Consider the following 72089-nt stretch of genomic DNA (forward strand, 5'->3'; position numbering starts at 1 on the left):
ACATATGGGGTATCAGCGTACTCAGGAGAAACTGGACAACAACTTTTGGGGTCAAATTTCTCCTGTTACCCTTGGGAAAATAGAAAATTGCAGGCTAAAAGATCATTTTTGAGAAAATATATATATTTTTTTATTTTCATGGCTCTGCGTTATAAACTTCTGTGAAGCACTTGGGGGTTCAAAGTCCTCACCACACATCTAGATTAGTTCCTTTGGGGGTCTAGTTTCCAAAATGGGGTCATTTCTGGGGGATCTCCAATGTTTAGGCACACAAGGGCTCTCCAAACGTGACATGGTGTCCGCTAATGATTGGAGCTAATTTTCCATTTAAAAAGCCAAATGGCGTGCCTTCCCTTCCGAGCCCTGCCGTGTGCCCAAACAGTGGTTTACCCCCACATATGAGGTATCAGCGTACTCAGGACAAACTGGACAACAAAATTTGGGGTCCAATTTCTCCTATTACCCTTGGCAAAATAGGAAATTCCAGGCTAAAAAATCATTTTTGAGGAAAGAAAAATTATTTTTTATTTTCATGGCTCTGCGTTATAAACTTCTGTGAAGCACCTGGGGATTTAAAGTGCTCAATATGCATCTAGATAAGTTCCTTGGGGGGTCTAGTTTCCAAAATGGGGTTACTTGTGGGGGAGCTCCAATGTTTAGGCACACAGGGGCTCTCCAAACGCGACATGGTGTCCGCTAACAATTGGAGCTAATTTTCCATTCAAAAAGTCAAATGGTGCGCCTTCCCTTCCGAGCCCTGCCGAGTGCCAAACAGTGGTTTACCCCCACATATGAGGTATCGGCGTACTCGAGAGAAATTGCCCAACAAATTTTATGATCCATTTTATCCTATTGCCCATGTGAAAATGAAAAAAATTGAGGCAAAAAGAACTTTTTTGTGAAAAAAAGTACTTTTTCATTTTTACAGATCAATTTGTGAAGCACCTGAGGGTTTAAAGTGCTCACTAGGCATCTAGATAAGTTCCTTGGGGGGTCTAGTTTCCAAAATGGGGTCACTTGTGGGGTTGCGCCAATGTTTAGGCACACAGGGGCTCTCCAAACGCGACATGGTGTCCGCTAACGATGGAGATAATATTTCATTCAAAAAGTCAAATGGCGCTCCTTCCCTTCCGAGCCTTACCATGTGCCCAAACAGTGGTTTACCCCCACATATGAGGTATCGGCGTACTCGAGAGAATTTGCCCAACAAATTTTAGGATCCATTTTATCCTGTTGCCCATGTGAAAATGAAAAAATTGAGTCTAAAAAATTTTTTTGTGAAAAAAAGTACTTTTTCATTCTTACGGATCAATTTGTGAAGCACCTGGGGGTTCAACGTGCTCACTATGCATCGAGATAAGTTCCTTTGGGCGTCTAGTTTCCAAAATGAGGTCACTTGTGGGGGAGCTCCAATTTTTAGGCACACGGGGGCTCTCCAAACGTGACATGGTGTCCGCTAAAGAGTGGAGCCAATTTTTCATTCAAAAAGTCAAATGGCGCTCCTTCCCTTCCAAGCCCTGCCGTGCGCCCAAACAGTGGTTTACCCCCACATATGAGGTATCAGCGTACTCAGGACAAATTGGACAACAACTTTCGTGGTTCAGTTTCTCCTTTTACCATTGGGAAAATAAAAAAATTGTTGCTAAAAGATAATTTTTGTGACTAAAAAGTTAAATGTTCATTTTTTCCTTCCATGTTGCTTCTGCTGCTGTGAAGCACCTGAAGGGTTAATAAACTTCTTGAATGTGGTTCTGAGTACCTTGAGGGGTGCAGTTTTTAGAATGGTGTCACTTTTGGGTATTTTCAGCCATATAGACCCCTCAAACTGACTTCAAATGTGAGGTGGTCCCTAAAAAAAATGGTTTTGTAAATTTCGTTGTAAAAATGAGAAATCGCTGGTCAAATTTTAACCCTTATAACTTCCTAGCAAAAAAAAATTTTGTTTCCAAAATTGTGCTGATGTAAAGTATACATGTGGGAAATGTTATTTATTAACTATTTTGTGTCACATAACTCTCTGGTTTAACAGAATAAAAATTCAAAATGTGAAAATTGCGAAATTTTCAAAATTTTCGCCAAATTTCTGTTTTTATCACAAATAAATGCAGAATTTATTGACCTAAATTTACCACTAACATGAAGCCCAATATGTCACGAAAAAACAATCTAAGAACCGCTAGGATCCGTTGAAGCGTTCCTGAGTTATTACCTCATAAAGGGACACTGGTCAGAATTGCAAAAAACGGCAAGGTCTTTAAGGTCAAAATAGGCTGGGTCATGAAGGGGTTAAAAGGAAGAGCAGCCCCAGGAAGCAACTCAATGGGACAATCATACAGGCCGGGAGGAGGAGGCTGGTCTGCCAACTTCTCACAAATAGAACAACATGAAGAGAAACCAGTATAAAGTGCCAATATAAATAGACTTTTATTAAATATTAGTAAAAATAAAACATAAATCCAAGGTAACTGCTAAGAAGCAGGGACATCCACTATAGATGTATATATCAATGAAGATCCAACAAAGTGCCTGCATACGTATTAAACATATATAAACTAGTGAACACAATGCACATCAACTACTCAGTGTAGGGGCACAAGAGAACGCCCTAAAAAATTAATGATAGCAGTGAAACAAAAGCAATAAAGAACAGCACTTACATGAGATCTGTCTGTGTATGTGGCGTCCCTGCCGCCCAAACGCACGTTTCGCTTCTTCGTCAGGAGGCTCCTGACGAAGAAGCGAAACGTGCGTTGGGGCGGCAGGGACGCCACATACACAGACAGATCTCATGTAAGTGCTACACTGAGTAGTTGATGTGCATTGTGTTCACTAGTTTATATATGTTTAATACGTATGCAGGCACTTTGTTGGATCTTCATTGATATATACATCTATAGTGGATGTCCCTGCTTCTTAGCAGTTACCTTGGATTTATGTTTTATTTTTACTAATATTTAATAAAAGTCTATTTATATTGGCACTTTATACTGATTTCTCTTCATGTTGTTCTAGTAGTATTCAGTTTTTTTGTGCTCCTATGATATGGTTTGGGTTTAGTGCTGTAGTTATAACTTCTCACAAATGTCTGAAAATTCACTATACACAGATGGTAAAGTAGATACCTCAGTAGCACATTCTGTATCTCGAGGACTTACTTGGCCTGTTACCGGTGTCTCCTTTGATGGGAAAAGTGAATTCCTTGGTCTCCCAGTTGATAATCGAATTTTGTGACTGCAGCCATGGAATCCCTAAAATTAAAGGGAAATGTGGTGAAGAGATCAACATAAATGACAGCATTTCCTGATGATCAGGGTCTATGAAGACTTCCAGAAGTACAGTCTCTTGATCTACTGGTCCAGAGACTAGAGGGGAGCCATCAACCATTTTCATAGTTACCAGGGCGGCTCTCTTCTGGGTCCATATGCCATGTTCCTGGGCAATAGTTAAGTCCATAAAATTTCCTCCTGCCCCTGAATCCACCATAGCTGCACAGGGAATCCATTGGCCTGACGACCGGATCTTAATAGGAAGGGAGCAATGTGTGTCCTTACCATTCAGCGTCTTGGGAGAGGCAGTCATAGACAGAGAGTGAAAAATGGCATTCACAGAATAACTAGACTCAGACGTAATGGATTCAGCATCCTGATTCTCAAATTCCCCAACCATGGCTAGTATCTTGCGAGGCCGCTTGGGACAATTGATAAGAAAGTGATCTGACTGACCACAGTAAAAGCAGACTTTCCCGGAAACGATGCTCCCTGCGCTCGTTACTCTCGTGCCGCTGTAGTGCATCCACCTGCATGGGAGCTGGTTCAGCCTCCGAAGAGGATTTGCCTGATGGTTCTTTAGAAGGAAGGGAAGAGTTAGTGACACAATTAGAGGCTGCAAATCTCTCCTGTCTACGCTCAGTAACACAATGCGTACACAATGCTGTATAAAAGCGTCTAACTCTTCCGGAGTGTCTGCATGAGCCAATTCATCCTTTAACACATTAGACAATCCCCTCTTAAAAATGGGTAATTGGGCATAACTGTCCCAAATCGTATCCACCGCCAGCCATCTAAACTCAGTAGCTTATTCAATGACAGGACGCTTACCCTGACGCAGTGATAACAAGGCGGTTTCAGCTGTAGTGCGACGATTAGGGTCATCAAACATCATGGACATTGCAGCAAGAAAATCATCTAGGTTATTCAGACGAGGGTCACGAGTCTCCATAAGCTGATTTGGCCATGCAAGAGCTTGGGAAGTGAGCAACATAATACATAAAACCTTAGATCGATCAGTAAGGAAATGGGCGTCATGCACATCAAAATACAACAGGCATTGGTTTACAAACCCACAAAACTTGTAACGGTCCCCACTGAACCTAAATGGTGGTAGCTTTGGAGGAGTAATTGGCTGTGGCTGTACTGGGGGTGGAGGTGCCCATGCAGTCATCTGCCCAGCCACCTGATTACCTAAGTCCTGAAGAGCCTGCCCAAAATGAGCCTCCCGGTTTATCAACCTTGTTTTACAGTGCCTCAATATCGTCCCTGTAAAGAGTGGATCATAGAGAACAACTGATCCGTCTTTGTCTCAGTCGACATTATCCTATCAGATTCCTTTATGGCCTGAGTATCCTGTAATAATTATATGGGTACTATGAAATCTGATAGCATGGGATCAAGCCAGTCTGAGAGCAAAGTTGCGGCAAAAGATGTATTTACTCAAAACAGAAATGTAAACAGAACTAACACAGATACTTCTGCAATTGTAATGAGGTCCTCAGCTCTTTATAGAAAATAGCTAACAGGATAGCGAACAGAACATAGTACAGATATTCCTGCAATAGTAACGAGGTCCTCAGCTCTATATAGAAAATCACAGCAAACTGATTAGCGGGGCACGACCGCTAATATGGACCAGTCCAGCAAGGAAATGACGTGGAAGCAAACAAGACACTTAAACGAGGAAGTACAATAAGGTTATTAGTGCGAATGCGCACAGTACTTAAATGATGAAGTCCAGCAAAACTTGATCACACGTGTGCACAGTACTTGTTAGTAGGAGTCCAATAATTCACAGATGGTGCGTTGTGTGAATGACGTCCTGGAAAAGAGAGGACGAGGGGAGAAAGAGGGAAAGCGCTATCTAAGCATAGTAGATGAGTAGATCTTTCTTGGAGAAGAAAGCACAGCTTGAATCTTGCTCACCTGGTGTCGTTGTGCAAAGAGGCACAACACTGGGAAAAGTTTTGCAAACAAAGGAGATCCTTCCACTGGTGTGCTCCCCGTCGCAGCAGTTCCAGAGACGAGAGGTAGCTGAATGGGGTGAGGCAGACCACCGAGTAGTGAGCACCAGACCACAGGCAGAAGCTCAGGAGCCAGCAGCACAAAATACTCAGGCACAGAAGAACACATGACCCAGACTTAAATAATCAAGACAGACAGGAAGTTCCATGACAGAGTGAGATCCAAGACTCCATCTTGGATCAGGGCGAACAGGCACAAGGGAACCGGAATCCTTACAGGAATACACAACCACACTCACACACTGTAAAATATGCACGCTCATACACAGGAAAATACACACTCACGCTCACATACACATGCACGCTCACACACATGCACACTCACACACACGCACGCTCACACACACTCATTCTCACACACGCATGCACACTCACACACACATGCACGCTCACACACAGGAAAATACACATGCACACTCGCACGCATGGGAAAATTCACATGCACGCTCACACACATAGGAAAATAATGTATAAGGAAAATAAAATATAATGATCCCTCTAGCCTGGCAGACATGGTCCCTCCCCCACCCAGCCAGCCTGGCAGACATGGATTCTCCACAGCCAGCCAGCCTTATATACATGGCCCCCCCAGCCAGCCAGCCTGGCATGAATGGCCCCCCCAGCCAGCCAGCCTCTCATACATGCCCCTTCAGCCAGCCTGGCATATATGCCCCCCAGCCAGGCATACATACCCCCAGCCAGCCATCCTGGCATACATGCCCCCCAGCAAGCCAGACAGACTGGCATACATGCACCAGTCAGCCAGCCTGGCATACATACCCCCCAGCCAGCCTGGCATACTTGCCCCCCAGCCAGTCAGCCTTGCATACATTCCCCCAGCCAGCCAGCCTGGCATACGTGATCCTCCATCTATACAATGCATAAGGAAAAAAAGATTGTACTTAACTTCCCTCCTCTCCCAGGAATTGCTGCATCCTTTTCAGGGCACAGCAGTGTGATGATTTCCCTGCTGTTCTCTGAACAGGGCAGCAGTGAGTGGAGAACGCGTCCTGTACTGTAATACTAATTAAAGGCTGCGATCATGGCTCCCGCTGCAGACACTTACCCCAGTCCCTCGCTTTCCGGCAGCTTCTCCCCGGCAGCTCCTGTCATTGCACGCACTGAGCAGTGTGTGCGCTGACAGGGGAAAATAAAGCCCACAGCCCACTCTGCAGGCTACAACAAAATGGCCATCATATCCTCCCACAGCTGTGACCTGAACAGCCCAGGGGGGCGTGCCCAGGTCACAGCTAAGAGGCAGGAGGAGCAGATGCGGTCAGCGTCCGACTGCAGTCTCTTATGCCCATGGCTACTGTAAGTGAGGTGTGCAAGTGTCGTGCCCAGACAATTATGCCCCCACTAATGAAAATGGCAGCCTGCAGTGGCAAAAGTAAAAGTTAATAAAGAAAAAACTATTAAAGTAGTTAATTAAATTTTGTATTAAAAATAATTGATTATATACACCATATTCCAAATTATTATGCAAATGATATTTTTCTCGGATTTTCCTAAACGGTCGGTGCAAATGATAGTCAGTCTAATAAAAGTCATCACCTGTTAGATTATACATCGAATTTTATTGAAGAAACAACCCAATGATAACAGTATAATCTCCAAAATGAATAAAAACTCAAAATGCATTGTTCCAAATTATTAGGCACAGTAGAATTTCTAAACATTTGATATGTTTTAAAGAACTGAAAATGCTCATTTGTGGAATTTGCAGCATTAGGTCACATTCACTGAACAAAAAAGCTATTTAACGCCAAAACCTCCTAACAGGCCAAGTTACATGTTAACATAGGACCCCTTCTTTGATATCACCTTCACAATTCTTGCATTCTTTTGTTTTTGGAGAGTTTCTGCTTGTATGTCTTTGCATGAAGTCAGAATAGCCTCCCAGAACTGCTGTTTTGATGTGAACTGCCTCCCAACCTCATAGATCTTGTGCTGGACGATACTCCAAAGGTTCTCTATAGGTTTGAGCTCAGGGGAAGATGGTGGCCACACCATGAGTTTATCTCCTTTTATGTCCATAGCAGCCAATGACTCAGCAGAGGTATTCTTTACAGCATGAGATGGTGCATTGTCATGGATGAAGATGATTTTGCTTTTGATGGCACGTTTCTGCTTTTTATACTATGGAAGAAAGTTGTCAGTCAGAAACTCTATATACTTTGCAGAGGTCATTTTCACACCTTCAGGCACCTTAAAGGGCCCTACCAGCTGTCTCCCCATAATTCCGGCCCAAAACATGACTCCTCCACCTCCTTGCTCACTTCGTAGCCTTGTTGGGACATGGTGGCCATCCACCAACAATGCACTACTCCATCCATCTGGACTGTCCAGGGTTGCTCGACACTCATCAGTAAACAAAACTGTTTGAAAATTAGTCTTCATGTATGTCTGGGCCCACTGCAACCGTTTCTGCTTGTGAACACTGTTTAGGGGTGGCCGAATAGTAGGTTTACGCACCACAGCAAGCCTTTGAAGGATCCAACACCCTGAGGTTCGAGGGACTCCAGAGGCACCAGCAGCTTCAAATAACTGTTTGCTGCTTTGTAATGGTATTTTGGCAGCTGCTCTCTTAATCCAATGAATTTGTCTGGCAGAAACCTTCCTCATTATTCCTTTATCTGCATGAACTCTGTCTGTGCTCTGTTTCAGTCACAAATCTCTTCACAGTATGATGATCACTCTTAAGTTTTCATGAAATATCTAATGTTTTTATACCTTGTCCAAGACATTGCACTATTTAATGCTTTTCAGCAGCAGAGAGATCATTTTTATTTCCAATATTGCTTGAAATCTGTGACCTGCATAATAATGTGGAACATCATTTTTTAGTAGCTTTCCTTTAATTAGAATCATCTGGAAAACTAATTATCACGTGTTTAAGATTGATTTCAGTGATCCATTGAGCCCTGAGACACAATACCATCCTCAAGTTTATTTGAAAAACAAAACAATTAAATCTTTATGACACCTAAATCCAATTTGCATAGTAATTTGTAACACAGTGTAATCAATAATTATTAATACAAAAATTAAAATCACGGCACCTTCCCTTTAATCATTAAACATTTCAAACACCATAATTTTTTACATATATTCAAGGGGGAAAGTGGGCAACACTTCCACCATCTTACACCTAGAATAAATAAAGTTGGTTTGAAGGCAAAGGTAGGTCACACCAAATATTGACTTTATTTAGATATCTAATTGATTTGTTCCCCTTTCATGTTATTAGTTAATAAATATAAATTATTAACATTTCTATTTTGAATGCATTCTTACTTCGCAGCATTTTTTCGAAAACTGCTTAAAATTTTGGCACAGTACTGTGTGTATTTACAGTATATACGCACAATTATTATATTGCCATTTCACAGGTCAGAGGTTACATGCGTACAAAAGTTTACGTGCGTACATGCAATGACTGTGCTGATAAATATGTTCCGCTTGGCAAGTTGCCTATTTATGTTTGTTACATAATAGCATGGATTGGGCCAAAATATTTTTAATTGAAGTGCTACAAGTCTTGCACTAACACTGATAAGATATGAATGTCACATAACTATACAATATATCCAACCACAGGCTGATCATGCAAATCATTGACCTAGCTTTCTAAGAAATGTGAGTTATAAACACATATAAAGGTTAGAGCTCCAGCCATAAAAAAGAGTGCTAACTGTTGGTAAAATAAAATTTTTATGATCTTGTGATCTGATAAGACACAACACTATTTCTTCAAGTTATTGTGAATTAATGTTTGCTTTATTAATTAATTAATGTGGCTTTATTCAGTCACTGGTAGCGGAGGTAAAACGGACAACCGCCTCTGTATGCCAGGAGGAAAAAAAGTTCATTTTCTTACAGTAACCGGGTTTCCAGTGTGGCAGCTGGGCAGCAATAGAACACAATTAATTTGCAGACTAACACCATATCTGCAGGTTAATAATGTTTTTTGACGAGGTTGGTTTCCTTTAACCCCTCCACCCCAAAGATTACTTCCATCTACCTGACCAGGCCAAATTTTACAGTTCTGATCAGTGTCACTTTATGAGGTTATATCTCTAGAAAACTTCAACCATGTGATTCTGAGAATGTTTTTTTGTGACACGTACTTTGTGTTAGTGGTAAATTTAGGTGGAAATGTTTGTGTTTATTTGTGAAAATATCAGAATATTGGCAAAAATTGTGAAAATTTGTTAGTCATCAGCATTATTTTTGAAACATAACTTTTTTGTTAGGGAGTTAGTACTCCATACAGCAATTTCTCATTTTTCCACTAAAATTTAGAAAAGCATTAGTTTAGGAACCACATCACGTTTGAAGGTATCTTGAGGGACATTTATGAAGGAAAATACTGAAAAGTGACACCATTTTAAAAACATCACCCCTCAAAGTACTCAAAACCATATTCAATAAGTTAATTAAGTCTTTAGGTGCTTAACTGGAATTATAGCAATGTGGAAGGAAAAACTGAACATTTTAATTTTTTACCACCAAAATGTTTATTTAGCCCCAAATTTAGCATTATTACAATGGTAAAAGGAGAAACCCCTCATGGAACTTACACCCCTCAAGGAACTTACCATATATACTATATATATATATATATATATATATATATAGCCGAGATTTTCAGCACCTTTTTTGTGCTGAAAACGCCCCCCCTCGGCTTATACAGGAGTCATTGTCCCAGGGGGACGGCAGGGGAGGGGGAGCGGCAGGAGCCTGCAGCTGTCACATCATGCTCGCGCGATCGCTGCAAGTCTTCCCTGCATCACTCTGTTGTCCAAGCGAGGCAGCTTCTTCCTGTGTTCAGCGGTCACGTGGTACCGCTCATTAAAGTGATAAATATGAACATGTACCCACTCCCATAGGCGTGGAGCGCATATTCATTATTTTAATGAGTGGTTGCACATGACCGCTGAACAAAGGAAGATGCTGCCGGTCCCGGGACAACAGAGAGATGCAGGGACATGCAGCGACAGTGCGAGCAGGGTGAAAAGGACAGGGGAGGACAGAGAATGGTGGAGGAGGATGGGGGGAGCTGAGCAGAGCCATGCATACAACAGGGGGAGGACGGAGGAGCCATGCACACAACAGAGGGAGGACGGAGGAACCATGTATACAACAGGGGAGGATGGAGGAGCCATGCATAGAACAGGGGGAGGACAGAGGAGCCATGCATACAACAGGGGGAGGGCAGAGGAGTCATGCATATGGAGCGCCCACCAGGACTTATGGGTACTCTGCACCGGGCCAATTCTTAAAGGGATGTGTCACGGTGGCAGTGACCCAGTCCGTGGCCCTGGGCGTCCAATAAAAGTAGTGCAGTAAATGGGAAATAAAGTTTATAAAGTTTGTTCGTGACGCCACCTGTGGTATTCGGTCAGGGATAACCGATGCTACCGATGCCAGCTGGAATGGTATGGCTTCCCACAGGTGAAGCTGAGTCCCCAGGGCTCCTGATGTATTTGGCAAAGATGGTGTGGTGCCAGAAATAAACAGAGGACACGAGGTTGCAGCCTTTTTACCTTTTTACTGTAGAGTTCAGGCTGCCACAGTCCAGGGTTCCAGATAACAGGTACTGGTATGGTCCGGCCTGCTTGGAAGCGAATCTGGAATCCCAATAACCAGGTGGGGTTGGAAGCCTTCCTTCTAGCACTGTATTGATGTCTTTTGCTGCCTTAGGCCTCACACAAGGTCCTCACATTCTCTCTGTCCTCCTTTAGGTAAGACGCTACCCGCATGACAGGTAACTCGAGACTTTTTACAGGGTCTCTCTGATGACGCCGGGCTCCATCAGCTAGTATGTCTCTGGGTGTTAATGGTGGACAGGTGACTTGAAATCTAGCAGTCCGCCAGTTTCTGCCATGGGGCATAGAGTTACCCCCACAACCTCGATCTTCCAGCTATCGGTATTCTGCGCTTCAGCATGGAGGAAGCTCAGTCGCAGCTTCCCTCCAGCTCTTTACTCTCCTGCACTTCTCTTCCCCTCTCAGTCTCCTACAGACTGCTCTGTTCTCATTCCTTCCAGGAGCTGCAGCACCTCACATGGCTGCACAGCCCCAGCTTTCCTCTCAGACTCTCTCTGTCTGCTTCCACTCTGCTCTGTCAGACCTCCCTCTCTGTCTCTCCCTTCGACAGACTAACTAAGTCCTCCCCCAGGCCAGAATATATATTATATAGGGAAGCTCCTCTGAAACTGGGATCAGAGCTCCCCTTCTTGCCTGGAGCCAGTACAGTGATGCATGTGCTGAATACCTGATAAAGGGATCCTTCCTTGCTTCCAAGCATGACATCACACTTCCCATGAGGAAAACCATTCCTCTGTAACAACCGGTTACCTGGGGTGTTACACATATAACAGGGGGAGGACGGAGGAGCCATGAATACAACAGGGGGAGGACGGAGGAGCCATGCATACAACAGAGAGAGGACGGAGGAGCCATGCATACAACAGGGGAAGGAAGGAGGAGCCTGTTATGTTTGCTAATGACAGGTGTTATGAAGGCAATCCAGAAACACAGTGTGCTTAGCGATCAGAGCGCACACAGCGATCTGACAAATACCCAAAAATACAAGAACGAGCTCTGAGACGTGGAAACTCTGTAGACTGCACACCTGATCCTATCCTAAACACAACTAATAGCGGCTGTGGATTGCGCCTAACAACTACCTAGGCAACTCAGCACAGCCTAAGAAACTAGCTAGCCTGAAGATAGAAAAATAGGCCTGACTTGCCCCAGAGAAATTCCCCAAAGGAAAAGGCAGCCCCCCACATATAATGACTGTGAGTAAGATGAAAAGACAAAACGTAGGGATGAAATAGATTCAGCAAAGTGGGGCCCGATATTCTAGGACAGAGCGAGGACAGTAAAGCGAACTTTGCAGTCTACAAAAAACCCTAAAGCAAAACCACGCAAAGGGGGCAAAAAAAACCCACCGTGCCGAACTAACGGCACGGCGGTACACCCTTTGCGTCTCAGAGCTTCCAGCAAAACAAAAGACAAGCTGGACAGAAAAAAAGCAACAAAAAAAACAAAAAGCACTTAGCTATACAGAGCAGCAGGTCACAGGAACAATCAGGAGAAGCTCAGATCCAACACTGAAACATTGACAAGGAGCAAGGATAGCAGCATCAGGCGGAGTTAAGTAATGAAGCAGTTAACGAGCTCACCAGAACACCTGAGGGAGGAAGCTCAGAAGCTGCAGTACCACTTGTGACCACAGGAGTGAATTCAGCCACAGAATTCACAACAGTACCCCCCCCTTGAGGAGGGGTCACCGAACCCTCACCAGAGCCCCCAGGCCGACCAGGATGAGCCGCATGAAAGGCACGAACAAGATCGGAAGCATGAACATCAGAGGCAAAAACCCAGGAATTATCTTCCTGAGCATAACCCTTCCATTTAACCAGATACTGGAGTTTCCGTCTAGAAACACGAGAATCCAAAATCTTCTCCACAATATACTCCAATTCCCCCTCCACCAAAACCGGGGCAGGAGGCTCAACAGATGGAACCATAGGTGCAACGTATCTCCGCAACAACGACCTATGGAATACATTATGTATGGAAAACGAGTCTGGGAGGGTCAAACGAAAAGACACAGGATTGAGAACCTCAGAAATCCTATACGGACCAATAAAACGAGGTTTAAATTTAGGAGAGGAAACCTTCATAGGAATATGACGAGAAGATAACCAAACCAGATCCCCAACACGAAGTCGGGGACCCACACGGCATCTGCGATTAGCGAAAAGTTGAGCTTTCTCCTGGGACAAGATCAAATTGTCCACTACCTGAGTCCAGATCTGCTGCAACCTATCCACCACAGAATCCACACCAGGACAGTCCGAAGACTCAACCTGTCCTGAAGAGAAACGAGGATGGAACCCAGAATTGCAAAAAAATGGAGAAACCAAGGTAGCCGAGCTGGCCCGATTATTAAGGGCGAACTCAGCCAACGGCAAAAAGGACACCCAATCATCCTGGTCTGCAGAAACAAAACATCTCAGATATGTTTCCAAGGTCTGATTGGTTCGTTCGGTCTGGCCATTAGTCTGAGGATGGAAAGCCGAGGAAAAGGATAGGTCAATGCCCATCCTACCACAAAAGGCTCGCCAAAACCTTGAAACAAACTGGGAACCTCTGTCAGAAACAATATTCTCAGGAATGCCATGCAACCGAACCACATGCTGAAAGAACAAAGGTACCAAATCAGAGGAGGAAGGCAATTTAGCCAAGGGCACCAGATGGACCATTTTAGAAAAGCGATCACAGACCACCCAAATGACTGACATCTTTTGAGAAACGGGAAGGTCAGAAATGAAATCCATCGAAATATGTGTCCAAGGCCTCTTTGGGACCGGCAAGGGCAAAAGCAACCCACTGGCACGAGAACAGCAGGGCTTAGCCCTAGCACAAATCCCACAGGACTGCACAAAAGTACGTACATCCCGTGACAGAGATGGCCACCAGAAGGATCTAGCCACTAACTCTCTGGTACCAAAGATTCCAGGATGACCAGCCAACACCGAACAATGAAGTTCAGAGATAAGTTTATTAGTCCACCTATCAGGGACGAACAGTTTCTCTGCTGGACAACGATCAGGTTTATTCGCCTGAAATTTTTGCAGCACCCGCCGCAAATCAGGGGAGATGGCAGACACAATGACTCCTTCCTTGAGGATACCCGCTGGCTCAGATAAACCCGGAGAGTCGGGCACAAAACTCCTAGACAGAGCATCCGCCTTCACATTTTTAGAGCCCGGAAGGTACGAAATCACAAAGTCGAAGCGGGCAAAAAATAACGACCAACGGGCCTGTCTAGGATTCAAGCGCTTGGCAGACTCGAGATAAGTCAAGTTCTTATGATCAGTCAATACCACCACGCGATGCTTAGCTCCTTCAAGCCAATGACGCCACTCCTCGAATGCCCACTTCATGGCCAGCAACTCTCGATTGCCCACATCATAATTATGCTCAGCGGGCGAAAACTTCCTGGAAAAGAAAGCACATGGTTTCATCACTGAGCAATCAGAACCTCTCTGTGACAAAACCGCCCCTGCTCCAATCTCAGAAGCATCAACCTCGACCTGGAACGGAAGAGAAACATCTGGCTGACACAACACAGGGGCAGAACAAAAACGACGCTTCAACTCCTGAAAAGCTTCCACAGCAGCAGAAGACCAATTAACCAAATCAGCACCCTTCTTGGTCAAATCGGTCAATGGTTTGGCAATGCTAGAAAAATTACAGATGAAGCGACGATAAAAATTAGCAAAGCCCAGGAACTTTTGCAGACTTTTCAGAGATGTCGGCTGAATCCAATCCTGGATGGCTTGGACCTTAACCGGATCCATCTCGATAGTAGAAGGGGTAAAGATGAACCCCAAAAATGAAACTTTCTGCACACCGAAGAGACACTTTGATCCCTTCACAAACAAAGAGTTAGCACGCAGGACCTGAAAAACCATTCTGACCTGCTTCACATGAGACTCCCAATCATCTGAGAAGATCAAAATGTCATCCAAGTAAACAATCAGGAATTTATCCAGATACTCACGGAAGATGTCATGCATAAAAGACTGAAACACAGATGGAGCATTGGCAAGCCCGAACGGCATCACTAGATACTCAAAATGACCCTCGGGCGTATTGAATGCAGTTTTCCATTCATCTCCTTGCCTGATTCTCACCAGATTATACGCACCACGAAGATCTATCTTAGTGAACCAACTAGCCCCCTTAATCCGAGCAAACAAGTCAGATAACAATGGCAAGGGATACTGAAATTTAACAGTGATCTTATTAAGAAGGCGGTAATCAATACACGGTCTCAGCGAACCATCCTTCTTGGCTACAAAGAAGAACCCTGCTCCCAGTGGTGATGACGATGGGCGAATATGTCCCTTCTCCAGGGATTCCTTCACATAACTGCGCATAGCGGCGTGTTCGGGCACGGATAAATTAAATAATCGACCTTTAGGGAATTTACTACCAGGAATCAAATTGATAGCACAATCACAATCCCTATGCGGAGGTAGAGCATCGGACTTGGGCTCTTCAAATACATCCTGATAATCAGACAAGAACTCTGGGACCTCAGAAGGGGTGGATGACGAAATCGACAAAAATGGAACATCACCATGTACCCCCTGACAACCCCAGCTGGATACCGACATGGAATTCCAATCCAATACTGGATTATGGGTTTGTAGCCATGGCAACCCCAACACGACCACATCATGCAGATTATGCAACACCAGAAAGCGAATAACTTCCTGATGTGCAGGAGCCATGCACATGGTCAGCTGGGCCCAGTATTGAGGTTTATTCTTGGCCAAAGGTGTAGCATCAATTCCTCTCAATGGAATAGGACACCGCAAAGGCTCCAAGAAAAACCCACAACGTTTAGCATAATCCCAATCCATCAGATTCAGGGCAGCGCCCGAATCCACAAACGCCATGACAGAAAACGACGACAAAGAGCATATCAAGGTAATGGACAGAAGGAATTTGGACTGTACAGTACCAATGACGGCAGACCTAGCGGACCGCTTAGTGCGCTTAGGACAATCAGAAATAGCATGAGTGGAATCACCACAGTAGAAACACAGACCATTCAGACGTCTGTATTCCTGCTGTTCAACTCTAGTCATAGTCCTATCGCACTGCATAGGCTCAGGTTTAACCTCAGGCAGTACCGCCAAATGGTGCACAGATTTACGCTCGCGCAAGCGTCGACCGATCTGAATGGCCAAAGACAAAGACTCATTCAAACCAGCAGGCATAGGAAATCCCACCATGACATCCTTAAGAGCCTCAGAGAGACCCTTTCTGAACAAAGCTGCCAGCGCAGATTCATTCCACTGAGTGAGTACTGACCATTTCCTAAATTTCTGACAATATACTTCTATATCATCCTGACCCTGGCACAAAGCCAGCAAATTTTTCTCAGCCTGATCCACTGAATTAGGCTCATCGTACAGCAATCCGAGCGCCAGGAAAAACGCATCGACACTACTCAATGCAGGGTCTCCTGGCGCAAGAGAAAATGCCCAGTCTTGAGGGTCGCCGCGCAAAAAAGAAATAATAATCAAAACCTGTTGAATAGGATTACCAGAAGAATGAGGTTTCAAGGCCAGAAATAGCTTACAATTATTTTTGAAACTTAGAAACTTAGTTCTATCTCCAAAAAACAAATCAGGAATAGGAATTCTTGGTTCTAACATAGATTTCTGATCAATAGTATCTTGAATTTTTTGTACATTTATAACGAGATTATCCATTGAAGAGCACAGACCCTGAATATCCATGTCCACACCTGTGTCCAGAATCACCCAAATGTCTAGGGGAAAAAAAAAAAAGTGAACACAGAGCAGAAAAAAAAAAAAAAATGATGTCAGAACTTTTTCTTTCCCTCTATTGAGAATCATTAGTTTGGCTCCTTGTACTGTTATGTTTGCTAATGACAGGTGTTATGAAGGCAATCCAGAAACACAGTGTGCTTAGCGATCAGAGCGCACACAGCGATCTGACAAATACCCAAAAATACAAGAACGAGCTCTGAGACGTGGAAACTCTGTAGACTGCACACCTGATCCTATCCTAAACACAACTAAAAGCGGCTGTGGATTGCGCCTAACAACTACCTAGGCAACTCGGCACAGCCTAAGAAACTAGCTAGCCTGAAGATAGAAAAATAGGCCTGACTTGCCCCAGAGAAATTCCCCAAAGGAAAAGGCAGCCCCCCACATATAATGACTGTGAGTAAGATGAAAAGACAAAACGTAGGGATGAAATAGATTCAGCAAAGTGGGGCCCGATATTCTAGGACAGAGCGAGGACAGTAAAGCGAACTTTGCAGTCTACAAAAAACCCTAAAGCAAAACCACGCAAAGGGGGCAAAAAAAACCCACCGTGCCGAACTAACGGCACGGCGGTACACCCTTTGCGTCTCAGAGCTTCCAGCAAAACAAAAGACAAGCTGGACAGAAAGAATAGCAACTTTGAAACTCATCAAAGAGAATGAAGACTTTCTAGACAGAACAGAAGCATCTCTACTGGTCACAGAAGGTGCAAAAAGTGTCAGAGAACCTCCAAAAGCAGATGAGTGGAAGCATGTGACCAAAAGAAGCAAGAAGACCATGGAGAAATCACCAACCACACAACTGAAGAACCGATATCAAATCTTTGTAGAGGATGAAGATGGCACACCTAAGAATGAAGCAATACCAGCAAGCAAAAAAGAAAAGGGCACACAGCAACAAGTGACAGCAAAAAGTACAGCCAAGAAGCAACGAAGAGTGGTGGTGGTGGGAGACTCACTACTGAGAGGCACCGAAGCAGCCATCTGCAGACCGGACATAACTGCAAGAGAAGTATGCTGCCTTCCAGGTGCGATGATCAAGGATGTGACCGATAGGATACCAAAGCTCTTCAGCTCCAAGGACGTCCACCCATTTCTTCTGATACATGTTGGCACCAATGACACGGCAAGGAAGGACCTACCGACAATCTGCAAGGACTTTGAAGAGTTGGGGAAGAAAGTAAAGGAACTGGATGCACAGGTAGTTTTTTCTTCTATCCTTCCAGTAGACGGGCATGGCACCAGGAGATGGAACAGGATCCTTGATGCAAACAACTGGCTAAGACGATGGTGCAGACAACAAGGATTTGGATTCCTGGACCACGGTGTGAATTACTGGTATGATGGACTCCTCGCCAGAGACGGACTACACCTCAACAAACCTGGGAAACACACATTCGCCAGAAGACTCGCTACACTCATCAGGAGGGCGTTAAACTAGAAGAAGAGGGGATGGGAAGAAAAACATTAGACTCGAACAAAGACGACCCAGGAAAACATACTCAGAAGGGAGGTAAGAACATTTCTAAAACAATCCACAGTGAGGAGATTGGAACAAAACAAAATCCTCTAAACTGCATGCTCGCAAACGCCAGAAGCCTGACAAACAAGATGGAAGAACTAGAAGCAGAAATATCTACAGGTAACTTTGACATAGTGGGAATAACCGAGACATGGTTAGATGAAAGCTATGACTGGGCAGTTAACTTACAGGGTTACAGTCTGTTTAGAAAGGATCGTAAAAATCGGAGAGGAGGAGGGGTTTGTCTCTATGTAAAGTCTTGTCTAAAGTCCACTTTAAGGGAGGATATTAGCGAAGGGAATGAGGATGTCGAGTCCATATGGGTTGAAATTCATGGAGGGAAAAATGGTAACAAAATTCTCATTGGGGTCTGTTACAAACCCCCAAATATAACAGAAACCATGGAAAGTCTACTTCTAAAGCAGATAGATGAAGCTGCAACCCATAATGAGGTCCTGGTTATGGGGGACTTTAACTACCCGGATATTAACTGGGAAACAGAAACCTGTGAAACCCATAAAGGCAACAGGTTTCTGCTAATAACCAAGAAAAATTATCTTTCACAATTGGTGCAGAATCCAACCAGAGGAGCAGCACTTTTAGACCTAATACTATCTAATAGACCTGACAGAATAACAAATCTGCAGGTGGTTGGGCATTTAGGAAATAGCGACCACAATATTGTGCAGTTTCACCTGTCTTTCACTAGGGGGACTTGTCAGGGAGTCACAAAAACATTGAACTTTAGGAAGGCAAAGTTTGACCAGCTTAGAGATGCCCTTAATCTGGTAGACTGGGACAATATCCTCAGAAATAAGAATACAGATAATAAATGGGAAATGTTTAAGAACATCCTAAATAGGCAGTGTAAGCGGTTTATACCTTGTGGGAATAAAAGGACTAGAAATAGGAAAAACCCAATGTGGCTAAACAAAGAAGTAAGACAGGCAATTAACAGTAAAAAGAAAGCATTTGCACTACTAAAGCAGGATGGCACCATTGAAGCTCTAAAAAACTATAGGGAGAAAAATACTTTATCTAAAAAACTAATTAAAGCTGCCAAAAAGGAAACAGAGAAGCACATTGCTAAGGAGAGTAAAACTAATCCCAAACTGTTCTTCAACTATATCAATAGTAAAAGAATAAAAACTGAAAATGTAGGCCCCTTAAAAAATAGTGAGGAAAGAATGGTTGTAGATGACGAGGAAAAAGCTAACATATTAAACACCTTCTTCTCCACGGTATTCACGGTGGAAAATGAAATGCTAGGTGAAATCCCAAGAAACAATGAAAACCCTATATTAAGGGTCACCAATCTAACCCAAGAAGAGGTGCGAAACCGGCTAAATAAGATTAAAATAGATAAATCTCCGGGTCCGGATGGCATACACCCACGAGTACTAAGAGAACTAAGTAATGTAATAGATAAACCATTATTTCTTATTTTTAGTGACTCTATAGCGAAAGGGTCTGTTCCGCAGGACTGGCGCATAGCAAATGTGGTGCCAATATTCAAAAAGGGCTCTAAAAGTGAACCTGGAAATTATAGGCCAGTAAGTCTAACCTCTATTGTTGGTAAAATATTTGAAGGGTTTCTGAGGGATGTTATTCTGGATTATCTCAATGAGAATAACTGTTTAACTCCATATCAGCATGGGTTTATGAGAAATCGCTCCTGTCAAACCAATCTAATCAGTTTTTATGAAGAGGTAAGCTATAGACTGGACCACGGTGAGTCATTGGACGTGGTATATCTCGATTTTTCCAAAGCGTTTGATACCGTGCCGCACAAGAGGTTGGTACACAAAATGAGAATGCTTGGTCTGGGGGAAAATGTGTGTAAATGGGTTAGTAACTGGCTTAGTGATAGAAAGCAGAGGGTGGTTATAAATGGTATAGTCTCTAACTGGGTCGCTGTGACCAGTGGGGTACCGCAGGGGTCAGTATTGGGACCTGTTCTCTTCAACATATTCATTAATGATCTGGTAGAAGGTTTACACAGTAAAATATCGATATTTGCAGATGATACAAAACTATGTAAAGCAGTTAATACAAGAGAAGATAGTATTCTGCTACAGATGGATCTGGATAAGTTGGAAACTTGGGCTGAAAGGTGGCAGATGAGGTTTAACAATGATAAATGTAAGGTTATACACATGGGAAGAGGGAATCAATATCACCATTACACACTGAACGGGAAACCACTGGGTAAATCTGACAGGGAGAAGGACTTGGGGATCCTAGTTAATGATAAACTTACCTGGAGCAGCCAGTGCCAGGCAGCAGCTGCCAAGGCAAACAGGATCATGGGGTGCATTAAAAGAGGTCTGGATACACATGATGAGAGCATTATACTGCCTCTGTACAAATCCCTAGTTAGACCGCACATGGAGTACTGTGTCCAGTTTTGGGCACCGGTGCTCAGGAAGGATATAATGGAACTAGAGAGAGTACAAAGGAGGGCAACAAAATTAATAAAGGGGATGGGAGAACTACAATACCCAGATAGATTAGCGAAATTAGGATTATTTAGTCTAGAAAAAAGACGACTGAGGGGCGATCTAATAACCATGTATAAGTATATAAGGGGACAATACAAATATCTCGCTGAGGATCTGTTTATACCAAGGAAGGTGACGGGCACAAGGGGGCATTCTTTGCGTCTGGAGGAGAGAAGGTTTTTCCACCAACATAGAAGAGGATTCTTTACTGTTAGGGCAGTGAGAATCTGGAATTGCTTGCCTGAGGAGGTGGTGATGGCGAACTCAGTCGAGGGGTTCAAGAGAGGCCTGGATGTCTTCCTGGAGCAGAACAATATTGTATCATACAATTATTAGGTTCTGTAGAAGGACGTAGATCTGGGTATTTATTATGATGGAATATAGGCTGAACTGGATGGACAAATGTCTTTTTTCGGCCTTACTAACTATGTTACTATGTTACTATGACAGAAAAAAAGCAACAAAAAAAACAAAAAGCACTTAGCTATACAGAGCAGCAGGTCACAGGAACAATCAGGAGAAGCTCAGATCCAACACTGAAACATTGACAAGGAGCAAGGATAGCAGCATCAGGCGGAGTTAAGTAATGAAGCAGTTAACGAGCTCACCAGAACACCTGAGGGAGGAAGCTCAGAAGCTGCAGTACCACTTGTGACCACAGGAGTGAATTCAGCCACAGAATTCACAACAGGAGCCATGCATACAACAGGGGGAGGATGGAGGAGCCATGCATACAACAGGGGGAGCCACACATACCAGGACAGGGATGAGGGGACATTGCATAGCCGGCTTATAGTCAAGTCAATAAGCTTACCCAGTTTTCCATGGCAAAATTAGGTGTCTTGGCTTATACTCGAGTATATACAGTATCTAGAAGTGTGGAGAACACCTTGAACACACAGGTGCTTCAATGAATTTTATCACGTTGACCCGTGAAAATGAACAGATACATTTTTCCCTCAGAAATGTTGCTTTAGCACCATATTTTTCATTTTCATAAGGGTAACAGAAGAAAATGTACAATACAATTTGTTTGTGTTGGAAAACTACTCTTTGGGCACACAGCAGAGCTTGGAAGGGAAATAACGACAATTGAATTGTGGAGTGCAATTTTGGATAGGCTAGATTGCAGATGCCATGTCATATTTGAAGAGCCCCTGACATTTCAAAACAGCAGAAACCCCCACAAGTGATTCCATTTTGAAAACTAGAACTTTCACGGAATTCATCTAGCAGTGTAGTGAGCATTTTTATCCCTCAGGCGATTCACAAAATTGTGCAACATTGTGCTGAGTTAAAGCGACTGTGTCACCCCCTCCAGCCGTTAGAAACTAAAAGAGCCACCTTGTGCAGCAGTAATGCTGCATTCTGACAAGGTGGCTCTTTTAGTTATTGTTGCAGTCAAAGCAGAAATAAAGCGTCTTAACCCCCCTGCTGCACACGCCACACTGCCGTCACTCAAGGCTTCTTCGGCGCTGGGCACCGCCCCCTCCGTGCTGTTTTCCAGTCAAATCCGGCACCTGCGCTGTTTAGTTCTGCCTGGGACAGGCGCAGTGAGTGCTGCCCGTCTGATCTCAGATGCAGTCATGCAGACTGCGCCTGTGCGGCCGCCCACCTTATGATTCCCAGCCCCGCAGTGTGCATTGTGTTAAAGATTTTGTCACCTGTAAGAGTAGAGTTTATAGTCTATGTAATATTTTGTCTGTGCGATCATTTTTATATCGGAATAACAATAAGACCCTTGGTGGTCAGATTCCGTGAACACTATAATTCAGTGTTATCAGGTAAAGGACGTGTACGTTTTATAAAACGTATGCAGGAGGAACACTGCGGCGATCCTAACCTATTACGATTTGCCGGCCTAGAAATAGTTAATTATCCACCACAAGGTAGAAATCATAATAAATACTCTTACAGCGCGAAGCCAAATGGATTATGAGAGCCAATGCCCAAGGTCAAATGGGCTTGAATGATAAGTTAGATATGGCAATTTTCAGCTAATTCGTATTATTATGCAGTCAGGTTTTAGAAATAATGATTGTTTTTAAAATTTTTTGACACTAAATTGATGTTTTTTTCTATAGTGGTCATATCCTTTAAAAAGGAAGTGACATCACTATAGCAGCACACATGGACCCGTAGAAGCGCAAGTGTGCGAAACGGCCGTTGTCCCGTCTTTCACTCCCCGTACCCTCATTTAAACCTGTCTATGCCTAAAAATGTCTGTAACCAGCTAAGTGTTAAATAAAGGACACAAACTCAGCTGAAAAACAGGGTGAGTGCCACATTTTCTTTTTCTCTACACTATGCACTGTTTATTATATACAGAGCTCCTATGTTACCAGTGATCGCTATATTACCTGTACACTGACACTATATACAGAGTTGCTGTGTATAATTTCACTGGTGATCACTGTATTACCTGTACACTATCACTATATACAGAGCTCCTATGTATAATGTCACTGGTGATCACTATTACCTGTACACTGTCACTGTATACAGAGCTCTTATGTATAATGTCACTGGTGATCACTGTATTAGGCTACGTTCACATTTGTGTTGCGTCAGGCGCATGCGTTTTGCATGCACTTTTGTTTGCGTTGTGCGTTGCGTCGCCGACGCAGCACCGCACAACGCAAATGTGAACGTAGCCTTACCTGTACACTGACACTATATACAGAGTTGATGTGTATAATTTCACTGGTGATCACTGTATTACCTGTACACTGACACTATGCAGCATATGCTACTAACAGAGCTACTGTGTATGATGTCACTGGTGATTCCTGTATTACATGCACAGGAACACTACATACTAAGTACAGATCTCCCGTGTATTATGGCACTTATGGTGAGATTAGTATTGTGTTTTTTTTATTAATGATTAGTATTGTAGTATTCAGTCACTATATGGTGGTAATATGTGATCTGGTCATGGTGCGGTGGTATTTGTCCCTTGTATATGATAGTTTTGGTAATTTAAAAATTGAAAAATAAATTAAAATATACCTAAATTGTATTGGTTAATTTAACAAATGTTTAATAAGTTACAGTAGAGTAGGGCACAGCCAAAAGAGTCTACCTTGTCGTGGTGGCAGATTAAAAAATCTTTTGGGCAAAACAAAAGCTGCTGGCTATGTATATGATCTGGTGATGGCAACTTTTAATGTGGTGATTGTCAAGGACATGGTGCAGAAGTGGAGTTTTTCCAAGAGAGGGTGGAGAGACTGTGGATGGTTTGAGGGGTGGAGGCGGGGCTGCGGTGGAGCCTGGGTGGAGTCTCAAGGGGGCTCTGAAATTTTTTCCAGTATGGGGCCCCTGAAATTCCTAGTGGCAGCCCTTCTTACATTGATATTTTCATCTAAATCTCCGAATGACAAGATTCAGATGAAACCCCTAAGGGATCCATTCATTATAGTGAGGCAGCAGAGTTACTCGAGAAGTTATATAGAAACAGGGGCGCACTATAGTATCCTGGAAAGATAATGATCATCAAGGAGTGCAATACCTAGTCTATGTATGAACATATGAAACCAAAGAGAAAAAAGTTGACTATAGTATGCACAACCACAATCAATATAGAAAATATATATAAACACCTTTATTGCACCTCAAAAGATATACACATAAAACATTTAAAACATGGTACATGAATTAGTATGAAAAAACCACACTTCAAGAGATAGAAACTCCTCATAATAATGAGGTCATAACACCTATAAATATTGTCCATCCAAAAAACAGCAAAGCTGCACAGCCGCTTCAGTACCAGCCAAAATGTGCGCGTGGTGGGAAAGGAGAACCCGATCCTCACAACGGCGGTGCTCGCATGAAAACAAGTAACAGATCCATGGTATGTAGAAGAAAAATGCGGCAGCACTCACCGAAGATTGCATGGTCCAAATGCTTTATTGAAGACACTTACAGTGAAGGTAACATGCTGACGGCACGGGGGAGCAGGAAAGACGAGGTGAGCAGGGAAAGACAACGGCCGTTTCGCGCCTACGGCAGACCCGTTGATGGCGCTAAACAATATTTTTCATGGTGTGGTAAAAGTGATAAGGCAACTTTAGTCTTCGGGTCAGTACGATTACAACAATACAACATTAATAGAACTTTTTTCATGTTTTGCCGTTTTTACACAATACAAACATTTGTTAGAAAAAAGTAGTGTTTTTGCAACGCTATATTCTGAGAGCTATACGTTTTTTATTTCTTCACTAATGAAGCTGTATGATTATTTGTTTTTTGCGGGACAATATAACGTTTTCAGCTATATTCATTTTATTTACATTTGTATTTTTGATCATGTTTTATTCCACTTTTCTTATTTACGGTATTCACTGAATGGGTTAACTAGTGTTAGTTTTATAGGTTGGGTCGTTTGGGCCGCAGCAATACCAAATATGTATCATAAGAATGCAAATATATGCACATAGGGCTAAAATACCAAATATGTGTACTTTTTTGTTGATATTTGTTTTTACATAAATATACGTATTTATTGACAGAATTTTTTTCATTTTTTTGCTTTATTTTGTAATATTTATAAAAAATAATGTCTAATTAAAAAAGTCACTTTTTCACTTGGTCCCTCTATGAGATTTTAATTTCTATTACTCTGATTGCTGTTGTAATGCATTGCAGTGCAGCAGCATTGCAATGCATTATACCTCTCTGTTTAAGGCTACAGTCACACTATTAGTATTTCATCAGTATTTTCTCCAAGTATTTGTAAGCTACAACCAGGTGGGGAAAAAGTATAATAGAAACACATTGTTAGGGCTAGCGGAATGCACCGAGTATAGGAAGGAAACAACAAGGTGCGTTTGCAGCCCGGGGTCCACCGTGCAGAGATATCTGCTGCAAAATAATTGGCGGTACTATATGGCAGTATAAGCGAACTCTCTTAACTTCACAGAATCGCAAAGATATGAAAACGCTGTGCCCTGTTAACCTCACAGAGGATCACAGCTACCTAAGGCCGGTTTCACACGTCAGTGTCTCCGGTACGTGAGGTGACAGTTTCCTCACGTACCGGAGACACTGACACACGTAGACACATAAAAATCAATGCATCTGTTCAGATGTCATTGATTTTTTGCGGACCGTGTCTCCGTGTGCCAAACACGGAGACATGTCAGTGTTCGTGGGAGCGCACGTATTACACGGACCCATTAAAGTCAATGGGTCCGTGTAAAACACGTACCGCACATGGACATTGTCCGTGTGGCAGTCCGTGTGCCGTGCAGGAGACAGCGCTACATTAAGCGCTGTCCCCCCACTGGTGCTGAAGCCGCGATTCATATCTTCCCTGCAGCAGTGTTTGCTGCAGAGAAGATATGAATAATAGTGTTTAAAATAAAGATCTATCTTCCCCCCGCCCTCCCACCCCCTGTGCGCCAAACACCCCCCCCCCCCCCGCTGTTCTGAAAATACTCACCCGGCGAGGGAGCGAGCTTCCTCTCCTGGCCGCATCTTCTCCTGTATGCGGTCACGTGGGGCCGCTCATTTACAGTAATGAATATGCGGCTCCACCTCCCATAGGGGTGGAGCCGCATATTCATTACTGTAATCGGCGGCCCCACGTGACCGCATACAGTAGAAGCTGCGGCCAGAGCAGGAAGCAGCAACAGCCAACGAGGGAGCCGGGTGAGTATTTTCAGAACAGCGGGGTAGGGGGGCGCACAGGGGGTGGGAGGGCGCACAGGGGGTGGGAGGGCAGGGGGCAGATAGATCTTTATTTTAAACACTATTATTCATATCTTCTCTGCAGCAAACGCTGCTGCAGGAAAGATATGAATGGGGCTTCAGCACCAGATGCTGGTACGTGTGGTACCCAGCACGGTGCGTGTGGTACCCAGTGGGCACACGGGCGGCACATGTGTGCCGCCCGTGTGCCACACTGATGTGCCACAGAAACGTAGGGCCACACGGACATGGATTATTCCGGTACCGATTTTTTCCAGTACCAGAATTATCTGGACGTGTGAAACCGGCCTAACTGAGCAAAGCAAAGAGTGGTCCTGCAGTCAGCATAGCACACAAACAACTCCTCACTGGAGGTGCTGGTATTCTAGGGGCTTATTTCAGCCGGGCCCTGAATCCAAGCATACAAAACTCCTCACCAGAGGTGCCGGTTTTCTAGGGGCTTATTTCAGCCAACCCTAACCACATACAGACATGACCACCAAGTAGCAAAGCTCATAACACAGGTTGATACTAGCGCATGGCCGTGCAGCCATGCAAACCTTTTATAGCTACAGCAGACAAGGACCTTCCTAGTGGTCCAATGGGAGCTGCTACAGGGCTTGAGCGTGTGACCCCTGACCTCCAATGAGAGATCCTCCCGTGAGCATGGTCAGTGTGTGCAAAACAGGACTTAGTCCCAGAAAAGCCGGCTCGCCACTGACTAGTGCAGGCTACAACAGCAGAGCCTGGAAAGGCAGCAGTAACCCTTTGCACAGTATCAGACTGAGTGAGATGTAGGGACCGACGCCTCCACTGAGCAGGCTCCATTGCGGCTGATGTAGAATGGGAGACTGCAGCAGATACGGTTTGAGATTCCCCATGTTCAGCGGCGGGAACTCGACTCCTAACACACGTCACCGTTTCTGCATTTTTGACCCACTCCTAGTTTTAGCTTATAAATACTGAGAAATTGCTGACAGAAAGTCTGGTCGTGAGAGGAAGATGCATCATAACATCAAGCGCCCTCTTCTTCCTCACTTGACTGGACAGAAAATGTTTCTGATGCTTTTGGAACCAGAAGTTCTTCTGTTAGGAAAAAAAAATGGAAATGTGCCTCACTGTGTAATATTTGAAAGGTTGCTCCTCACTAGTGTAGCTGGGATCCAAATAAAATCTGAAAATTCAGTAAAAAGAAGAAAAAGAGAAAAAAGCATCCATTGGATCCTTTTTCCTCTTTTTTTCAGTTCTTATGTTAGTGGTACTGGGTGTATTGCAGATGGAATGTTTGGATACTTCTTCTTCCTTGAAGCTCCTTTCCTAAAGGAGGACACCATGGAGAAATAGCAATTGATAGTGTGATCGGTTGCCTCTTCCCATGCAACAATTGGATGGTCCCAACTCCATTTATAAGGCAAGAAATCACACTTATTAAACCTGACAGGGAAGTGAAAACCATTTCCGGTGACTACCTCTTGAAGCTCATCAAGAGAATGCCAAGAGTGTGCAAAAGCAGTCATCAAAGCAAAAGGTGGCTACTTTGAAGAACCTAGAATGTAAGACATAATTTCAGTTGTTTCACACTTTTTTGTTAAGTATATAATTCCACATGTGTTAATTCATAGTTTTGATGCCTTCAGTGTGAATTTACAATTTTCATAGTCATGAAAATACAGAAAAATCTTTAAATAAGAAGGTGTGTCCAAACTTTTGGTCTGTACTGTATATTTTTTAGTAAAATGTAAATTTTTCATTTATTCTATAAACTTCTGACAACATGTCTCCGAATTTCCAAGCAATAAATTTTGTATTTTTTTTCTGAAAAGGAGAAATGGTCAAAATAAAAACCAGTGCTTTCAGACCTCAAATAATGCAAAGAAAACAAATTAATAATCATTTAGAAACAGCAATACTAATCTCTTAACTCAGGAAGAGTTCAGAAATCAATATTTTGTGGAACAACCATGATTTTTAATCACAGCTTTCATGCGCCTTGGCATGCTTTCCACCAGTGTTTCACACTGCTTCTGGCGCAAAAATGTAAGTAGTTCTTCTTTGTTTGATGGCTTGTGACTATCCATCATCCTCTTGATTACATTCCAGAGGTTTTCAATGGGGTTCAGGTCTGGAGGTTGGACTGCCCACGACAGGGTTTTGATGTGGTGGTCTCCTAATTTTTGCCAGAGCTGTATATACTAAGAAGGTATGCTAAGAAATCCTAGAACTGTATACCGTACACAAAGAGAATTTATAAAAGTAGGTGATGCAACTGTAATTAGTAAATTGGCGTATTTTCATTGGTCACCCTAAGATGATAGAATACTGAAGGCTCAATAGACTAAATAGATGACGTAATAGAGTAGCTACTGACAATGCAATAATGATGATAAAATAATAAAGACAATTTTTCTGTAAGCCTGTATGACAGGTGTCATAAGTAATTACAACCTCCTCTGGATCTTGAAAATTAGAGCTAATAAGCAAATTTAAACATCTGTGATGCAGCGGTAGCACCGTACGCAGTGAAACAGCAGTGGCCCAAGCAAGTTCAAACAAAACGTTCCTTTAATGTGTTACTTCACACAGTCCATTAGAAATACACAATACACGGCTTCTTCATCCAGACCAATGGAAATACATAGTACACGGCTTCTTCATACAGTCCATTAGAAATACGGAATACACGGCTTTAGTTTGCAGTCAATAAACAGGCCGGACTTCCCTCTGTCCAGTTTCCCTGGGCGACCGCACGCCGGTACCGAGTCTCTTTACTCACGCTATGCACCACACGCTATCCTCCGGATTGCAGCCTGGTAAACAAAAGACAGCCTGGGACGCAGGGTGTCAGTCTCTTTGGTTCCTTTTGTTCCTGTGTTGCTCCACACAGAAAGAGCTCTGCTGGCAACTGCTCTGTCTGCTTTCCAGACCAACACTGACACACCTCCCCCTCTACTAGAGGGCTTTTTAATCAGTCACTGCTTCACCATTCTAATCACAGCCAAACCTGTAACTGCCACACACCCTCATGGCCTCACTACGCCTCCATGAACATTCTGGAGAGCACAAACAGCACCCCTAGCTGTAACAGGGGTCACTACCTTACACATCATATTAGTTTTTAACGCCACAAAATTACTTGAAGGAAACCTGTTATCAGAATTTTGCTAAGTAAACTACAGGCATTGTTACGTTGGTGGTGTTATGCTAATTAAAATGATATCTGGGTTGAAGACATCCGTCTTGTGGTTGTTTAATCTGTGTTTGCAATTTAGAGTTAATGAGATGCTCATGCTTCCGGGCATGCGTGTGAAGGTTCAGTGACCTGTCATTTAAGTCAGAATGATGACGATGAGGTCAGAGCACCAAATAAAGACAACCCTACAGGCCATCCAGAACACGAGCATCTCATTAAGGCTACTTTCACACATCAGGTTTTTGTGGTCAGGCTCAATCCGGCTAATTTTGAAAAAAAACGGATCCGTTGGAAATTGTGAAAAACTGATGTGACAGATCCGATTTTTTCACCGGATCCGAGTTTGTGGATGTGCACATTGGATTCGAGAGACAGAGAGACTCCAGAATGGAAAATGCATGATTTGCTTTAAAAAACTGAATCTGTTACCGGATTCAATCATTTCACCTCATGTTTCACCTGTTCTTCGCCGGATCCATCGCTGTCCATTTTTTCGATGTACAGAAAAAACGTTCCTATGTGCATGTTCTCTGGCCACCGGAAAATGGATTTTTGACGGGTCCGGAAAAAAACGGATGAAACATGAGGCTCTCCGTCGTAATCCGGCGCTAATACAAGTCTATGAGAAAAACCAGATCAGGCGGCAAATTTTGCTGGATTCGTTTTTTTCAAATTTCGCTGGATTGGGCCTGACGGCAAAAACCTGGTGTGTGACAGTAGCCTAACTGAAAACTGTAAACACAAATTAAACAAGAACCACAAGACGGATTTCTTCAACCAATTTATCATTTTAATCAGTGTAACAGTGTCAACCTGACTATGCCTGTAGTTTACTTAACAAAATCCTGATGACAGGTTCACTTTAAGCTCAACTGTTTTCGTCTCTGAACCAATTTGGCTTTAGAACAGTGTTACCAGCAGGGTCGGACTGGCCCACTTGAGAACCGGAGGATTCTCCGGTGGGCCCAGGCACTGACACCTGATAGCATATTGGCCAGCAGCTGCCTAGGGCCCTCACTGCTCCAGGGGCCCCCCAGCCAGTGGAGTGTCGCTAATAGTGGCACACTCAGCTGCTATGGGGCCCCTGAGTCAAGGGGGGCGTTCTGGTGCCAGAGAGCAGCAGATGGACAGGAGCCTGTCCCTGCTGCTAAAAAGAAATGAATATTCACACTTCCCCATGCCCCCATGGGCGTGGAGAGGCATGAATACCATTTCACTTTAATGGTGGGCAGCGCTAGCCGCAGGCTGAGGCTAACACTGCCCGCCGCTGCTGCTGAATGGGGGGCCCCAGAGGTGGGCACCTAAAGGGCAGCGATCCTTGATTGTGATCCCTGCAGCTTGAGACCACAGCAGAGCTGCAGGGATCCACATCATCCTCCTTCCTGCCCGGCATTTCCTATCTGAATCAGCACGGCTGGATTACATTATCATTCATCGCGGATGTTTCAGACAGAAAGTTGCCAGGATGTGCTGCGGCTGCTGGGAATGTGCAGAGAGATGAGTGGGTGCTGTGTGTGTGTGTGGCTGTGTGTGGCTGTGTGTGTGCCTCCATGTGTGCAGCTGTGTGTGTGGGGGGAGGCAATGATGACGGTGCTGGAGGCAATGATGATGGTGCTGGAGGCAATGATGACGGTGCTGGAGGCAATGATGACGGTGCTGGAGGCAATAATGACGGTGCTGGAGGCAATGATGATGGTGATGGGGCAATGATGATGGTGCTGGTGGCAATGATGATGATGATGGTGGTGGGGCAATGATGATGGTGCTGGAAGAAATGATGATGATGATGGTGCTGGAGGCAATGATGATGGTCCTGGAGGCAATGATGATGGTGCTGGAGGCAATGATGATGGTGCTGGAGGCAATGATGATGATGATGGTGGTGGGGCAATGATGATGTGCTGGAGGCAATGATGATGATGGTGGTGGGGGCAATGATGATGGTGCTGGAGGCAATGATGATGATGGTGGTGGGGGCAATGATGTTAGTGAGGAAGAAAGCAATGATTGTTGTGGTCAGGGTTGGACTGGCCCACCAGAGAACCAGAGGATTCTCCGGTGGGTCCAGGCACTGACACCTGCTGGCATATTGCCCAGCAGCTGCCTAGGGCCCTCACTGCTCCAGGGGCCCCCCAGCCAGTGGAGTGTCGCTAATAGTGGCATACCCAGATGCTATGGGGCCCCTGAGTCAAGGGGGCCCTTCTGGTGCCAGAGAGCAGCAGATGGACAGGAGCCTGTCCCCGCTGCTAAAGAGAAATGAATATTCACGCTTCCCAATGCCCCCATGGGCGTGGAGAGGCGTGAATACCATTTCACTTTAATGGCGGGCAGTGTTAGCCGCAGGCTGAGGCTAACATTGCCCGCCACTGCTGCTGAATGGGGGGCCCCAGAGGTGGGCACCTAAAGGACAGCAATCCTTGATTGCGATCCCTGCAGCCTGAAACCACAGCGGAGCTGCAGGGATCCACGTCATCCTCCTTCCTGCCCGGCACTTCCTGTCTGAATCAGCATGGCTGGATGACGACATCATTAAGCGTGGCTGTTTCAGACAGAAAGTTGCCGGGATGTGCTGTGGCTGCTGGGAACATGTGGAGAGGTGAGTGGGTGCTGTGTGTGTGTGTGTGTGTGTGTGACTGTGTGTGTCTGTGTGTGTGCCTCCATGTGTGCAGCTGTGTGTGTGTGTGTGGGGGGGAGGCAAGGATGACGGTGCTGGAGGCAATGATGATGGTGCTGGAGGCAATGATGACGGTGCTGGAGGCAATGATGATGGTGCTGGAGGCAATGATAATGGTGCTGGAGGCAATGATGACGGTGCTGGAGGCAATGATGATGGTGCTGGAGGCAATGATGACGGTGCTGGAGGCAATGATGATGGTGCTGGAGGTAATGATGATGGTGATGGGGCAATGATGATGGTGCTGGTGGCAATGATGATGATGGTGGTGGTGGGGGCAATGATGATGGTGCTGGAAGAAATGATGATGATGATGGTGCTGGAGGCAATGGTGATGGTGCTGGAGGCAATGATGATGGTGCTGGAGGCAATGATGATGATGATGGTGGTGGGTGCAATGATGATGGTGCTGGAGGCAATGATGATGATGATGGTGGTGGGGGCAATGTGGTTGGTGAGGAAGAAAGCAATGATTGTTGTGGTCAGGGTCAACTGGCCCACCGGAGAACCGGAGGATTCTCCGGTGGGCCCAGGCACTGACCTTTGCTAGCATATTGGCCAGCAGCTGCCTAGGGCCTCCACTGCTCCAGGGGCCCTCCATCCAATGGAGTGTCGCTAATAGCGACACACCCAGCTGCTATGGGGCCCCTGAGTCAAGGGGGGCCCTCCTGGTGCCAGAGAGCAACAGATGGACAGGAGACTGTCCCCGCTGCTAAAGAGAAATGAATATTCATGCTTCCCCATGCCCCCATGGGTGTGGAGAGGCATGAATACCATTTCACTTTAATGGCGGGCAGCGTTAGCCGCAGGCTGAGGCTAACACTGCCCGCCGCTGCTGCTGAATGGGGGGCCTCTGAGGTGGGCACCTAAAGGGCAGCGATCCTTGATTGCAATCCCTGCAGCTTGAGACCACAGTGGAGCTGCAGGGATCCACGTCGTCCTCCTTCCTGCCCAGCACTTCCTGTCTGAATCAGCGCGGCTGGATGACATCATCATTAAGCGCGGCTGTTTCAGACAGAAAGTTGCCGGGACGCGCTATGGCTGCTGGGAACGTGCAGAGAGGTGAGTGGGTGCTGTGTGTGTGTGTGTGGCTGTGTGTGTCTGTGTGTGTGCCTCCATGTGTGCAGCTGTGTGTGTGTGGGGGGAGGCAATGATGATGGTGCTGGAGGCAATGATGACGGTGCTGGAGGCAATGATGACGGTGCTGGAGGCAATGATGATGGTGCTGGAGGCAATGATGACGGTGCTGGAGGCAATGATGATGGTGCTGGAGGCAATGATGATGGTGCTGGAGGCAATGATGATGTTCTGGAGGCAATGATGACGGTGCTGCAGGCAATGATGACAGTGCTGGAGGCAATGATGATGGTGCTGGAGGCAATGATGATGGTGGTGGGGTCAATGATGATGGTGCTGGTGGCAATGATGATGATGGTGGTGGGGCAATGATGATGGTGCTGGAAGAAATGATGATGATGATGATGGTGCTGGAGGAAATGATGATGGTGCTGGAGGCAATGATGATGGTGCTGGAAGAAATGATGATGGTGCTGGAGGCAATGATGATGTTGATGGTGGTGGGGGCAATGATGATGGTGCTGGAGGCAATGATGATGATGATGTGGTGGGGGCAATGATGATGGTGAGGAAGAAAGCAATGATTGTACCAGTGTCAGTTTTAGAAAAAGTGTGACACTGGGATAAATTAAAATAGAGGCAACAAATGCTAAGGCACTGCACCATCACATATAAAAACATTACAAGATTTTTGAGAGACAATCTTAAAGCTAGCTTCTTATGCTTTTCTTACAAACAAGAATATATGGTTATGACAAAAAAACAGAAATAGTATGAAAAGCATATTGTTATAAAATAATGAGAGTGAGTACCAAAAGGCCAAGACACAGTACACAAGAGGTAGATAAAGACATAGTAAGAGTAAAGTTCTATTCACACCTTTCTATTATAGTTTCTGGTATTTTTAATAGCAGGAATAGTGGCCTCAAATAAGCCTAATTAAGATGTATGTTTGACATCATTATAAGTCAATCGAGTGGATAAATATACATTTAAAAATTGAAAAATTGATCCAACAAAACTTTTGTGACTGTTTAAACAGAAACAATGGCTCCAATATGACCACAGAAGAGACCCACTAGAGCATTCTGTCTCTGCTGTCAGGCACTGCTGCTCTGTCTTAGCGAGCAGCGCTAACGTCATTGCGTTGCCCAGGAGCAAAGTTCATCTAAGGCCTCCACTTTTCATCGGAAATAAGCTAAGGGTTATTCAAAGCCACAATAGCCTGCTCCTGCTTGGTAGCATGATCATTGCATAGCTATCACAATTTCAATTCATTATTGTAAATTTGGTATTACTGAGTGGCCATTAGGCTTGGGCCTGTTAGGAAGCCAATGGCATCTTGCCGTTTTTTTGCTCCTGCTGTGATAATTCTAATTGCTATTTGTGATATTTGACTCAACTCATTCACTGCTACTCTGCTTTCTGAATCTCGCATTGATACTTATACTTGACCTTGGACTGTCTTAGCGACCATCTTGCCTGTTGATTTTTCTCTAGTGCAATGCCTCTGGTTTCACACCAGCTATCCTTCTGACCTCATCCCAGTGTGCTGATTTTGGCAGTGGTGTCATGCCTCTTGTCCATAATATTATTGTTGATTTCACCTCTGCCAAATACCTTTAATGTCCAGTAAAGCAGAACCTGCCGGGAAAACAAGCTACTGCAAACTAGATCTCTGGAAGCCCTCTAAAAGAATGTTCAAACATTGTGTTTTTGCTATGTTTTTTCTATGCCATGAAATGTCATGAAAACTACAGTATTTTAATGTCCAGCAAAGTAAATGAGATTTCAGAAATCATGTGCTGCTTATTTTTTCCTTACAGATTTGAAGCTCATTACTCCGCAAGTATTTTTGAATGTAACAAGTCCATCTGAGTTGGGTAAATTTTCCTGCGATAATAATCCTGCAATGTTTTTTCAGCAGGGACATATTATACAGTATTTATAGTGCACCAGTTGTGCATCAAAAGCTTACAGCCAGACTTGGTTGGTAATCAATTGCATCGCTATATTGCTCCTGCAGTTTAAGAAGTCTATCGTATGTGGGCAAATTTTCTTGTGATAGTATTCCTGCAAAGCTTTTTTAGTACGGAAATATTATACAACATTTGCACTGCTCCAGGTGTGCTTCAAAAGCATACATCCACACTTGGTTGGTTATCAATAGCATCGCTGTATTAATGTTGCACTGTGACAAGTCCATCTGAGGTAGGCAAATTTTCCTGCGATAGTAATCCTGAAAGTTTTTTCAGCAGGGAAATATTATACAACATTTTTACTGTACCAATTGTGCATCAAAAGCATACATCCAGACTTGGTTGGTTATCAATAGCATCACTATATTGACATTGCAATGTAACAAGTCCATCAGAGGTGGGAACATTTTCCTGCACTAGTAATCCTGCAAATAGTTTTCAGCAGGGAAATATTATATGCCATTTACAGTAAATGAGTTGTGCATCAAAAGCATATAGCCAGACTTTGTTGGTTAGCAATAGCATCACTATATTGCTCCTGCACTGTAACAAGTCCATCTGAGGTGGGCAAATTTTCCTTCTATATTAATCATGCAAAGTTTTCTCAATAGGAGTATATCATATGTAATTTAAAATGGGCAAAGGGCATATTACGGGACAGGGAAATGGATGGGGTGTTGATGATGAGCATAGAGGCCAAGGCCGTAGGCAAGGTGAAACTGTGCCTGCTGAGGGAGCACAGCAAACACACAGATCATAGAGACCTAGCTTCCTGTTCCACTTTGACACCACTCTTGAAGCCAGACCAGTGTCAAAAGGTTGTTGGATGGATACAGATAACGCTTCTAGTCACTTTGCCAGCATCACTCTGTCTTCCACATGGTCCAGTCTCAGTAGCCGTGATTCTGGGCTGCATAATTCACACACGGATCCTCCTTCCTCCCACCATTCTAAGTGCATAGAGACAAGTGATCCCATACTTGGACACTCCAAAGAGCTGTTCACATTTCAATTTATAGATTCAGGTCTTTTGCCCTGCATTTTTCAAGTGGAACATGAGGAGCTCACAAGAAGGTAAAATGTAATTACTGTCGCAAGAGGTGGGTGATGAAGAGACACAATTGCCAACAAGTGATGGTGTTAAGTCAGCAAGTCAGGAGGAGGACCAGAGTGTTAAGGGTCGAGTTCCCGCCTCTGCACAGGGGGAATCTCGGGCCATCTCTCCTTCGGTCTCCCATTCTTCTCCTGCCACAGTGGAGCCTGCTCAGCGGAGACATTGGTCCCAGCGTCTCGCTCAGTCTGACTCTATGCAAAGGGTTACTGCTGCTTTTCCAGCTTCTGCCATTTTACCCAGTTCTGGGCAGCGGCGAGCAGACACTTTTGGGACTAAGTCCTGCTTTTTCCCTTCTGAGCATGCCCAGTGTAAGATCTCTCATTGGAGGTCGAGGGTCACATGCTTAGATACTGCAGCAAAACCCATTGGTTCTCCAGGAAGGTCCTGAAGGTGCTCAGGCTCTGTGTGCAGCCTCTCATTGGTCCTTCTAGGAAGGTCCTGTACTTGCTGCAGCTATAAAAGGTTCGCATGGCCGCACGGCCATGCGCTAGTATCAAATCTAAGTCATGTACTTTGCGCCAGTGTGGTTACGATTGTATGTGTTCAGGGACCTGGCTGAAATAAGCCCCTAGAATACCAGCACCTCCGGTGAGGACATTGTGTGTGTGGATTCAGGGCCCCGGCTGAAATAAGCCCTAGAATACCGGCTTGTCCGGTGAGGAGATTGTACGAATGCGTAACCACAAAACTGCTATCACTCCTGTGAGGTTAACAGGACACAGTGATTTCTTTAGGCGTCTCTGTGAAGTAACAGAGTTCGCTTCTACCGCTATATAGGGCCGCCATTTGCCAGCAGCAGGTTCTCTCCTGCACGGTGGATCCCGGGCTGCGAACACACCAAATAACATCTCTCTCTATTTACTCTGTGCGTTCCGGCAGCCCTAACAGTATACTAGCACCAGGGTCTGGCTAGTAAATGGCGGACGATCAGCGTTTACAGTGGTACATCCAGCAGCTGAAGGGTAGGTTGGCGGCTCTTGAGCGCACAACCTCAGCTGTGGATTTTACCGCAGTTGCTGTTCAGGCTGCAAGTGTAGCTGTAGCCAGTTTGTCCTCTGCCACCCCTGCTCCGACTTTATCCCGTCTCCCGCTTCCAGACAAGTTTGCTGGTGACAGTAAGCTATGTTGGGGATTCGTGAGTCAGTGCTCCATACATTTACAGCTCCTGGCTGCACGTTTCCCTACGGAACGGGCAAAAGTGGGATTTATTTTATCTCTTTTGTCGTGCAGGGCGTTGGAATGGGCAACGCCGCTATGGGAGCGTAATGATCGTGCGGTGCAGAGTGCTCCTCTCTTCCTGGACGCTCTGAAACAGGTCTTTTTGGGACCTCGTGTCACCCACGATACCGCGCTCCAATTGTTGGCAATAACACAGGGTTCATCCATGGTCAGCCAGTTCGCCGTCCTATTCCGGACTCTGGTCTCTGAGCTGAAGTAGCCAGATAAAGTCCTTATTCCGGTGTTCTGGAAAGGACTGGCAGACCATGTGAAGGATGCCTTAGCCACCAGGGAGATTCCCGCCACACTGGAGGAGCTCATTTCTATATCTACCTGCATCGACCTCCGTTTTAACGAGCAGAGGTTAGAGCGGACCCAGTATAGGCAGAGGTTTCGGCTGGCTCCCACCTTCGCCAGACCTTTAGAATCTTCCGTTCAGGCGTCCGACTCCCATGAGGCCATGGAGGTTTCTCGAGCGGGACCAAAGTCTCAGACTGCTTGAGTACCCGTGGTCTTTAAAAATGGCCAACAGCTGGGACATTATGCAAGTAAATGTCCACGGCGGTCGGGAGAACGATCACGTCTAGTAACCGTTGGAGGAGGTTCACTAGACACAGCGGCATTTTCCTCCAAGCTGTCCTTTAAAGGGACAATCACGTTAGGCTCATCCACTCTGACAGTTGAGCTTTGTGTGGACTCTGGGGCAAAGGGGAATTTCATGTCCTCTGCTTTTGCTCTGCGCCATGCAATACCTCTGATGATGCTCGCTAAACTGGTGACTGTCAGAGTAGTGAATGGGTCGACTCTTCCATCACAAATCACACACGTGTCCCTTTCACGTTATCCATGTCCCCTTCCCACCAGGAGATTATTTTCCTTCTTGTCCTTCCTGAGGGAATGGACGAGATTCTGCTGGGAATACCCTGGCTCCGTTGCCACTCCCCACATATTGAGTGGATCTCTGGGAGGATATTGGGTTGGAGTGAATCATGTAAGGGCAGATGTGTGAGGGAGTGCATTCAGGTTTCCACTACCGACATACCCGCAGATCTTTCTTCTCTTCTCAAATGCTATTGGTCTTATGCAGACATCTTCTCCAAAAAGGGTGCGGAGACCCTTCCGCCTCACCGTCCCTATGACTGTCCTATTGATCTCTTTCCTGGAGCAGAACCTCCTCGGGGATGGGTCTATCCCCTCTCTCTCCCGGCAACGGAGGCTATGTCCCAATAAATCCAGGAGAATTTGGCAAGAGGGTTCATTAGGAAGTCAGTGTCACCTGCAGGGGCGGGGTTCTTCTTCGTGCAGAAGAAGAACGGAGAATTACGTCCTTGCATAGACTACAGGGGTCTAAACGCCATCACCGTTAAAAATAAGTACCTGCTGCCCCTGATTTCTGAGCTCTTTGATAGGCTAAGGGGAGCAAGGGTATTTACCAAATTAGATCTGCGGGGTGCTTATAACCTGATTCGCATCCGTGAGGGGGATGAATGGAAGACGACGTTTAATACCAGGGATGGGCACTATGAGTATCTGGTGATGCCCTTCGTGCTCTGTAATGCCCCAGCCATTTTCCAAGACTTTGTCAATGACATCTTCCGGGATATGCTCTCCACCTCAGTCATAGTCTATCTGGATGATATTCTCATCTTCTCTTCAGATATTGACTCCCACTGGAGAGATGTTGGCAGAGTCTTCGACCTCTTACAGGCAAATTCCCTCTATGCAAAGTTGGAGAAGTGTATGTTTGAGCAGGAGTCTTTACCTTTCCTGGGCTCTATAATCTCCGCCCAGGGATTGGCTATGGATCCTGCCAAACTACAGGCTGTGAAGGACTGGCAAGAACCTCATTCTCTTAAAGTGGTGCAGCGCTTTATGGGGTTCATCAATTACTACCGCCAGTTCATTCTCCACTTCTCAACTTTGGTAGCTCCCTTGGTAGCCCTCACCAAGAAAGGAGCAAATCCCAAATTGTGGTCTGAGGAGGTCTCCAAGGCTTTCTCTTCTAGTAAGTCTCATTTTGCTAGCGCTCCCATTCTACATCGTCCTAATGTTGATAAACCATTTATAATGGAGGTGGATGCCTCATCCGTTGGTGCTGGAGCAGTCCTCTTCCAAAAGGATGCTAAAGGTCGGAAGCATCCTTGCTTCTTATTCTCCAAGACCTTCACACCAGCGGAGAGGAATTATTCCATCGGAGACAGGGAGTTGCCAGCAATGAAGTTGGCTTTCTCAGAGTGGAGACATCTTTTGGAGGGGGCCCGCTTTCCCTTTCAAGTCTTCACAGACCACAAAAATTTGGTATATTTACAAACAGCCCAGCGGCTAAATTCTCGTCCGGCCAGATGGTCCTTTTTCTTCTCCCGGTTCCACTTCACCCTCCATTATCTCGCTGGGGAGAAGAACATTCGTGCTGACACCCTCTCTCGCTCCGTTGTGTCATCTGAGGAGGAGGAAGGGGAGGCTCGGCTTATTGTCCCTTCTGAGAGCCTGAGAACCGTAGCTCCGGTTTCGCTAGAGTCTGTGCCTCCGGGAAAGACTTTTGTACCCATTAAATTGCGACCGGACGTTCCTCTCTTGGGCTCATTCGTCCAGGGTGGGTGGACACTTTGGGACAAAGAGGACATCTGAGCTGCTTTGCATCTCGGTTCTGGAGAGAGCTTTGTTGTCTTCTCAGCATTGAGTTGAATCTCTCTTCCGCATATCATCCCGAGAAGAATGGGTTGGGAGAGAGGGCCAATCAGTCCTTGGTCACATATCTGCGACATTTTGTATCAGCCAGGCAGGATGACTGGGCATCTTTGCTATCGTGGGCGGAGTTTGCGCTGAACAATGCCGTGGCTGACTCCACTGGACAAACCCCATTCGTCCTCAACTATGGTCAGCATCCACAGGTACCTGTGCCTATGCCCGTGTCTTCTGCTGACTCCAGGGTGGCAGACTGGGCTGTAGAGGCATGGGATATTTGGGACCGCACTCAAGATGCCATTCGGGCCTCCAAGGAGAGAATGAGGTCCTCCGCCGATGCACATCGGCGCCCCGCTCTGACTTTTGCTCCTGGCGACTTGGTGTGGCTCTCCGCCCGTTGCATCAGGCTGCGAGTTGAGTCCACTAAGTTTGCACCTTGCTACTTGGGCCCTTTCAAGGTCCTCGAATAGGTTAACCCTGTGGTCTACCGTTTAGCCCTTCCGCCACGCCTGGGTATCACCGATACCTTTCATGTGTCCCTCTTGAAACCCGTATACATGTTCTGGTTTTCCAAGTCATCTGCTGGGACGTCGGGTTCGTCTACGGACGATTACGAGGTGAACGCTATTTTGGGGTGCAAGGTGGTACGTGGCAAAAATCTGGAAGGGTTATGGTCCTGAGGACAGGTCCTGGGAGCCTGCTGAGCACATTCAGGCTCCGCAGCTCAATGCTGCCTTCGAGCTTAGCAAGGTCCAGGGGGGGGCCTAGGAGGGGGGGTAATGTTAGGGGTCGCGTTCCTGTCTTTGCACAGGGGGAATCTCAGGCCATCTCCGCTGTGGTCTCCCATTCTTCTCCTGCCACAGTGGAGCCTGCTCAGCGGAGACATTGGTCCCAATGTCTCGCTCAGTCTGACTCTGTGCAAAGGGTTACTGCTGCTTTTCCAGCTTCTGCCATTGTACCCAGTGCTGGGCAGCGGTGAGCAGACACTTTTGGGACTAAGTCCTGCTTTTTCCCTTCTGAGCATGCCCAGGGTAAGACCTCTCATTGGAGGTCAAAGGTCACATGCTTAGATACTGCAGCAAAACCTATTGGTTCTCCAGGAAGGTCCTGAAAGTGCTCAGGCTCTGTGTGCAGCCTCTCATTGGTCCTTCTAGGAAGGTCCTGTACTTGCTGCAGCTATAAAAGGCTTGCATGGCCGCACGACCATGCACTAGTATCAAATCTAAGTCATGTAGTTTGTGCCAGTGTGGTTATGATTGTATGTGTTCAGGGACCCGGCTAAAATAAGCCCCTAGAATACCAGCACCTCCGGTGAAGAGATTGTGTGTGTGGATTCAGGGCCCCGGCTGAAATATGCCCTAGAATACCGGCTTCTCCGGTGAGGAGAATGTACGAATGCGTAACCACAAAACTGCTATCTGCTCGACAGTCGCTGTGTACTCCTGTGAGGTTATCAGGACACAGTGCTTTCTTTAGGCGTCTCTGTGAAGTAACAGAGTTCACTTCTACCGCCATATAGGGCCGCCATTTGCCAGCAGCAGGTTCTCTCCTGCACGGTGGACCCCAGGCTGCGAACGCACTAAATAATATCTATTTACTCGGTGCGTTCCGCCAACCCTAACACAGAGTGCCAAAGTGGAAGATGAGCTGATGAACGATGAAGTCACTGACCCAGCCTGGGAAGTTGACATGCAAAGCGAGGACAGCAGTGCATAGGGTGAGGGATCTTCAGCACCACAACATACCTGCTCTGAGCTCCCCCTCCATAATGCACCACAGTGGTAGAACCTGCTAGTTCATCGTTCCTCCACATCAACCAAGCAGGTCCATGATTGGAGATCGGGGAGTAATGTAAGCAGGGTAAGCATCAAGCCGCATGGGCAGCATTGAATAGACTTTGTGCACACGTAAATTTGATACTGGATGACCGATATTTATGAGCATTGAGTGCACTAAAAGCTGCATGCATCTTGAGACACTGAATGTCTTTACATGAACCAGTGGTTATAATCAAATAGACGCTGGCATCCGCGGAGAGACCTATATTTTAAGTGCCACCTTTTTTATTTTAATCCTGATTTTGTGCACACTCCTAGAGAGGCATTAAACACAGGATAATTTATCGTATAGCACTGTATCTTCCAGTTGTAACAATTTGTGGGGCATTTAGTGACAGAAGTGGCACAGAATCTGTAGAGATACCAGCTGCTGTGTGTAGTATATACCAGGGAGCGCCAGTGTGTTCCACTACCACTTAGGGAATACACTTTACCAGTCTAGGAGACCCACTCCTTAGTATTGTCAAAAAAATGCTTTTCTGAGGCTATACTTTCTATAGTAGTTGAGGGAACATTTTTGGAAACCAAAAGAGCTGGTGGGTTCTATTACTAGAAGGTCAGGTGGTCGTTATATAGGGAGTTCTCACACTGCATACAGGATTTCACAACCAGGACAGGAGGTTTTGTGCTGTAAGTACAGAATATCCTGGTATACTCCATATCGGACTGAGTACATTAGATGCAAAATGCTCCACTACATTCCACAGCAGGGTTGAAATAACAGTCCTTGATGCAGCTACATTAAACTAATAGTGTTTTTTCATGGCTAATTAAAATAGATTCTATTCTCTAATATTACCGCTCTTAGGGTGGTTTCACACTTGCGTTTTTGTCTGCAGCGTTTTTTGCACAAAAAAACGCATGCTTTTTTTTCCTATACTTAACATTGAAAACGCGTTTTCAATCGCATGCGTTTTTTTACTGCATGCGTTCATTTTCAAAAATGCAACTTGTAGTATTTTTGAGAGGCGTTTTTTGGACACAAAAAAACGCATGCGTTTTTTTTTGGACCAAAAATACATTGGCGTCAATGGGGACGCATGCGTTTTTTTGTACATGCGTTTGCATGCGTTTTTTTGACGCATGCGTTTTTTTTAACAAAGGTTGAATAGACTGTAGATAAGGTTGTCTAGACACTGATAAGCCTCCCCCATAGCAGCAGGGTTATAAAAGGAAGGTTGGGGGAAGTTTTTGGTCACTTCTCATCAGACTCCAAAGAAGACAAGACCCTGCTCGGACGCATTGGTGGACAAGACCCAGAGCAATGTGAGTATATCCTAGCAAATGCATTTATTTTTAATTTTTTGGATCTACATGTCCTAATTTCTTCTTTTTTTTATTTCAACATGCATCAGAATGTCTTCTGCGGAGTCTTCATCCGATGAGGAGTTTGAGCCACGTCAGTCAGAAGTGGATCATGTCAGTGAGGTTAGTTTTTTGTCCTTCAGCTTGGTAAGTATTGACTGTCACATCGACACATGAGACAATTTGATTTTTTTTTTTTGTAGAGCACTTCAACTGAGGGACAGAGAGGGACGGAGCAGCGGAGTCAAGGTCCGGTGGGAAGACGTCAGCGGGTATGTATACAAGGCAGACTGTCCTCATTGTAATATTCTTGAATCTTCCTTTCTGTACCCTTGATTTTCTTTTAATTTTTCTTGTATGATCCTTTTCTGAAAGTTGACTTTCATATTCCTGCCCTTTCTCATCTTCTTTTTTTTTTCTTGTTTCCCAATGTGATTGAGCAAACTTATATGATTTTCTTTTACTTTCAGGTTTCACAACGGGACGATGACCGGATCGATAATGACCTCCTGATCACCCTGGTCCAGGAGCGAGTCCCGTTGTGGGACGGCCGGGATCCACAGCACGCAGCCAATAGTACGCTCCGTCGGTTGTGGAGTGAGGTGGCCCAAGCGTTGTGGGATGGCTGGGAGAATGCCCCGCCACGGGTCCATAATGCATTTGGTAAGTATTGCACTGCAGTGTGAAGCAGCAGAAACCTTGGCCGGGCTCTCTTGACTGTGTGTGATGAAAGAAACTTTTTGGAATTTCTGTCATCACACACAGTCAAGAGAGCACGGCCAAAAGTACTTTTTCTGACCATTATATGTTTTTGTTATTTCACAGTGGAAAAAATAAGAACACGTTGGCGTTCCATGAAGGACCGCTTCAACAAGGACCTTCGTGCAGAGAATCGTGCAGCTAGTGGTTCCGGAGCAAGGCACCGGCTCTACAAATACCACCGTGTGCTGGCCTTTTTAAGACCGGTCCTTCTCATGAGAACGTAAGTATTTCTCACATGCTTCCGGTTGTATTGCATTGACATAATCTGTAATTTTAAATTCCACAGGATGTACCGTCTTGTTATATTTTGGTATTAATTTTCTGTGTTCTTTTTTCACAGCACACACTGCACGACTGTCGCAACAGGTTCTGGAGCGGTCCTTCAGCCGGCAGCCACGGACCCGTCCCAGCCATCCAGCAGCGCAGCAGCAGGTGGGTCTTCCACACTCACTGGAGACCAGGGGGCTGGCCCATCAGGTCTTCCCCTTTCGCAGTCCTCTTTCACTGCACCCATTTTTGCGGGCTCATCCCGGCAGCGACAGAGGGCTTCGGATAGGTCCCTCATGCCCGAGTTTTTGCACTTGAGCTCGGTTTTACACGAAGCAATCAAGGCTTTAGGTGACAGAATGGATGTGTCCCATAATCTCTTACATTGCCGCATCCAGGATGTCACCAAAAGCATTGATCAAGTTAAAGCCGACCTCCAGAAGCCAGCTCATCATTTTTTTAATCAAATACAACAGGGCATGTCGGAACACCTTAGCCCTGATCTCCAGCTGAGTATGATGCAGGCCTGCAATGTTGCTTTTGTGCAGGCTATGCAGCAGAGTCAGAGTCGTAATGTGGCGGCATATCCAACTGTGCCTTCACTGTCACAATTAACCACCATTCCTACCTCTGCTGCATACCACTGCACGGCCACCTCTATTCCCTCCACAGGTGTACTCCACTACAGCGCCAACACGATGACGAGTGCTGTTGGACATCCCACTGCCACCACCGTGACAACCGCTGCTCCGGCTTGGACCTCCTCCGCTGACACCACGATGACGCAGGACCCTGGCGTGGCTTATCGGCCCGGCCCCCTCCCGATGCAGCAGGACCCAGGCATGGCATATCGGACCGCCCCCCCCCGATGCAGCAGGACCGATGCATTGCTTTCCGGGCAGGACACCCCCCGATGCAGCAGGACCCAGGCCAGGCGTATAGGACGGCCCCCACCCCCATGCAGCAGGACCCAGGCATGGCGTATCGCACCGGCCCCCCCACGATGCAGCAGGACCAAGCCATGGCTTTCCGGGCAGGACCCACCCCGATGCCGCAGGACCCTGCCAGGGCTTTATGTTCCCCCCACCAGCAATGCAGCAGGACCCTGGGAGGGGTTTAGGTCCCCCCCCAACGATGCACCAGGACCCTGGTATGGGCTTATGTTCCCCCCCAACGATGCACCAGGACCCTGGGAGGGTTTTATGTTCCCCCCCAAACAATGCACCAGGACCCTGGGAGGGTTTTATGTTCCCCCCCTAACGAGGCACCAGGACCCTGGCAGGGCTTTATCTTTCCCCCCCACTGCGATCCAGTTGGACTCTGACGTTGCCGAGCGCTCCACAATGGAGACGGACTGTGTTATTGTGGAGCCGGATCCTGACGTGTCTCCCGCCATCACTCAACATCCAATTAGCCAAAGAAGACATCCCCCTACAAAAAAAACCCAAAAGAAAACCCCCAAAACACACAAAAAACAAAAAACTCTGAGTATTCCTCCCCCATCACCTACCGATGTGTCTGTATTGTCTGTTGTGTCTCACCCTTCCAGTGTGTCTCAAGCCCCTCATGTTTTAAGCCCCATCCCTGAACTTCCAGACCCTTCCAGTTTTATTGCCCCTTCTCCTGCCACCTCTGCCTCCTCCACGCTGAGCCAGGCTTCAGTTCTCAACCCCCCCCCCCCCCCGATTACGTCACTCTACCCCAAGCCGTCGCGGTACAACCCGTCGCGGTACCAAAAAATAAATTTGGTTGTTAAAACTCAATAAAAAAAAGTTTATTTGCAACAATTATGCTTGGTTTATTGTGTCTTTCACCGCTCTCAATACACACCAATAAACTTCGCCACACACTTATTCTTTTGGCCAAAACATATCTCCAGTAGTATAAAATACAAGACTACATCTACAGTATATGTGTTTCTTCAGTATACAGATATGAGTTGGCCAAAAAAATATTAGTTATTTCCATACTCTTATTATTGTACCTAGTGTAGTGTCACTGTACAAAGAGAAAATGGTGGAAATCAAGTTCAGTACTCAACTGAACCGGTCAGATGTCAAAATAGACACCTGACCTATTTAGTTGATTACTGCCTTGTATATTCACCATATTCTCTTATTTATATAGCAAATTATGTGACAATGGTTGTCAAACTGATGGGACAATGGTTGTCACACGCTACATATCTATGCTCACCTGGCCAGGTGTAAGAAATTGTGAATTCATGAGCATGTATATGTTTATCATGAATTCATTATTTCTTACACTTGACTTGATGGGTATAGATAGCGTGACAGTCTTGACGCAATGATGTCAAGAAGATTACCAATAAATCAACATTTTTTTTCCATTATTATAAGTATGCGGCCTGTGTTTTATATCATTATTTGTAAACCAAAATAGGGAGTGCAACAATATAAGAGGTCAATTATGATTAAAAAAAAAAAAATTACCTCATCATCTATCACCCACTCCTGGTTTTGGATTACAAAATATGATATACATATCTACTGCCCACCTTTGGTCAACCTTTGTTTAGAGAGGAAAAAGATAGGAGACATGGTCAACACAACCAACACTCAAGTTTATTAATTTTTAAAATTTGTATCAGTATTTAATAATTGGTAAAGATAAACATACAACAGGACATTTAAACAACATTGTCCTGCCATGACACCGGTCCAATATCGGACACAAAATAGGCCGCAAATTGGTCCCGCATAAGAATAACGGCTGCAGTTGACCACATCGGGTGATGCTGAAAATCAGGCAATGGGTGTGAAACTGGTTCATCAAGTTCAATGTGGGGTCGCTCCTTAGCAATGAGGTAATTGTGTAGAACCACACAGGCTTTGACCACCTCGTCCACTGTTTCCACTTTTAGATTGATGGCTGTTGCAAGAATGCGCCATTTAGCAACCAGAATGCCAAAGGCGCACTCTACGGTTCTTCTGGCCCTGGTCAGTCTGTAGTTGAATATTCTTCTAGTGTGGTCCAAGTCCCTACTAGAATATGGCTACAGGAGATTTTCACACCTCTGGAAGGCCTCATCCCCAACCATAACAAATGGCAGCGGTGGGCCTTGAGTGTTGGAGAGAGGCTGTGGAGTGGGAAAATTAAAATTGTTGCCATACACCCGACGGCCCATATCCGAGCTCTTGAAGGTCTGGGAATCATTGCCACGGCCAAAAGCTCCAATGTCCACGGCGATGAAGCGACACTCCGCATCCGCTATTGCCATGAGAACTACCAAAAAATATTTTTTGTAGTTAAAAAACTCAGATCCGGTTATGGCAGGTTTTATAATACTGATGTGCTTTCCATCCACCGCCCCTATACAGTTGGGGAAATCACACACGTTGAAAAATTTTTCAGAAATTTCCCGCCACATGTCCACGGTGGGTACTGGTATAAACTCCTCACGGAGTACATTCCATAACGCACGACAAGTGTCCACAACAATTCCGGACAGGGTTGAGATTCCAAGGCGGTATTGGAAGTGGAGGGAAGATAAACTCTCTCCTGTGGCAAGAAATCTAGAAGAAAAAGAAACAAAAAAAAACATTTAAAATCGGCTCTTTTAATGGTGTGTTTAAAAAAAAGAAAAAGAAAAAAACAACATAAAAAACATGTCATAACAAAAAATTTGACGGTCATTGGTTTAGTTTTGGAACGTACCGTAATGTCACTAACAGACGTTCCTCAGGTGGAATCGCTCTACGGAGCCGTGTGTCCTGTCGCCGTATGGATCCTTCGACACGAGACAGTAAATCCCGGAAAGATTCTTGAGACATTCTTGTGTAATCCTGGAATTTCTCCGGGTTGGCATTCAGCTCCGCATAGAGCGTGTGATATGCTCCACGGCTCTCACGCACTTCAATGATGGGGTGCCTCCAAAAACGCCGACGCTGTCTCCTTCTCCATCTTTGGCGGTTTTGGTCTTGCTCCCAAGCAAAAACACAGGCAAGGAAAATCTTGAAGCTGAACTCCAGTTTGAAATAAAAGTTCTCCATTGAAAGATCCATCATGACACCGGAAACAGTAGCAAGCTCTGAACATTTCTGTACCCCTAGGGTCTATATATTGATAGACAATCATACACGCCCTCTCTATTCCCATTGGTTGTGTCTGGTAACCTTTTTTTTGTATTTTTTTTTTTTGGAAAACGCATGCAAAAACGCATGTAAACGCGTGTAAACGCTGCGTTTTTTTGACGCATGCGGTAAACGCGTGCGTCAAAAAAACGCAGTGTTTACACGCGTTTACATGCGTTTTTGCACCATGCGTTTTTTTTAAAAAAACGCATGCGTTCAAAAACGCAAGTGTGAAACCAGCCTTATCTGCAATTTGTGTAAGGTGAAATGTCACAGTAGGAATAGTGTACAAGCATCTAGTCAGGGATTATTGCCTTATAAATTCTAATCTTTGCTGATACAACCTAAAAAAATATCAAGTTAGCATCTACTCTATTGCCTATTAATTCCTCTATTAGATGCATTTAGTGTAGGGATAGGTGCTAGATATCATCTGTTAGAAATGAGTGTTAATTCTGTTCACATACATCTCTTCAACAGTCCATAACTTGATTGCTTTTTTCCATGCAGTCATTGACAGATTCATATTTTTTATGTGATCTGTACTCAAAATTTCATCTAAGCTGTGTAACGGGCTATGCTTTTTAACCTCTGTGCCAGGGCCCAAGGAAAACCTGGAGAGGCGTAACTAACAGCTTCACCTGATCCAACCTCGGATACACAGCGGCATATGATACTGTGATCTGAGGAGAGACTAAGGAAGTGGACCAGGTGCTAACCAGGGCTGACCTTGGGTATATGGCAACTGATCCCCTTGGGATGGATAGCTGGGACACCCTGAAGGAAAGTCCAGTAGATGCAGGCAAGTGCTGTAATAACACAGGAACCATGGATGCAGACGGGACCGAGATGAGCACTGGCAGGTGTGGCTGGAGCGGTTGACATAGAGGTGAGAACTGGCAGGTGCAGCTGGACCGGCTGACCGACAGACTGGTAGGCATAACTGATAGACAGACAGGTGGGCACGGCTGATAGACAGTCAGACTGGCACAGCTAATAGACAGGAAAGCATGGCTGATAGACAGGCTAGTATACTGGATTACAAGCACTGGGAAGTGAGAACTAACAAGAGTGTTAAGGAACAAATTTACAATGTTGCACAGGCACCTCCATGCTTGAGGAGGTGCCTTAAATAGTAAGTGTTCCAAAGCAATTGGCTGAGAACACTTTAGGAGGATGCGCACAGCCCCTTCAAGAGAGGTGACGCGTGCGCGTGCCTGCCGTAAACACAGTGACCAGGGCCAGTTCTAATCCATTCTATAATTTATAATAATACCACTCTTATCTGAAATTCGTCTATGGTGAGCTTTCGCAGTAGTAATAGCGTAGTATTAACATCTAGTCAGGGATTATTGTCTTATAAATTGTAATCCTTGCTGCTGCTTTTTCCATACACTCATTGACAAATTCATGTTTTTATCGGTAATCTGTTCTCAGAAATTCAACAAAGCTGGCAGGATTGCTTGTGTTTCTACAGAGTTTGTTGCTGCCACATACAAGAAAAAATTTTTTCAGGTCTGGTTCAAATCCCTTCTATATTCTGCAGTAATACCGCTCTTATCTGCAATTCATCTACGGTGAACTGTCCCAGCAGGGATAATGTATTACAGGCATTTAATCTGGGATTATTGACTTATAAGTTATAATCGCTGCTGCAACATTAAAAAAAAAAATATCAAGGAAACATCTATTCTATTCCCTATTAATACCGCTTTTAGCTGCGTTTAGTGTAGGGATAGGTGCTAGGTATCATCTGTTGGAAATGAGTGTTCATTGTGGTCACACACATCTATTCCATATCTTGATTGCTTTTTCCATACACAGATTTATGGTTTTTTATGGTGATCTGTAGTCAGAAAGTCATCAAAGCAGGCAAAATTAACGTATCCAGCTGTATACAAGAGGTGGTGGTGGGAGACTTTACGCTACAGGAGCTAGAATTACCACTTCTGAACTCTCCAGTACTTTGTTTCCATCCATTTGTGGGTGCTTCTTGAAATATGTTTGGGGTAATTGCAGAGGCGTAGCTAGGTTTTTGGCTCTTGGGGCGAAACGTCTGAGTGGGCCCCTAACCAGGTAACCTTGATTACAACTCGGTGATGCGCCCTAATACTGGAGGAGAACCTCAGCAGATCACCGTGCTGTTACATAAAGACCAATATGGATATAACTGCCATATGGTCCGTGGTAGATAGCAACCCAACAGAACATATATAAGAGATCACTGCACAGTTACAGATAATGACTTACCGCTGATGTTCTTTGTGATGGAGTCGTTCATTTTTCCCGTCTTTTCCATCTGGCCCAGACCGGCATGACAACTTCTTCTAGTACAACTCATCTGCAGAGATTACAAGAAAGACACATTTATCTTCTCATATTCCAGCCATCACCATCTGTTCTCAACCTGCACAAACTCCTCATCCTGCTGATACCCCAATACTGAGCCGCTGCTGCCTTATGTGTCCCTATTACTGCCCCTGATACCCCAATACTGAGCCGCTGCTGCCTTATGTGTCCCTATTACTGCACCTCATACCCCAATACTGAGCCGCTGCTGCCATATGTGTCCGTATTACTGCAACTGATACCCCAATACTGAGCCACTGCTGCCGTATGTGTCCGTATTACTGCAACTGATACCCCAATACTGAGCCACTGCTGCCGTATGTGTGCCTATTACTGCAACTGACACCCCAATACTGAGCCGCTGCTGCCTTATGTGTCCCTATTACTGCCCCTGATACCCCAATACTGAGCCGCTGCTGCCTTATGTGTCCCTATTACTGCACCTGATACCCCAATACTGAGCCGCTGCTGCCGTATGTGTCCCTATTACTGCCCCTGATACCCCAATACTGAGCCGCTGCTGCCGTATGTGTCCCTATTACTGCCCCTGATACCCCAATACTGAGCCGCTGCTGCCGTATGTGTCCCTATTACTGCCCCTGATACCCCAATACTGAGCCACTGCTGCCGTGTGTGTCCCTATTACTGCACCTGCTGTGTGGTTCTCTGTGCCCTCTAAATTCTAAAGCCCCCCTCTATAATATAGTAATGCCAGGTGCAAGTGCCCTAGAAAACAATGCCCATATTTTGCCCCCCTAGAAGGTAATATTGCCCTGTGTGCCCCTTTGATAGTCACAGTAACCTGAGTTCCCCTATAACAATAAGTGCCCACTTTACATTTAATAATGTCCTGAGTCTCCCCACTGTACAGCTCCCCTATACACAGCATGATGCTCTCTTATACACAGTATAATGCCCCCTCACTGTATAGTACCATCCACACAGTATACTGACTCATTAGTAGCCCGAAACTGTTTGATGGCTCCAACAATGTATAATGACCCCCACACTGTAATCTCCATACTGTATGATGGCCCCCTAGATAGCCTCCATATACAGCAGCATAATGCACCAAATAGTCCACAATATAGTATAATGCACTCCCCATAGGCAGTCTCTATAATAAGGCAGCTCCCCCATAGTCAGACCCTATAACAAGGCAGCAACCCCATAGGCAGACCCTGTAGTATAAGGCAGCACCCCCATAGGCAGACCCTCTAATATAAGGCAGTATCCCCATAGTCAGACCCTGTAATAAGGCAGCACCCCCATATAGGCAGACCCTGTAATAAGGCAGCACCCCCATAGTCAGACTCTGTAATAAGGCAGCACCCCTATAGGCAGATCCTGTAATAAGGCAGCACCCCCATAGTCAGACCCTGTAATAAGGCAGCACCCCCATAGTCAGACGCTGTAATAAAGCAGCACCCCTATAGGCAGACTCTGTAATAAGGCAGCCCCCACAGTCAGACCCTGTAATAAGGCAGCACCCCTATAGGCAGACCGTGTAATGAGGCAGCACCCCCATAGTCAGACCCTTTAATAAGGCAGCACCCCTATACGCAGACCGTGTAATGAGGCTGCACCCCCATAGTCAGACCCTGCAATAAGGCAGCCTCCATAGTCAGACCCTGTAATAAGGCAGCACCCCCATATTCAGACCCTGTAATAAGGCAGCACCCATATAGGCAGACTCTGTAATAAGGCAGCCCCCAAAGTCAGACCCTGTAATAAGGCAGCACCCCTATAGGCAGATTGTGTAATGAGGCAGCACCCCCATAGTCAGACCCTGTAATGAGGCAGCACTCCTATAGTCAGACCCTGTAATAAGGCAGCCCCCATAGTCAGACCCTGTAATAAGGCAGCACCCCTATAGGCAGACCATGTAAGGAGGCAGCACCTCCATAGTCAGACCCTGTAATGAGGCAGCACCCCTATAGTCAGACCCTGCCTGTAATAAGGCAGCCCCCATAGTCAGACCCTGTAATAAGGCAGCACCCCCCATAGTCGGACCCTGTAATAAGGCAGCACCCCCCATAGGCAGACCCAGTAATGAGGCAGCACCCCCATAGTCAGACCCTCTAATGAGGCAGCACCCTTATAGTCAGACCGTGTAATAAGGCAGCACCCCCATAGTCAGACCCTGTAATAAGGCAGCCCCCATAGTCAGACCCTGTAATAAGGTAGCCCCCATAGTCACACCCTGTAATAAGGCAGCCCCCATAGTCAGACCCTGTAATAAGGCAGCCCCCCCATAAGCAGACCCTGTAGTAAGGCAGCAGCACCCATTAAAAAAAAAAAAAAAAATAAATACTCACATCTCTTCTACCTGGTTCCTGCGCTGCTCCCACTGATCTCCTGACAGCGGGCGCCGGGCAGTGACGTCATCGCGTCCGCTCTCAGTGTCGGCGATGTCAGAAGCTGACACTGACAGTGGGATGATAGGAGAAGGAGCGTTGCGCTCCTTCTCCCATAAATGTGATCAGCTGTATCGGCTAAATGCCGGTACAGCTGATCTACCGATGACAGGAGGGGGGCCCACTGCTGGCACCGGGCCCCCCCACCTGCTCATAGGCCCCATAGCGGCCGGGCGGCAGAGCAGGGAGATCGATTCTCCCTGCTCTGCCGCAGCATGTAACTGTACCAGCGCTCTGCGTGCTCCGATATAGTTACAGTAGCGTAGCTCTGGGTGGGCCCTCTCAGAGCACCGGGCCCGCTACGCTACTGGGTCATTGTCGTGCTGCAAGATCCATGACCTAGAACACAAACCCAGCTTTCGGACACTGGACACTACATTGCTACCTAAAATCCTTTGGGGATCTTTACATTTCATGATGCCTTGCACACAATCAGAGCACCAAGTGCCAGAGACAGCAAAACAACCCCAAAATATCTTTGAAACTCCACCATATTTGACTATAACTACTGTGTTCTTTTATTTATAGGCCTCATTCCATTTACAGTAAACTTTAGAATTATATGCTTTACCAAAAAGCTCTCATCTGTCCACAAGACGCCTGCTGGCCCTCTAAAAATAGTAGAAGCATTCTGCTCGCCCTCTATAATTTGTGAGGGCCGGCTACTGGCATTGTACAAATAGAGTGAGGGCCACTTGATGGCCTTCTAACAATAGTGAGAGCCGACTGGTAGCCCTCTAACAACAGTGAGGGCCAACTGCTGGCACTCTAACAATTGTAAGGGCCGTCTGATGGCCCTGAAAAAATTGTGGCTTTCAGTATCCCTCCTTCATAAATTAAGCAGGATGTGTCTGATCATGTCTCATACACCACAAAGCTAGATAAGGTAGTAAAATGTAAAAATGACATTTTCTGGTGAATGCTTTTTTTCCACTATTGAAAGTAATACAAACTTGCAAACACACTATGGGTGAGGATAGCCCAAGGTGGGAAGGAGCATTTTTTTTCTTTTATTTATTTTGCCTTATATACAAGTCATTATCCTGGAAAGGCAAACAGGATCATGGGGTGCATTAAAAGAGGTCTGGATACACATGATGAGAGCATTATACTGCCTCTGTACAAATCCCTAGTTAGACCGCACATGGAGTACTGTGTCCAGTTTTGGGCACCGGTGCTCAGGAAGGATATAATGGAACTAGAGAGAGTACAAAGGAGGGCAACAAAATTAATAAAGGGGATGGTAGAACTACAATACCCAGATAGATTAGCGAAATTAGGATTATTTAGTCTAGAAAAAAGACGACTGAGGGGCGATCTAATAACCATGTATAAGTATATAAGGGGACAATACAAATATCTCGCTGAGGATCTGTTTATACCAAGGAAGGTGACGGGCACAAGGGGGCATTCTTTGCGTCTGGAGGAGAGAAGGTTTTTCCACCAACATAGAAGAGGATTCTTTACTGTTAGGGCAGTGAGAATCTGGAATTGCTTGCCTGAGGAGGTGGTGATGGCGAACTCAGTTGAGGGGTTCAAGAGAGGCCTGGATGTCTTCCTGGAGCAGAACAATATTGTATCATACAATTATTAGGTTCTGTAGAAGGACGTAGATCTGGGGATTTATTATGATGGAATATAGGCTGAACTGGATGGACAAATGTCTTTTTTCGGCCTTACTAACTATGTTACTATGTTAACATTTTTTCCAGTAAAATCCATTTTATCTTCAGTTTTGTATGTTTTATTGTCAGTCTGTAAGAAAGTGGCACAATACTCTGGCAGCAATGTTCCCAGCAGTGACCTGATATTCAGAGATGCTTCCAGGGATCTTCCCCATGCTGTTCCCATGCCATTTCAGCGCTGTTTTCATCGATTTCAGTAATTTTTAAACCCTCCAGACCTCCGGGGAGAGGGGTGGTGCAGGAAAAATGCTAGAGTTTCCCATTGACTTCCATTATACTCTTTTCTTGGGTAGAGCACTCGAGCATTGTGATTTGGTCGACTCGAGTAACGAGCACCCAAGTATTTTAGTGCCCGCTCAGCACTAATAACTAGAACTAAAAATAATGCAAATAAATTACAAATATCCTAAAATGAATTGACGAGTGCCGGTGTCATACTTTTAGATTTTTTTTTAAAAACCTATATACTTAAATACATTACAGTATTTTAATATAATTGAATGAGCTATGTTAAATTATATATTTTTAATACCAATTCGAATTTTTTTTAACACGTTGAACTGACAAGTTGCCTTTTCTCCTAAATTTTTCTGCTGCTGTTTAGTACATTTGGCAGTATCTCTAAAATGTGCAGTAATGTATCCATTTGAAATATTGCTATACTGTGAGGCAAAAGCCTGGGATAGCTGAAAAAAGCCACAAGAATATGTTTAATATCTAAATATACCTTCCAATCCAGACCAGACTTACAGCATATCCCTCCTGGAATAAAGCCATTTTCTAAGAGTATTTCCAAGAAAGCGTTTGATGGACTTGGCAAGGCTATTCCAGGAAATGTTCAATAGGTCATCTTCTGGAAAAAAAGCGTTGACTGAGAGAACTGAACAGATCCTGTTCTTCCAGCTACAAACCAGCCACAGACTTTATCAAGACTCAAAGTCCTCAGGTGAAGTACTGTGTAAATGGTAGATTTTACTTTAGAAAAAATGATATCTGCCCTGAGCTGGCTTCAGGTCTAATCTCACATTCTTCAAATCTCATTTCCTCTTTGGCGGCAACAAGAGAATACTTTTGGCTTCTGACCCTGTGTTTGTGCTAAAAGAAGACATGGGGTCCCGGACTCTAAACTAACGGCATTCATTTATTTCAGGATGCTGTCAGACAAGTTGGCAGGAAACGCGCTTCTTCACGTAAACATTTCGAGCAAGGAAGTCGTTTGAATGCGTTGTCTATTTGTTTGTGGGTCTGCATATAAAAAAAAACTAGAATTTTATGAGACTGTGATTTGCTAAATCCATTTTTAATTTACATATTTTGGTCCTATGCCAAATTCCAAAGCAAAATCGAGGACATTGTGCATATCATGTGCTGTACGTAACTGGGGCTTCTGCAACATTATGTACACGCAGCGGGAAAAATTCAGATTTATGGCAAAGCAGACATATAGCATGCTGCTTATTTCCATGGATTACACACACAAAAGCCAATGAATAGTCCCATCGGATGGCAATTGGACTAGTCCTAGCCCAGATCTGCTGCTGACCCATCAGGAAAATATCTATGGCAGAAATGCGAGTGTCAAAGATTCCTGCCGTAAAAATAATGCCAGCTTTTAAGAATTGTGAATATACCTTTAATCTAGAGAGAATTTAGTCAATTCACTATATAGCTATTTCCAGTAACACTACTTAATGCAGAAATGCACATAACCAATCCCAGAGATGAGCAAATACATTTGAGAAGAATTGTATTGAACATTTTTTTCAAAAGGCTCCGGTCACACTAGCAGTATTTGGTCAGTATTTTACATCAGTATTTGTAAGCCAAAACCAGGAGTGGAACAATAAGGCTACTTTCACACTAGCGTTTTCTGCAATCCGTCACAATGCGTCGTTTTGCAGAAAAAACGCATCCTGCAAAAGTGCTTGCAGGATGCGTTTTTTCCCCATAGACTTGCATTGACGACGCATTTGCGACGGATTGCCACACGTCGCATCTGTCGAGCGACGGATGCGTCGTGCTTTTGCGGACCGTCGGGAGCAAAAAACGCTGCATGTAACGTTTTTTGCTCCTGACGGACCGCTTTTTCCGACCGCGCATGCGTGGCCGGAACTCCGCCCCCACCTCCCCGCACCTTCCAATGGGGCAGCGGATGCGTCGGAGAAATGCATCCGCTGCCTCCATTGTGCAGTACGTTAAACGCTAGCGTCGGAATCTCTCCCCGACGCATTGCGACGGGGAGATTCCGACGCTAGTGTGAAAGTAGACTTACAGGAAAAGTATAATAGAAACACGTCACCACTTCTGTATTTATCAGAATACAAATACTGATGTATAATACTGACCAAATACTGGCCTCAGGAACACTACATTCTCGGAGAATAAATTTGTAAAAAATCAAATTTCGCATGAAAATCAGCACAAACAGGTGAATTGGAAAATTGCCCAATCCTCTCATCTCTAATCAGTCCTTTTACCAGGACCATGCAGCCTGTAGAGCCTTGTAGCTGCACGGGGGTCAATAGAAAGAGCAGGACTCTGCTGTCTGAAAGACTGAAATTGGCTGTCACTTCCAACCAGAAAACTGATGTGAACAGGTACAAACTAAGAGTAGCCATCTCTATACATAATAAGAAAAAATGGAGATGCTTAGAAAATAATGTGGCCAATTCATGCCCAGCAGCCAATGGTGAGGCAATCTCCGGATGCTGGGAACCTATCGAATGTGAATCCTCTCCTAGGAAGAAGTCTGAATTTATATGGATAGATAGAATCCTGCTGCAATTATAACTGCTACAGGCTGGTGGGTAGAGTGCCAATATACAAGTAACAAAAGACTGACTGCCACTTCCACACAGAATACTGGTGTGTACAGGTGCAAACTAAGAGTAGCCATCTCCATACATAACTATCAAATGAAGTTGCACTCTCTAGTGCTTTAGCATGTAATTGAATGAATTGGACAAATGATGTGCTAAGAATCTCATTTTTTCTAATTATCTAGAGCCATAACGCAATTCAAATTGCATGTGTACATGCTATAGTATTAGAGGGCAACTTTATTTGCCAGAATGTGTGGCATTGACTTTTCTAGTGAAGGTGACAAATGCACAGCAGCCAGTAGAGGGCCCCCCTGAGTCATTTTCTCGCTGTCTTCACGCTGAGATTTTTGCGGCTACATTTAGAGTGTTTTTAGTTTGACTGCTTCTGCTTCAAATCTGTGTTATAACAGATGTGAGTCTGTAAGTGCATAGAAAAATATTTAGAATTGAGAGTCCTCAGTGGTGCATAATAATGGAATATTAGTCCCAGCGAGTTCATATATATTTTGCTTCTGATATGCGGCCCCATATCATGGAGGCTTATTTAGAAGCACAATATGGACAATCGATTGACGCGTTTTTGGTATCCCCGTCTGAGAGTAGTATAATGTAGAGACCCTGAGTTCAGCGATGTATGACTTATTGTGCTGGTTGCTATAGGTTTGATAAAATTACTGTTTTAACTGTTTCAGGTCTATCGGTTCTCTGAATTTTCAGCTCTGTGTAACCCCGCCCCCACCGCTGATTGGCAGCTTTCTACGTATGCACAGCATACACCGAACTCCACCAATCAGTGGTGGGGGCGGAGTTATACAGAGATCATGAATATGGAGGACTACATGCAGGGCTGCCACTAGAAATTTCGGGGCCCCATACTGGCAAAATTTCCAGGGCCCCCTTGAGACTCCACCCAGGCTCCACCCCAGCCCCGCCTCCACGCTCCACCCCTCGAACTGTCCACAGTCCCACCGCTCTCTCTTGGAAAAACTCCACTTCTCACCTATCACACATTGACAGTTCCCATCACCAGATCACACATATAGCCGGCAGCTTTTATTTTGGCCAAAAGATTTTTTAAGCCACCAAAATGACAAGGTAGACACTTTTGGCCAGGCCCTACTCTGCTGTAACCTATTAAATATTTGTTAAAATATGCAATACAATTTAGGTATAATTTTTTTATTTTTCAATTTTTAAAATGACCTATAATACCACATACAAGGAACAAATACCACAGCACCATGACCAGACACCATATCACCACAGTGACCTATAATACTATCTACAAGACACAAATACCGCCACACCATGACCAGATGACATATTACCACCACAGTGATCGAATAATATCAAATACAAGGAACAAATAAGACAACATCATGACCAGACCACATATTACCACCACATAGTGACTGAATACTACAATACTGATCAATAATAAAAAAACAAAACACAATACTATCACCATCAGTGCCATTATACACAGGAGATCTGTACTTAGTATGCAGTGTCTGTGTACAGGTAATACAGTGATCACCAGTGACATTCTACACAGGAGCTCTGTATATAGTGTATAGGTAATCCAGTGATCACTGGTGACATTATACACAGGACATCTGTATATAGTATACAGTGTATAGTGTCAGTGTATAGGTAACACACTGACTCACCAGTGACGTCTCTAGGTGAAGTCCTTCATCTTTCATCCAGCACAGACTGCCATCACTTCATCCAGCCAGGACTCGTCTCTGCAGGAAATAACACCGTTATCTCGAGTTCCACTTGCAGAACACATTACTTAATTTTCCCAACTTCTACATTACACCACATGAAGAAGACGACATAGTATCACTCTACACAGTAATAGGACCACCCCCCCATTTAGAACAGTATAGTCAAAAAATAAAATAAATACATCACTGCAGTAATAATATCCCTTAATTAGCCCCTATGGTAATAATATTCGCCATCCTAGCCCCCGTGTGTCTCATTCCTGGCATCAACCATATGTTCTCCCATCCTGCCCTCATGAGTATCCATCCTGCCCCATATGATCTCCCCATCCTGCCCCATCTGTCTCCATCGTATCCATCCTGCCCCATGATCCTGTCCCATCTGTCTCCAATCCTGCCTCCAGTGTCTCCAATCTTGCCCGAATCACCATTCTGCCCAGTCTCCAATCATGCCCCTTGTGTCTCAATTCTGCCCCATCTGTCTCCAGTCATGCCCCAGTGTCTCCAGTCATGCCGCCATGTCTGTCATCCTGCCCCCTGTGTCTCCAATCATGCCCCGTTTCTCCATTCTGCCCGTGCCCAGCAATCTGCCCCTGTGCCCAGCTTTCTGCCCCTGTGCCCAGCTTTCTGCCTCTGTGCCCAGCTTTCTGCCTCTGTGCCCAGCTTTCTGCCCCCCGTGTCCAGCTTTCTGCCCTCCCAGTGTCCAGCTTTCTGCCCCCCCGTGTCCAGCTTTCTGCCCGTGTCCAGCTTTCTGGCCCCCCTGTGTCCAGCATTCTGCCGCTGTGCGCAGCTTTCTGCCCCTGTGTCCAGCAATCTGCCCCTGTGTCCAGCTTTCTTCCCCCCCTGTGTCCAGCTTTCTGCCCTCCCTGTGTCCAGCTTTCTGCCCCCCCGTGTCCAGCTTTCTGCCCGTGTCCAGCTTTCTGCCCCCCGTGTCCAGCGTTCTGCCCCGTGCGCAGCTTTCTGCCCCTGTGTCCAGCTTTCTGCCCGTGTCCAGCTTTCTGCCCCTGTGTCCAGCTTTATGCCCCCCCTGTGTCCAGCTTTCTGCCCCCCATGTCCAGCTTTCTGCCCCCCTGTGTCCAGCTTTCTGCCCTCCCTGTGCCCAGCTTTCTGCCCCCCGTGTCCAGCTTTCTGCCCGTGTCCAGCTTTCTGCCCCCCCCTGTGTCCAGCGTTCTGCCCCTGTGCGCAGCTTTCTGCCCCTGTGTCCAGCAATCTGCCCCTGTGTCCAGCTTTCAGCCCCTGTGTCCAGCTTTCTGCCCCCGTGTCCAGCGTTCTGCTCCCATGTCCAGCGTTCTGCCCGTGTCCAGCGTTCTGCCCGTGTCCAGCGTTCTGCCCCTGTGTCCAGCTTTCTGCCCCCCCCTGTGTCCAGCGTTCTGCCCCTGTGTCCAGCATTCTGCCCCTGTGTCCAGCGTTCTGCCCCTGTGCCCAGCGTTCTGCCCCTGTGTCCAGCGTTCTGCCCCTGTGTCCAGCGTTCTGCCCCTGTGTCCAGCGTTCTGCCCCTGTGCCCAGCTTTCTGCCCCTGTGCCCAGCTTTCTGCCCCCCCCTGTGTCCAGCTTTCTGCCCCCCCCTGTGTCCAGCTTTCTGCCCCCCCGTGTCCAGCTTTCTGCCCCCCTGTGTCCAGCGTTCTGCCCCCCCTGTGTCCAGCTTTCTGCCCCCCCCCCTGTGTCCAGCTTTCTGCCCCCCCCTGTGTCCATCTTTCTGCCCCCCCTGTGTCCAGCTTTCTGCCCCCCCTGTGTCCAGCCATCTGCCCCCCCTGTGTCCAGCTTTCTGCCCCCCCCTGTGTCCAGCTTTCTGCCCCCCCTGTGTCCAGCTTTCTGCCCCCCCTGTGTCCAGCTTTACTGCCCTGGGCCCCCCCCCCTTCCCGGATCGCCACTCTCAATAAATAAAAAACAAAAAAAAACAAAAAAAAAAAACAACAAGTTCTGCTTACCTGCCGCGCTCCTGCTCTCTCCACGCAGCTGCAGCGTGCACTCGCCGGCGACTGACAATGACGTCAGACGCCGGCGACCTGCACGCTGCGGCTGACGTCAGCTGCCAGCCTCAAATTGGCTGGCGGCTGTTAACTATTGACGTGCGGGCGCCGGCCCGCACGTCAATAGCGTTAAACAGCTGCAGCGCCGGCCGCCGCTAAGGGCCCGGTTCAGCTTGCGGCTGCCGGTAGGGGCCCGGTGAGCAGATAAGACGGGGTCCGATGCGGGCCCCCTCTGCTCACCGGCCCCATACGCCAGTCACGGCCGTCATGCCCTGATGGCGGCCCTGACTACATGGCAGCAGGTTTACTAGTCCTCTAGTTGTAATCTCCTGCTGATAAAAGTGTGATGTTATCAAACCTACAACAAGCAGCCCAGTAAATCACGCATCGCTGAAATCAGGGTCACGGTTTCTACATTATGCTGCTCTTAGATTAGGTGGCAAAAACCTGGTGACAGATTCCCTTTAAATCTTTCTGATACCAGTAGTGCACCTACTGCAGCCCCTTTAGAAGCGCAGTTGCGGCATACACACGTGATCATATAAGGCATTAGAAAGATGTGGAAAGATGGGTCTTAACAGACCCCTATTATGTTGCCCCACTTAGGAATTCAACCCAATGCCCGGCAATATTGAATTGTGTGCAGGAAGGTAGAAATTACAAGAAGCATCAAAGTGGATTTTATGCCGAAACACGAGAATCCCAGCACAGTGGAGATTAAAGTCTTTCCTAAAAGTTTTCTTATCCAGCCTTGATTCATGCTCCCATATTTGGAAAAGAATCTAGACTCCAGTTTTGCATCAATGCATAATAATAAATAAGGATTAGATTACAATTTCTCTGTTACATTTGCAATAGTTACACATAGGGTTGAGCGACCTTGACCTTTTTAGAGTTGAGCCGTGTTTCGCGAAACCCGACTATCTTAGAAGTCGAGTCGAGTGGAATCGGCCGATTATCGCGAAAAGTCGGGTATCGACCGAAACACGAAACCCAATGCAAGTCAATGGGGGAGCATAGTCAGCAGTGAGTGGAGGCCAGGAAAACACCTACACTGCCCATTTTAATGGCAAAAACATCCATTCTTGTTACAGAAGCTTTTCAATCGTAATTTACCTTGGAAGGCATTTGAAATTGGGGGTCATTTGGCTAAAGTTGTGGGGGGTAGGGCTGGTTCAAGTAATTAGTGGGCCCAGTAAATCTGGACCACGTCACGGCAGTGGAGCAGGGAGAGGTAAGTATTTCAACTTTGCAAGTGCTGTGATCCTGAGCAAGCAGGGGGGGCCCACTCGTTGGCATTGGCACTGGCACAGGGCCCCTCAAAGTACAGCGGTGTGTTTGCACGGCGGGGGCGCCTCCCACCGGCAGCAACACTTTTGCGTACTATGAGAGGCCCTGTGCCAGTGACGTCGCCAACTAGTATTCCTCCCCCCACCTGATGAAGGAACCTGCACTTTCATCTGCACCTTCCTCTTTGTCCCCGTGTAAGGTGGTATGGTATGCGGGAAGGGGGACCTGACTTTCAGCAGGGTCACAATCTTGCAGTGTAGCGTGCACGGGAAATGTTGCGTTATGGGTCAATGTACCAGCAGACTCATCTATCACTGGCTGGGCAATGGGCAGGATGAGGAGGAAACACAGATATAGGCCCAAAGAATAAAGTGGGCTAAATGCAGTTCAAAATTGGTAACACAGGAGTAACCAGGGGGCATTGCAGTGGAGGACAACTGGAATGAGAGGCTGACACAGAGAGTAGGCCCAAATCAGTAAGTAGTCGAAATGCAGTTCAAAATTGGCAACCGTAGTAAACAGGCGGCACAGCTTTGTTCAGTGGAGGAGAACAGCAAGGAGTGGCAGACACCGATAGTAGGCCCCAACCCAACTAGTAGGCCAAATGCAGTCTAACATTAACAACTACTTAACGAGAGCCTGAAAATGGAATTTCAGGACAGGAAACCAGGAGAACAGCAAGGAGTGGCAGACACTGTTAGTAGGCCCCAAACCAACTAGTACGCCAAATGCAGTTGTTCCATTTAACCACTATTTAACAAGAGCCGGAAGATAGAAGCTCAGGAAAGGCAACCTGGAGAACACCTTGGAGTGGAAGACACCGTCTCTACACCCCATACCCAATTTGTAGGCCTAATGCAGTGTAGTTTCCAACAACTACTAAACGAGAGTAGGAAGATCGAAGCAATGTGGACGAAACCTGGGGAACACCTTGAAGTGTAACACACCGTCTCTCTACACCCCATACCAAATTTGTAGGCCTAATGCAGTGTAGTTTGCAACAACTACTAAACGAGAGTAGGAAGATCGAAGCAATGTGGATGAAACCTGGGGCACACCTTGGGGCGGCAGACACCGTTAGTAGGCCCTACCAAAGTTGTAGCCCCAATGCAGTTTTAAAATTCCTAGAGGCTGAAAACAAGACTATTGACGCTCAGCTTTTTTCAAAGGAACACAGCTGTATTGAGTGGCGCAGACAGACACAGGTAGTAGGCCTTAAACCAAAAATGTGGCTCACTGCAGCTTAAAAAAGGTTACAGGGGTACACGGGCAGCAGTGGTCTGGTCAGCGTAGGAGTAGTAGAAAGAACGGGCCGCAGACAGGCTTCGAAGGCCTAACATAATAAAATTGGACAGGCTGTAGGCACTTTATAATTGGTTCCAGGGGTACACGGGCAGCAGTAGACAGGTCAGTGGAGGCCTAGTGGAAGGAGGGACCGCAGACAGGCTTCGAAGGCCTACCATAATAAATTAGGGCTGTAGGCACTTTAACATTGGTTCCAAGGGTACACGGGCAGCAGTAGACAGGTCAGTGGAGGCCTAGTGGAAGGAGGGACCGCAGACAGGCTTCGAAGGCCTAACATAATAAATTGGGCTGGCTGTAGGCAATTTAAAATTGGTTTCAAGGGTACACGGGCAGCAGTGGTCTGGTCAGTGTAGGAGTAGTAGAAAGAACGGGCCGCAGACAGGCTTCGAAGGCCTAACATAAAAAAATATTGGGCTGTAGGCACTTTAACATTGGTTCAAGGGGTACACGGGCAGCAGTAGACTGGTCAGTGTAGGAGTAGTAGAAAGAACGGGCCGCAGACAGGCTTCGAAGGCCTAACATAAAAAAATATTGGGCTGTAGGCACTTTAACATTGGTTCAAGGGGTACACGGGCAGCAGTAGACTGGTCAGTGTAGTAGTAGTAGAAAGAACGGGCCGCAGACAGGCTTCGAAGGCCTAACATAAAAAAATATTGGGCTGTAGGCACTTTAACATTGGTTCAAGGGGTACACGGGCAGCAGTAGACTGGTCAGTGTAGTAGTAGTAGAAAGAACGGGCCGCAGACAGGCTTCGAAGGCCTAACATAAAAAAATATTGGGCGGTAGGCACTTTTAAATAGGTTCCAGGGGTACAAGGGGAGCAGTGGTCTGGTCAGTGTAGGAGTAGTAGAAAGAACGGGCCGCAGACAGGCTTCGAAGGCCTAACATAAAAAAATATTGGGCTGTAGGCACTTTAACATTGGTTCAAGGGGTACACGGGCAGCAGTAGACTGGTCAGTGGAGGCCTAGTGGAAGGAGGGACCGCAGACAGGCTTCGAAGGCCTAACATAATAAATTGGGCTGGCTGTAGGCAATTTACAATTGGTTCCAGGGGTACACGGGCAGCAGTGGTATGGTCAGTGGAGGCCTAGTGGAAGGAGGGACCGCAGACAGGCTTCGAAGGCCTAACATAATAAATTGGGCTGGCTGTAGGTAATTTACAATTGGTTCCAGGGGTACACGGGCAGCAGTGGTATGGTCAGTGGAGGCCTAGTGGAAGGAGGGACAGCAGACAGGCTTCGAAGGCCTAACATAATAAATTGGGCTGGTTGTAGGCAATTTACAATTGGTTCCAGGGGTACACGGGCAGCAGTGGTATGGTCAGTGGAGGCCTAGTGGAAGGAGGGACAGCAGACAGGCTTCGAAGGCCTAACATAATAAATTGGGCTGGCTGTAAGCAATTTACAATTGCTTCCAGGGGTACACGGGCAGCAGTGGTCTGGTCAGTGGAGGCCTAGTGGAAGGAGGGACCGCAGACAGGCTTCGAAGGCCTAACATAATAAATTGGGCTGGCTGTAGGTAATTTACAATTGGTTCCAGGGGTACACGGGCAGCAGTGGTATGGTCAGTGGAGGCCTAGTGGAAGGAGGGACAGCAGACAGGCTTCGAAGGCCTAACATAATAAATTGGGCTGGTTGTAGGCAATTTACAATTGGTTCCAGGGGTACACGGGCAGCAGTGGTATGGTCAGTGGAGGCCTAGTGGAAGGAGGGACAGCAGACAGGCTTCGAAGGCCTAACATAATAAATTGGGCTGGCTGTAAGCAATTTACAATTGCTTCCAGGGGTACACGGGCAGCAGTGGTCTGATCAGTGGAGGCCTAGTGGAAGGAGGGACCGCAGACAGGCTTCGAAGGCCTAACATAATAAATTGGGCTGGCTGTAGGCAATTTACAATTGGTTCCAGGGGTACACGGGCAGCAGTGGTATGGTCAGTGGAGGCCTAGTGGAAGGAGGGACCGCAGACAGGCTTCGAAGGCCTAACATAATATATTGGGCTGGCTGTAGGCAATTTAAAATTGGTTCCAGGGGTACACGGGCAGCAGTAGACAGGTCAGTGGAGGCCTAGTGGAAGGAGGGACCGCAGACAGGCTTCGAAGGCCTAACATAATAAATTGGGCTGGCTGTAGGCAATTTACAATTGGTTCCAGGGGTACACGGGCAGCAGTGGTCTGGTCAGTGGAGGCCTAGTGGAAGGAGGGACCGCAGACAGGCTTCGAAGGCCTAACATAATAAATTGGGCTGTCTGTAGGCAATTTAAAATTGGTTCCAGGGGTACACGGGCAGCAGTAGACAGGTCAGTGGAGGCCTAATGGAAGGATGGACCGCAGACTGGCTTCGAAGGCCTAACATAATAAATTGGGCTGGCTGTAGGCAATTTAAAATTGGTTCCAGGGGTACACGGGCAGCAGTGGTCTGGTCAGTGGAGGCCTAGTGGAAGGAGGGACCGCAGACAGGCTTTGAAGGCCTAACATAATAAATTGGGCTGGCTGTAGGCAATTTAAAATTGGTTCCATGGGTACACGGGCAGCAGTAGACAGGTCAGTGGAGGCCTAGTGGAAGGAGGGACCGCAGACAGACTTCGAAGGCCTAACTGTTGTGAATTCTGTGGCAAAGCTCCCTCCTGTGGTCACAAGTGGTACTTCGGCTGGTTCTCTCTGTGAGCTTCCGTTGGTGGAGGAGAGTGGTACTGCGGCTTCTGAGTTTCCTTCCTCAGGTGATGTGGTGAAGTCGTTAGGTGCTGCTCTATTTAACTCCACCTAGTGCTTTGATCCTGGCCTCCAGTCAATGTTCTAGTATTGGACCTGTTTCCTCCTGGATCGTTCCTGTGGCCTGCTGCTCTGCATAGCTAAGTTCTGCTTTGCTATTTTGTTTGCTGTTTTTTCTGTCCAGCTTGTCTATTTGTTTTTCCTTGCTTGCTGGAAGCTCTGGGACGCAGAGGGTCTACCTCCGTGCCGTTAGTTCGGTACGGAGGGTCTTTTTGCCCCCTTTGCGTGGTTTTTTGTAGGGTTTTGTGTTGACCGCAAAGTTACCTTTCCTATCCTCGCTCTGTTCAGAAAGTCGGGCCTCACTTTGCTAAATCTATTTCATCTCTACGTTTGTCTTTTCATCTTAACTCACAGTCATTATATGTGGGGGCTGCCTTTTCCTTTGGGGTATTTCTCTGAGGCAAGGTAGGCTTATTTTCTATCTTCAGGCTAGCTAGTTTCTCAGGCTGTGCCGAGTTGCATAGGGAGCGTTAGGCGCAATCCACGGCTGCCTCTAGTGTGTGTTGGAGAGGATTAGGGATTGCGGTCAGCAGAGTTCCCACGTCTCAGAGCTCGTTCTATGTTTTTGGGTTATTGTCAGGTCACTGTATGTGCTCTGACCTCTATGTCCATTGTGGTACTAAATTACCTTATCTTGACAGTACTGGAGGCCCAAAGTACTAATGATTCTCAATAGAGGGAAAAAAGAAGTTCTGAGACCATTTTTTTTTTCTCTGCACTGTGTTTTGCCTTTTTTTCCCCATAGACATTTGGGTGGTTCAGGACACAGGTGTAGCGATGGACATTAAGGTCTGTCTTCATGTGTGGATCAGCTCACGGCAAGAGTACAAAATATTCAAGACTTTGTGGTTCAGAATTCTATGTTAGAACTGAGAATTCCTATTCCTGATTTGTTTTTTGGAGATAGAACTACATTTCTGAGTTTCAAAAATAATTGTAAACTATTTCTGGCTTTGAAACCTCGCTCCTCTGGTGACCCAGTTCAACAAGTTAGGATCATTATTTATTTTTTACGTGGCGACCCTCAGGACTGGGCATTTTCTCTTGCGTAAGGAGATCCTGCATTAAGTAATATCGATGCTTTTTTCCTGGCGCTCGGATTGCTGTACGATGAACCTAATTCAGTGGATCAGGCAGAGAAAAATTTGCTGGCTCTGTGTCAGGGTCAGGATGAGATAGAGGTATATTGTCAGAAATTTAGAAAATGGTCCGTACTCACTCAATGGAATGAAGGTGCGCTCGCAGCTATTTTCAGAAAGGGTCTCTCTGAAGCCCTTAAGGATGTCATGGTGGGATTTCCCATGCCTGCTGGTCTGAATGAGTCTATGTCTTTGGCCATTCAGATCGGTCGAAGCTTGCGTGAGCGTAAATCTGTGCACCATTTGGCGGTATTACCTGAGCTTAAACCTGAGCCTATGCAGTGCGACAGGACTTTGACCAGAGTTGAACGGCAAGAACACAGACGTCTAAATGGGCTGTGTTTCTACTGTGGTGATTCCACTCATGCTATCTCTGATTGTCCTAAGCGCACTAAGCGGTTCGCTAGGTCTGCCACCATTGGTACGGTACAGTCTAAATTTCTTTTGTCCGTTACCTTGATCTGCTCTTTGTCATCGTATTCTGTCATGGCATTTGTGGATTCAGGCGCTGCCCTGAATTTGATGGACTTGGAGTATGCTAGGCGTTGTGGGTTTTTCTTGGAGCCCTTGCAGTGTCCTATTCCATTGAGAGGAATTGATGCTACGCCTTTGGCCAAGAATAAGCCTCCGTACTGGACCCAGCTGACCATGTGCATGGCTCCTGCACATCAGGAGGTTATTCGCTTTCTGGTGTTGCATAATCTGCATGATGTGGTCGTGTTGGGGTTGCCATGGCTACAAGTCCATAATCCAGTATTAGATTGGAAATCCATGTCTGTGTCCAGCTGGGGTTGTCAGGGGGTACATGGTGATGTCCCATTTCTGACTATTTCGTCATCCACCCCTTCTGAGGTTCCAGAGTTCTTGTCTGATTACCGGGATGTATTTGATGAGCCCAAGTCCGATACCCTACCTCCGCATAGGGATTGTGATTGTGCTATCGATTTGATTCCTGGTAGTAAATTCCCAAAAGGTCGACTGTTTAATTTATCTGTGCCTGAGCACGCCGCTATGCGGAGTTATGTGAAGGAGTCCTTGGAGAAGGGGCATATTCGCCCATCATCGTCGCCATTAGGAGCAGGGTTCTTTTTTGTAGCCAAGAAGGATGGTTCGCTGAGACCTTGTATTGATTACCGCCTTCTAAATAAGATCACGGTTAAATTTCAGTACCCCTTGCCGTTGTTATCTGATTTGTTTGCTCGGATTAAGGGGGCCAGTTGGTTCACCAAGATAGATCTTCGTGGTGCGTATAATCTTGTGCGTATTAAGCGAGGCGATGAATGGAAAACTGCATTTAATACGCCCGAGGGCCATTTTGAGTATCTAGTAATGCCATTTGGACTTGCCAATGCTCCATCAGTGTTTCAGTCCTTTATGCATGACATCTTCCGAGAGTACCTGGATAAATTCCTGATTGTGTACTTGGATGACATTTTGATCTTCTCGGATGATTGGGAGTCTCATGTGAAGCAGGTCAGAATGGTGTTTCAGGTACTGCGTGCTAATTCTTTGTTTGTGAAGGGATCAAAGTGTCTCTTTGGTGTTCAGAAGGTTTCATTTTTGGGGTTCATCTTTTCCCCTTCTACTATCGAGATGGACCCTGTTAAGGTCCAAGCCATCCATGATTGGACTCAGCCGACATCTCTGAGAAGTCTGCAAAAGTTCCTGGGCTTTGCTAATTTTTATCGTCGCTTCATCTGCAATTTTTCTAGTATTGCTAAACCATTGACCGATTTGACCAAGAAGGGTGCTGATGTGGTCAATTGGTCTTCTGCTGCTGTGGAAGCTTTTCAAGAGTTGAAGCGTCGTTTTTCTTCTGCCCCTGTGTTGTGTCAACCAGATGTTTCGCTTCCATTCAAGGTCGAGGTTAATGCTTCTGAGATTGGAGCAGGGGCTGTTTTGTCGCAGAGAAGTTCTGATTGCTCGGTGATGAAACCATGCGCTTTCTTTTCCAGGAAGTTCTCGCCTGCTGAGCAAAATTATGATGTGGGCAATCGAGAGTTGCTGGCCATGAAGTGGGCATTCGAGGAGTGGCGTCATTGGCTTGAAGGAGCTAAGCATCGCATGGTGGTCTTGACTGATCATAAGAACTTGACTTATCTCGAGTCTGCCAAGCGGTTGAATCCTAGACAGGCTTGTTGGTCGCTGTTTTTTGCCCGTTTTGACTTTGTGATGTCGTACCTTCCGGGCTCTAAAAATGTGAAGGCAGATGCTCTGTCTAGGAGTTTTGTGCCCGACTCTCCGGGTTTGTCTGAGCCGGCGGGTATCCTCAAAGAGGGAGTAATTGTGTCTGCCATCTCCCCTGATTTGCGGCGGGTGCTGCAAAAATTTCAGGCTAATAAACCTGATCGTTGCCCAGCGGAGAAACTGTTTGTCCCTGATAGGTGGACGAATAAAGTTATCTCTGAGGTTCATTGTTCGGTGTTGGCTGGTCATCCTGGAATCTTTGGTACCAGAGAGTTAGTGGCTAGATCCTTTTGGTGGCCATCTCTGTCGCGGGATGTGCGTTCTTTTGTGCAGTCCTGTGGGATTTGTGCTCGGGCTAAGCCCTGCTGTTCTCATGCCAGTGGGTTGCTTTTGCCCTTGCCGGTCCCGAAGAGGCCTTGGACACATATCTCTATGGATTTTATTTCAGATCTTCCCGTCTCTCAAAAGATGTCAGTCATTTGGGTGGTCTGTGATCGCTTCTCTAAGATGGTCCATTTGGTACCCTTGTCTAAATTACCTTCCTCCTCTGATTTGGTGCCATTGTTCTTCCAGCATGTGGTTCGTTTACATGGCATTCCGGAGAATATCGTTTCTGACAGAGGTTCCCAGTTTGTTTCGAGGTTTTGGCGAGCCTTTTGTGGTAGGATGGGCATTGACTTGTCTTTTTCCTCGGCTTTCCATCCTCAGACTAATGGCCAGACCGAACGAACCAATCAGACCTTGGAAACATATCTGAGATGCTTTGTTTCTGCTGATCAGGATGACTGGGTGTCCTTTTTGCCTTTGGCTGAGTTCGCCCTTAATAATCGGGCCAGTTCGGCTACCTTGGTTTTGACGTTTTTCTGCAACTCTGGGTTCCATCCTCGTTTCTCTTCAGGGCAGGTTGAGTCTTCGGACTGTCCTGGTGTGGATACTGTGGTGGACAGGTTGTAGCAGATTTGGACTCATGTAGTGGACAATTTGACCTTGTCCCAGGAGAAGGCTCAACGTTTCGCTAATCGCAGACGCTGTGTGGGTCCCCGACTTCGTGTTGGGGATTTGGTTTGGTTATCTTCTTGTCATATTCCTATGAAGGTTTCCTCTCCTAAGTTTAAACCTCGTTTCATTGGTCCGTATAGGATTTCCGAGGTTCTTAATCCTGTGTCTTTTCATCTGACCCTTCCAGATTCTTTTTCCATACATAACGTATTCCATAGGTCATTGTTACGGAGATACGTGGCACCTATGTTTCCATCTGTTGATCCTCCTGCCCCTGTTTTGGTGGAGGGGGAGTTGGAGTATATTGTGGAGAAGATTTTGGATTCTCGTGTTTCAAGACGGAAACTCCAGTATCTGGTTAAGTGGAAGGTTTATGCTCAGGAAGATAATTCCTGGGTCTTTGCCTCTGATGTCCATGCTCCCGATCTTGTTCGTGCCTTTCATATGGCTCATCCTGGTCGTCCTGGGGGCTCTGGTGAGGGTTCGGTGACCCCTCCTCAAGGGGGGGGGTACTGTTGTGAATTCTGTGGCAGAGCTCCCTCCTGTGGTCACAAGTGGTACTTCGGCTGGTTCTCTCTGTGAGCTTCCGTTGGTGGAGGAGAGTGGTACTGCGGCTTCTGAGTTTCCTTCCTCAGGTGATGTGGTGAAGTCGTTAGGTGCTGCTCTATTTAACTCCATCTAGTGCTTTGATCCTGGCCTCCAGTCAATGTTCTAGTATTGGACCTGTTTCCTCCTGGATCGTTCCTGTGGCCTGCTGCTCTGCATAGCTAAGTTACGCTTTGCTATTTTGTTTGCTGTTTTTTCTGTCCAGCTTGTCTATTTG

The sequence above is a fragment of the Ranitomeya imitator genome, chromosome 4 (genome assembly GCF_032444005.1).
Source record: "Ranitomeya imitator isolate aRanImi1 chromosome 4, aRanImi1.pri, whole genome shotgun sequence".
NCBI classification, from domain to species: Eukaryota; Metazoa; Chordata; class Amphibia; order Anura; family Dendrobatidae; genus Ranitomeya; species Ranitomeya imitator.